The sequence below is a fragment of the Amblyomma americanum genome, chromosome 10 (genome assembly GCF_052857255.1).
Source record: "Amblyomma americanum isolate KBUSLIRL-KWMA chromosome 10, ASM5285725v1, whole genome shotgun sequence".
Lineage (NCBI taxonomy): Eukaryota > Metazoa > Arthropoda > Arachnida > Ixodida > Ixodidae > Amblyomma > Amblyomma americanum.
This window is the reverse complement of record NC_135506.1, coordinates 83295348-83367436: the sequence shown is the minus strand read 5'-3', so window position 1 is coordinate 83367436 and position 72089 is coordinate 83295348. Positions and strand designations below refer to the sequence as shown.

The 72089-nt window shown below is 46.4% G+C and overlaps 1 protein-coding gene across 1 annotated transcript; it reads right to left on the bottom strand.

The window, feature by feature from the left end:
• Positions 1–39833: 39833 nt before the first annotated feature.
• Positions 39834–67893, bottom strand: LOC144108476 (endothelin-converting enzyme 2-like). The gene is made up of 12 exons (XM_077641699.1): positions 67690–67893; positions 66374–66552; positions 62978–63077; positions 54449–54583; positions 50765–51024; positions 49057–49308; positions 47428–47676; positions 46667–46891; positions 45846–46004; positions 44122–44607; positions 42499–42792; positions 39834–40004 (listed from the first exon to the last, which is right to left on the bottom strand). The coding sequence occupies exons 1-12, from the start codon at positions 67865–67867 to the stop codon at positions 39834–39836; spliced, it is 2688 nt and encodes an 895-aa protein (XP_077497825.1). The 5' UTR covers positions 67868–67893.
• Positions 67894–72089: the final 4196 nt, after the last annotated feature.

Sequence of the window (72089 nt, the reverse complement as noted above, 5' to 3'; positions counted from 1 at the left end):
CTGTGTCGGAAGTCAATTTCAGTTCTGTACCATGTATCTGTATCGGAAATATAATTATCGCCTTTATCGGGTACCGGTATCGAAGATACTTTTTCCAGGATTCTTGCAGAGGCCTACAACGCGGAATCAGCGGCTACCGTCGTTTGAAATGGGTTGCGCGGCTGCGGGAACTTCGGAACTTAGCCGGACATGCTCAGCATAAGACGCAATATGTTTAGCTTAGGAGACTCCTTTTTTGGCTGAGTACATTCTTTCCAGTGTTTAGGGTAAACGTAATAATTTGTAGTTCTTTCAAGAGCATTAAATAGGTTTTTCTGCCTGTTAGTTCTTCAATTTTTGCACACTGCTTTGAGTGATCGTATTGTATGTCATATGTTTATTGCAGCAGCTGTGTTTAGTTGCCACACTATAGATGATCATTTGGCATATGCTGTGACATTTATGCTAAACATATAGATACCCAGCTGTGCTTACATGCAATAATAATTTAATTCGTCAACAGGGAATGCCTCATCGAATATTGTACACTTTGCTTAACAACGAAGCGGAGAAGGCAAACATTTCAACTTTGTCGGAACATTGCTTTTTAGAAATGCTCTCATTGCAAACTTTCTTCCCGAAAAAGGCTGATTTCTCTCCACCTAGTCCCGCTAAAGGGCACGGCGTTATAACAATCATTCAGGTGAAAGACCGCTGCATATATTGTGGTCTGCTGCAGAGTTTCAAGGATAATGTTGTACAGTTGGTTATTATATGGAAACGTCTTCGCACTGGGCGAATTGAAAATGCTTCGAGCACTGTTCACACATAAAAGGTATAATTTGAAAGACTCCATAAATACACTGCTAATAGTTCTTGATGTCATCGACGCAGTATGTTACCTCAATTTGCCCTCTTTCTCTGTGTTAACTTAGCATCAATCTCTTTCCGAATATTGTTTCACTGCAGCCAAATGGCCGCCATGCTTGAGCCATTGAATGACAATGATGATGTAGGATGAAGTTCAACAAACACACCTATTTTTTTACTGCGGTAATTTTATTTCCTTCATTTTCAGACGCGGTGTGCTTTCCTCAATTTCGTCACACAAGTTCGGTTCGGGGCGCATTAGCGGCAGCGACCAGCGTGGAAGAGCAGCGAACTCAATTCCAGCAAAGGCGCTTGGTTCTCGTATTCTTTGATTGAAAGTAGTTGCTATCAGGAGGGGAGACCTCCGGGAAAAGGAGATCTTTTCCAGTGCCCCTTCTGTTCTTACAATGCAGCTAACTTTGCTGATGTTAAGAGACACGCGCAGTGTCATACGGGAGATGAACAATTGGAAAGCTCGATGGATGCAGTGGCGCTTGTGAAGTGTGACTATAGTAGCCAAGAGCCTTGCCATACAGAACAACCACTATTTGAATTCGAAATGCGCCATTCCACAGCTGCTGAGTCTAAACTTACAATTCCGCAGAAGCCTACGAACACTGACGAGACAAGATTCAAGTGTGAAATCTGCTCTTTTGCAACCGCTCGGCCTTATAATCTGCGTGCCCACATGCGCACGCATACTGGCGAGAAACCCTACAAGTGTGAATTATGCCCTTTTGCTGCTGCTCGCCATTCAAGTTTAATTAGTCACCATCGCTGGCACAACAGCAACGAACGCTTTCAGTGTAACCAGTGCTCGTTTGCAATCACTACTCCTGAGGCTCTCAATCTCCACTTGCGCTGGCACTCTGGCGAGGAACCCTTCTAGGGTGTCTTGTGCTCTTTTGCGGCTGCTCAATCTGAATATTTTGCTCAGCAAACGCAAGCGCATTGTGACGAGCGGCTATTCAATGTGACAAGTGCTCTTTTGCAGCTTCTCGCTCTCATAAATAACCTCCGTGTTCATAAGTGCACACACACTCGCAAGAGACTCTTCAAGATTGACTTGTGCTTTTTGCAGCTGCTAAGTCTGCAATTCAACACTCCACAAGTGCAGGCACGGTGCCGCAAGTAATCAAATACACCTGCCAAGTCTTCTGATCTCACTGCCCACAAGCGCACGCACAATGGCCAAAACCATTCTTGTGTGAATGGTACCCTTTTGTCGCTGCTCAGTCTATAGCTTTAACTCACCCCAAGAAAACACATGGTGGTCAGAGAAGCAGGACAAGCGAGCTTTTTCACCTGCTGGTGTGATAACCTGTGTCCATATGCTAACGCATACTGGCGAAAGACGCTTCAAGTGTGACACGTGCCCTTTTGCAGCTGCTGATTCTGAAACTAACTCAGCACAAGCGCACGCATACTTGCAAGAAATCCTTCACGGGTGCTGTGTGAGCATCTGCAGCAGCCCATCTGAAACTAAGCTCAAGCGCACCCACAGTGAAGAGAGGCCCTTCAAAAAGTACAAGTGTCCTTTACCATCTGCTTGGTCTGGTAACCTCTATGCTTTCCCAAGTGCTTGGTCTGGTAATTTCAGTCTGCATATGGTCACACATACTGAGGAGAGACCCTTCCAGAGCGAATTGTGCCCTTTGCGGCTGCTCATCCGGAATCTATCTCAGCACAAGCGCACGCATACTGGCAAGAGATCCTTCAAATGTGGCATGAGACCATCTGCAGCAGTTCATCTGAAGCTGACTAAGCACAAACGCATACACAGTGATGAGTGATCCGTCAAGAAGGACATGTCTGCTTTCCCATCTGATTCGTCTTGTAATCTTAGTGTTCATAAGCGCACGCATACTGGCGAGAGACCTATCAAGTACGACATGTGCCTTTATCGGTCAGCCACGGGTACAAAGAAGAGCCAGCTTGAAACTGTGATGGGGGGAGGCCGCTAGGGGGGCGGCATGATCAGACGTGTCTCAGCACAGCTCCATGCTTTGACGCTGTTATCGGGAGAAATCCTGCCCATCGACTGAAAACGAGTGAAGAATCGGATGTCGGAACTCGCCGGGAATACGAGGATACCAAGATTTCCACCAAGTGAGTCCGATTTTTCGAATAATCCAGGATTTTTGAGGCGAAGCGAGCTAAGCCTAACCCGGGCGATACATGGTCGGAGCCCCGGCGGGGGAGCCGAGGGAGCAGCAGCGGCGCAGCGGCGCCCCTAGCGTGAGGAGCAGCAGCGCCACGGCTCGCGGCACGAAGCGCGCGGGAAATTTGAAACGAGGGCAGCCATCATGGAGGTGGTTGAAGGTGACGAAGTGGACCCGCGGGAGTTCACGGCGCCGGGACAGTGGTTCCAGTGCAGAGGGAAGAAGGTTGTCCCGCTCGAGAAGAGCAGGAGGGAAATCGAGGCCGAGCAGTTCAGGCTCCGGCAGGCCGGAAGAAAACTGGCAGCATTTTCAGTAGAAAAACAGGAGGCACAAATACCGGAGGGAGCGGACAAGATTATTCTCCGACCCAAAGGTGGACTAGATAGACTCCTTAAACGTGGACCACCTGCATACTTAACAACAATGATCAAGGCGTCGGCGGGCGTGAATATTCAGGAAACGGAAGAGGAAGACATCGTGATACCCAACACGAAACAACATTCCATCCTCATCGCTACGACAAGTGGGGAAAGGAAGATGAAATACGTGAGCATAAACCTAATCAAGCTAGGGGAGGAAGAACAGGTGCCAGTCTTCGCCTACGTGGCCACTCCGGACGGCTGCGGCAAGGGAGTGGTGCACGGGTGGATAGGATTTTCACCCAAGGGGAGATCATGCAGATGCTAAGGCACAAGGCAAACCCGGAGGTTATCGGGGTAAGAAGATTCGGGAAAGCTTCTACGACTATATTACTACTCTTCAAGGAGGAGAGAGTACCGAGGACAGTCATCCTTGGGGGAGCCCCGCACAGATGCTACCTGTATAAGAAGAAATACGAAGTATGCAAGGCATGCGGAAGACTAGCATAGAATCGACGTGTGTCCAAACCCGGCAAACATCAAAAGCCGTGATTGCGGACAGGAAAATCCACCAGAGGACCACACCTGCAACCTGAAGTGCCAACTCTTCGGGAAAGATCACATGCTGGGGGACAGCAAATGCAAGCGGATCCATCGTACACCGTACGAAATCAAAAAGAGACACTGGGAAAAGAAGATGAAGGAAGAAGCGGACACGGGGGGAGCAACCAACCGCATCGCAAAAACCCAAGAACACCAGAGCCGCCCAAGGGCCAGAGCAGACGGGGAGAAGGAAGGATACAAGCCCAGGACGAGTTCCTTCCCTAGACTAGGAGAGGATCAGCGGACAGCCTCCAGGGGACGAAGCTCTTCCAGAGGGAGGAGCCAATCCAGGGGAATGTCGAGCTCGAGAGCCAGGACGCCCAGTCGAGCCCGAGGCGCGTCAACAACCCATAATGGTGAGAGCAAAGGCGTGAGCTTCGCAAGCACGGCTACCCAGGGCGGAAATATGAAGGACAAAAAAGACGAGGAAATAGAAAAATTGACAAACATTATTAAGAGCATGAATGCAACGATCCTTAGTTTAAAGGAGGACATACAAATTTTAAAAACGGAGCGCAATACAGTGACAACTCAAACTCAAGCAAAAGCAGGCAGATCTAAAATAGCGGCGCCCAACAAAATCGAAGGCGACCCTCTTAGCGCTCAAGCCGGCAGCAATGGTGCGGAGATTAATATGATGGTCGAGGGTACCTCTTCACCCCCATCTAAACGCAAAGTCAGGGAGGAAAACTACTAAGACCTGACAGTGGATGAAAAGCTAGAGAAATATAAATGCGAAATCGAAGAGAAGTCTTAAGAATTTTGCTAAGGAAAGAGACAGTAAACTTGAGGACTTAGCCAATCAGCTTCAACAAATGCAGATACAGATGCAAAATCACTTTCACCTCATGACGGAGGCGCTCCAGCAATTAAAGGGGGAAACCGCCAACCTAAATGCGAGAGTGACTCTACTTGAGGAGAACATGACAAAGTTGAATAATGGACAGACCGCCCAATAACATCCAAATTTGGCAGTGGAACTGTCGCGGGTATCGGCGCAAGCGACCGGTATTGCAGACCACGCTGTCGGTCCGCGAATCAGCCCCCCTTGCTATAGCGTTGCAGGAAACCGGTGGCCCGGCCAACTTACAAGTGTATCGCGCCTTCCACAGTCGGAAAGGGGACAAATCGAGAGTTACAACATTGGTGCAGAGAAACATAGCAACGATCGAACACGAATTAGAAGACAACGTCATAAAAAACGTCTTTGTAGAAATTCTAACAGGTAAAAAGGAGGAATCAAACACTTTCCTACTCAATATTTACAGCCCACCGCGACAACGGAAGGTCCGCTTCAGGGCGATAATGAACAAGGCACTTAAAATAGCCGGGAGCCAGCCGCTAATTATAGTAGGGGATTTTAATGTCCATCACCCGGAGTGGGGTACACTAAGGAAGACGCAAAGGGGAGACAGTTGTCGGAGGACACGCATAACCTGAGGATAACATTGCTGACTGACCCGTTACGCCCCACGCGGGCGGGGAACAGCATTACCGCCGATACCTCACCGGACCTGACCCTGATTAAAAATGTAGAAACGACGCAATGGATAAATACGGAACTCAATCTGGGGAGCGACCACTCAATAGTGGAAACCACGGTTGAAATCAGGAGTGAAGTAAAAGGAAAAAAGTGTTTCCGGACGAAAATCACAGACTGGGACCGATTTAGAGAGATTAGGGGGAACAGAGACATAACAAAGATAGGAAATATAGAGGACTGGTGCGAAGCGGTAAAGACACCAGGAAAACAACTAAGACGCTAGAAGGAGAAAAAGGTCCGGAAATTGCGGATGCCCGACTCTTACACATGTGGGAGGCCAAACAGGGCATGGAACGTCGACTTAAAAGGCAAGGTAGAAACAACAAAAACCTCAGAAGAAGGCTGGCGCGTCATAACAAAGAAATAGAAGATTACGCCTTTAAGCTCTGTGAACAAAATTGGACTAACAAATGTAGTGACATGGAAAGGGATATGAATCTCCCCCGGACGTGGAATATCCTAAGACATTTATTAGACCCTGACACGTCCAAAACACAAGCACGAGTCAAAATGGCTAAAGTTTGACACGCATGCGAAGAACAGGACGACGACATATTCATGAAAAAACTCGTCGAGACATACATAGGCGACACGGAAATTAGAGAGCTACCCGACTACCACGGGATTCCAAATGAGAAGTTAGACGCGCCCATCACGAGAGCTGAAGTAAGGGCGGAGATAGCGAAACTCAAAACCAAGTCGGCTCCAGGGCGAGATGGAGTCACGAATAAGATGCTCAGGAACTTAGATGACAACTCGATAGAGGCCCTTACCAGCTACATGCAGGATTGCTGGGAAAAAGGGGAGATCCCACCGCTGTGGAAAGAGGCTACCGTGATCCTGATTCCAAAACCCGGGAAGCAACCGCAGCTGGAAAACCTCCGGCCTATATCACTCACGTTATGTGTCGGAAAGTTAATGGAACACATCATTCAGACCAGAATTTCAAATTATATGGAGGAAACAGAGAAATGGCCAGACGAGAGGTATGGCTTCAGGCCCCATCTGAGCACACAGGACGTCATGCTGCGGCTGCAGCAAGACATAATTCATTCCAGAACCAAAGACGCGAAAGTCATTATGGGACTAGACCTAAAAAAGGCCTTCGACAACGTCAAGCACGAAGCCATTCTGGAGGGGCTCCAGCAGGCAGGAATAGGGCTAAAAACCTATCGTTATATCAGAAATTTTTTAACGGACCGCACGGTGGTTATAACTTTCCAGGAAATACCATCCGGCGTGATCAGGCTGGGTAACAGGGGGACACCTCAGGGATCGGTACTGTCACCCACTCTTTTCAACACGGCCATGAGAGGGCTCCCGAAGGAATTGCGAAAAACTGGGAACTACAACTTAAACTACAGCCTGTACGCGGACGACATCAACCTCTGGATCAACAGAGGGAGCGACGCAGAGATCAATCAAACGCTGCAGGCGGCAGCAGACGTCATCCCAAACTACGCGGAGGACAGAGGACCTAAATGTTCGCCTGAAAAATAAGAAATCTTCGTGTATAATGACAAGGCACTCAGGACCAAACCTCCCTCTGACCCACAGGTGTACGTGGAAGGGAGGGAAATACCAAAGGTCGAGACAATACGAATATTGGGCCTCCACTTACAAACACATGGGAGGAACACGATCACAATTAACAAATTAGAAAATCACGCGACCCAGACATTAAACCTCATCAGGAGGGTCTCACGTAAGGGAGGCGGCCTCGAGGAAAAAAACCTCCCAAGATTGGTACAGGCCTTCATCATTAGTAGAGTGGGCTACGCCACGCCATATCTGAACCTAAAGGCAGATGAGAGGAGCAAGATAGACGCGCTCATCAGGAAATGCGTAAAAAAGGCTCTAGGGCTCCCAATCTGTACATCGACGGAGAAGCTACTGGCCCTAGGACTGCATAATACGATTGCAGAAATCGCGGAAGCGGTTAAAACCTCGCAACTTGAAAGACTCAGCACGACGCGAGTGGGAAGAGCTACGCTAAGTAATCTTGGAATGGCCACAGACAGGGGGCAAAAGGAAAGGGTCGACATTGACAGGGAAATCAGGGCGCACCTAAGAATCCCTCCCCTACCCAAGAATATGCACCCTGAGTTTAATAAGGAAAGGAGACAGAAAAGGGCGGAAGCGATAGAAAGAATATATCGGGGTAAACCCCGAAATGAAGTCGCCTACGTAGATGCGGAAGGGGACAGACACAGTCGATACACGACCATAGTGGCGGTAGATGGGGAGGGCACCCTCATCACGGCGGCCACCATACTAGGGAAAGAAACCCGAGATAGCGGAGGAAGCCGCGATAGCGATCGCTTGCGCTGGCACCAAAGCTAAATATATTATTAGCGACAGTAAGACTGCAATCCAAAATTTCAGCAGAGGGAGGATAAACCCCCTCACCACCAAAATTTTAACACAAGGAGTGATTGATAGCACGATCAACATCATCTGGACCCCGGCGCACGAATCTGTCAGCTGTAACGAGGCGGCCCACAGTGCAGCTCGAGATCTCTACCTCCGTGCTGTACAGGATGGGTCGGCTCAGGCCGAACATGATAGAGAAGGGCGATTAATCTCGTATCAAGAGATTACAGGACACTACAAGCAATGCCGGAGGTGTTTTCCCCCACCAAACACGGCGTTAATTAGGAGTCAGGCGATGGCGTGCAGACGCCTGCAGACTGGAGTATACCCAAACCCAGTACTAAACAAACATATCCGATCGGACTGCGAGGACGATAAATGTAAAAAGTGTGGGGCGAGAGGAACCCTCGACCATATAATTTGGGAGTGCGCTCACTCCCCAGGCAGGGCGCAAAACATTAGCAGTAGGGAAGCCAGGGAAACCTTGTTGCGGAGCTCGGACCCTGAGCTCCAAATCAGCGCCGTCCAACTGGCAGAAGAGGCCGCCGGCGAAACCAACCCGGCCAGCATCGAATGCGACCATCCCGTGCGGCTGGGCCGCTCCTAAGTCCTCTCCCCTGTACAGGGGGTGAGACAGAGCGGCCCAGGCGGTGTGGTCTTTCTCTGTTGGACAATAAAAGTTTTCAACAACAACAACAACTGTGATGGTGGGCAGGTTCCAAAATGGAAAAAAGGAAATCCTCCTCTCTGCTTGGGAGGGAAGGGTGGCCCCAGAAAGTGGATAGCAGGGTAGCCAGAGGATGGCAACGCACTACACGCAAATGTCATCAGATGGGAGAATTCGCGGCGTTGGACCATATTCAACCACCGCATTACCGAGCTCGAAGTCGGGTAAAACGGAGCGCATATATTTATGAACACCAATTTAACTTCAGGTGGGAAATGCAGGAGATAAAAAACCTACGTACGGGCAATGACGTTGTAGCAAGGTAGAGATGCCGCCGCGGTTTATAAGGAAGGGCCAGAGTGAACTGTGTGCTTTTCTCTTATCTGCTTCGAGTACATACCAAACCAAAAGGCGAATTTCAATTTCTTTCTAGCTATAGTGAAAGGCAAACGCTGCAAAAAAATGGGGGGGGGGGGGGGTAGAGGCCACAGGGCCGCGCAGACGCTGCGTAAGCCCAGCAGTGCAAGCGAAGTCGTGTTGTGCAACGCCACCGAATGGAGCACTTCGGGACGAACACGCGGGTCGTGGATTCTCTTTAAACGGATACGGTGGAATCAAATAAAATAGCCGCTTCAAATGGATACTCTGAGCGCCAACTATGCAACAGCGTCCACTTTTTCTCGATGTGCGACGGAGAAAAGAAAGACGCCTGGTTAACGCCTTCAGGACGACTTCAGTTGAGAATATCGTGAACTGGGGGTGAGTTTTGGCTCACTTTGGTTTGCGAAAGGCGACTTCGCGCCGCCGTGAGCAGATCGAAGCCGGTGTTTTCAGATTCGCACCTCTGACCAGCGGGACTGAAAATCCGCGTCGACAAGGCTGCCTTCAAGGATATGTCTGAAGCCCAATTTGACATTAGTATCGGTGTAAGCCGTGGTAGGTGTTTTATACGTTAAAAAGCGTCGGGCTTTAGAGGCATGACCACGCTTGTGTAGAATGCTTGAGTGTGCTTGGAACAAAGAACAGTATTAAAGCACATATATAGGGTCACATAGTCTTGCTCCGCGTATAGGGTTAAGGATTCGTATTTGGTGAAGTTTTTGTCGTTTTTGTGGTCATCCGTCTGCGTTCAAGCGCCGGAATTGTCAGTCTGTTTCATAAGTTTTTTTACAGTTCCCTCGGACAACCACCCTACATCACACCGCCCGCTCGCATATCTCATCGCACCGGCCATCCACTGCAAGTGTCATGCCAACGCTCCCGCACCGTCACTTTTTCCGCATCCTTTTTTCTTCGCACTGCTAAAGACTGGAATGGCCTTCCCCACGACGTTGATGCCATCACCTGCCAATCAAGTTTTGTGAACAATTTAAATATGCATTTCATAAATATCATGTAAGCAACCATATTCAATCCATATTTGTACTCCCACCCCTTATGTAACACCCCCAAAGTGGGGTCTTTAAGGTAATAAAGTGAAGTGAAGTGAAGTAGCTGCGCGTTGTATTCGCCTTTCTTCACACTACAAAACACCGAACACTCTGTACAAGTGTGTTCACATCTGCCCTCAACTTCGCCGCTAGACAGGGATACAGGTTTTCGGCATTCTTATTTATTTAGCACACATTGAAACACTTCTCATTTTTCTTCCCCTGGATATACGAAGCATTTTCGTATCCTGCTTCCTTCTTGGATTCGCGCAGGAAGCGGTATGTGGCATCAATAATTATGCATCTTGCTTTCAAAACCTCTGCGCTTTGCCAAAAATGCGGCAAATATATAATTTCGCCAATTGTGCACTACAGAGCAAACACCCTAGCCCGATTTTTTCCCTCTCACAGATGCCGCCACCAGAATTAGCATTCAATCCTGGTTCCTCGTCAATTTTACTCAGACAGCGAAATGAAATGTCACTCCGCAAGTGTGGAAGCGAGAAAGATGCCTGTCAGTTCTCACTTCTGCAGCGACACCCAAACTACGCCACCTCTTCAACCTTTCAGCCTGGCACCACTTGAGCTCCGTTTCTGCGCCGTTGGTCACGTGGGTTGATCACATGGTGCGGCTGTTGGTCACGCGGTTGGTCACTGGGTTGATCACATGGTTAAGAGCAGCTTCCGGCGGCGCGGCGGGCCACAGCTGTGAGCATGCGCCGTGTCAAGTGGGACGAAGATGAAGGAGCGCCCAGTGAAACGGAGTGGCGAAAGACTGACATTGCATTTCGACTGACCAATTCCACTCGGGCATATATAGCTGTCGCGTCACTCCAGGTTTACCCAGAGCTAAACCGCAGCCAAATTTTTCGTGTGGCTTGTTACGTCATAAGCACGATATGTGTAGTGAGGAGTGAAAATACGACCGCCGCTTTATTCCAAGAGTTTATGGTTTATTGTTTACGGTGGTTTAACGTCACAAAGTGACTCAGGCTATGGGTCTGGAAATTTCGGCCACCTTGGGTTTTTTAACGTGCACTGACATCGCGGCAGTGGGCCGTTTGCGAGAGATAGCGGGCAGTCAACGCAAGGTGCGCCTGTCTGAGGTAGCTCAACCCCGCTGGACAGGCTCGAGCCGCTGCGGGTCGAGGACCCGTGGTAGCGAGCTCGAGTATGCACTGGTCCGAACTGCAAAGTCCGGCTCGGACAGACAGTAGAATACGCACCATACGCTGTCACGCAGTGGTCTCCCTCTACTCTCCGCTCGTACGGCCGCGCGGCGCGCGGCCGGCCAAGCTGGTTCCGAATTCTCGCCAAAAGGCACCAGTGGCAAAGTCCATTGGGAAGCAGGGGTGGAGCTACGACTGATTGGCAGTGATTAGTCACCCAGCGGCGTTTCCGTTGCCTGCGGCGGGAGAAAGGGAAACAGGAGAACAACGCGGGATGTCGGCAACAGCCGCGCAAAGGAAACGGCGGAAAGCTCGGATTCCCACAAGTTAGAAGCAATTTTACTTCTGCAGTTAAAACATAAAACAGCAGCAGTAAGACGCCAGTGTAAATAGTGTGGTTTATAGGGTTTAACGTCCTAAAGCGATTCAGGTTATGAGGAACGCCGTAGTGAAGGGCTCCGGAAATTTTTCACCACCTGAGGCTTTTTAACGTGCACTGACATCGCACAGTGCACGGGCCTTTGCAATTCTGTCTCCATCAAAATTCGATCGCTGCGACCGGAATCGAAACTGCGCCTTTCGGGCCAGCAGCCGAGTGCCATAACCACTGAGCCACCGCGGCGGCTTCAGTGGAAATGTCATTACTATTAACAGTTCCGAAGAAAGACAAGCCTCTTCATGAATAAACCAAAGGCAGCGTATGTGTACGCTGTTTTTGTCATAATAAATAAAATCGCCGATTTATGTGTTGCACAAGCTCCCTGTCGTGAGAACAAGAAAATCAGCATGCCCCCTTAGGACTGTATGAAATTAATACACAGTACAATAAAAAGTAATGGCAGATAACTTGTGATAAGGTAACAAACAAGCTTCGTTTTGTGAAGCCTGTTCCTGGGTAATGGTAGACCTCCATGCACCAGGAACACTTTACAGATGTAAGTTTATGTCCTCCTCACATTGGACACAATCTTCTAAACTTCTTCCTACTGACAAAACAAAAATATCTTTTACGAAAGATGCAGAGACAAGCTTCGAGGAAATCAAATCATATTTTCCTACGCGAAACTATAATAACTAAAGAAAAAGACTACTCAAATAATAATGAAAGCATTCTTTTCAAAAAGCATTGCGCTTAGGGGATAATGAAGTTCTAGACATATCAATGGTTCATAATATTTCTAGAGGAGGCTTTTTTGTCCAACTGCTTAGCTTGATCTTTTTATATCATCTGCTTTATCATTCCTAAGAAAAAATCTGACACCTTTATTTGAATCGTTGGGGGCTTCACGATCGTTCCCCAGCCAAGAATGGCCACCGAGGTTACCCTACCTTTTTTAAAGCATTCACTAGAAGCAATTTTTACGATTTTTTCCTCTCTCATTGCGAACTAGAACGAACAAAATTTTTGTGTTTCTACGTCTTTGATGTTTTTTACATAAGGCTGCCATGGTGGCACAATGGTTATGGTGCTTGGCTGATGACCCGAAAGAGGGGAGTTCGATCCCGGCCATAATTCTCATTTCTACGGAGGTACTGTGCACGCTATAGAACTTTAGGTGGTCCAAACTATCCAGAGCCCTCCACTGCGGCATCCCTCATAGCCTGACGTTAAACACTATTCACCCATTTTTTATATATGTTTATGTTCTGCAGAAAACAACTTTCTATACTCTGAGCTAGGCGCATCATGGCTTTAGAGGCTTACGAGCCACAAACGCAACACAACACTTCCGTATGTGCTGTGCGTCACTCACGTTTCTTAGTATCTTTGTTTTAGCTAAATTAAGTGATTGTGACACTGGAAGCAAATAAATCTGATTAAGAAGCATTGTGTGTTTCACACAGTACTTCAATAAGCTCTTACATATAGGAGCGACTCTGAGGCATATCGAAATATTTGAGACAATAAAGAGCGGCTACGCGTGCTGGTATTAAACTTGAAATGCGGCAGGTGAGAGAGAAATGTTTCTTTGTGGCAACATACCCATCGTTGAGAATTGTTCATGTGAGTTAGGCACTTCAAGCCAGAGTGATCAGTTTTCTTCCAAAATGATGTCATGCACCAAATTGTTTATTTCTCATTTTGTAAATTGCATTAAAGAATGAGAATAGTTTGTGCTTGAAAAAATTTGTTAGTTTTCTTTCTTATGCACGCTGCTAAAGCAGAAAACAGTTATTTGTTTTCTCTTGTTTCTAATCTTAGTTATTTATTCGTAACAGTCTTCAAGTCACCGCATCTGCCAACATTTCCTCTGTAGGGACTGAACAGGCAACAGACGGTAGGTAGCGTGAAACTCTATAGCTATACTGAAACAACCTGTTGCATGAGCATTGCTGAACCGTCGGAGCTCTTCTCAAGAGGTGCAGTTAACCTATAATAGGAATAACAAACAAAAAATGGAGTGATTATATCAATTCATTTTCCATTACATGTACTACTGAAGCGGTTGTGATGTAGAGATCTGTCGATATCCTAATTATATAATAATAAAACTTCACAATAAACTTTATGCGGGATTTTTTCTGTTGATTTTCTGCATTTGTAGTTTAAGAATGTGTGGTTTAAGAACATATATATTTACTGATGTTGAAATGTCTAGTCTGAAGCACCAAATATAGGTTCTTCACTTCTGATGGATATAAGAAAGGTTTAAAAAAGAATTGTTTCCAACTCATTCTTGTTTTGATAATATTTTTCAAGTGTACTTGAAATCTATAACAGATCACTGAACACGAAAGCTTCACTTAAGTATTAAGATAGGAGGCGAAAACCTACTCAACCAGACCAATACGTGGAAACCGCACTTCTACTATTACAAGTAGACTAGGTAAATTACTTCTTGAAAATTTCTACAGACCAAAGTTCAAGAATGCATTTGTCACAAGAAAAAGGAGCTTGTGATACTTCACGGCATGACTGTTTATATAAAGGAGGTCTTCATATGTCTTCCCATTTGTGAAGGCTGCTAAAGGCAACATACTAACTTTTGCGCTGTAATGCCCTATTTTGACGCACTTCATCATCTGATTTTATTCGTGTATTTTACTTTTATGAGCTGCTCGCTCAGCCATATTCTAAATATACTTCGTTATCCTTGGCACAATTTTGAGGCAAGCAATAATAACGGCTACAAAAATTGCTACTCATGAAGCTTGCAGACAATCTTCCTAATAATTAGTACTATGTGAACAAACGGCCAGAATGCAGTTAATTAATGTCACGTTTACTGTCTTCATTTAGAAATTTTGTCAGATATATTACATTTTGATGTGCTGGAACTCTTTGTGATAATTAAGTGATAGCGTTATTCTTTATTTCAGGCATTAGAAGAAATTACTGTTCATATTTTCTTGTAGTACTACACAATGAAAGAACAATGTCATGCTGCATACATCGCGCTCTTTCATGATGGCTACTCAGTGTTTCTAGCTATAATGATCGATGATAGCTTGCTATAAAAATGCTAGACGCTAGGGGTTAATTATTTTGGTGGCATGCGGATCATTGTTTTGTGCAATCTGTTAATTCCCGCGTTTTTATCGGTGTCTTACTGGGAATAAGTTTGTGCTCATGGGCAATACCCTGTTGAGTTGAGTTGAGGTGTTGAATGCTACAGGTGGGGTTAGCCTTGCTTTATCTGCCGGCAATTGCTCCACCGCAGCGTCCCTTCTATATTAACAATGTCGCATCTACCCCGCTATGCGCACAATCTCTTATAATAGCACACATTCTCGCCCTCAGTCACCATCTATGCACACAATCAATCCACACAGTCCACATCACAGTCCACTCCAGAAGTCACCATCTATGCACAAATTCAGTCACAGTAGAACATAAGCCATTGTAGTGCCACAGTCCATACACACATTCACTCCCATTATAACGTAGTTCACTCCGGAAGACACCATATACGCACACATTCAATCACAGTAGGCCGTAGTCCGTTCCTGCTGTCACCGTTTAGAAACAAGATCCGTGTCGTGCAGAAATGTTAAAAGAAAGCGTGCAGCCTCCCTTCTGCATGTCTGGTTTACACTCGGGTAGACAATGTCCTAAACTGTGCTGTGACGGGTTCCTGTCTTCTTGAAGGAAGCGAACATCACATGCCATTCCGCGTTGTACTCTGGGCAGTACATAATATAATGTTAGATATCCCCGCACACACCACATTAAGAGCAGAGCGGAGACGATGCTATGCCGGTCTTATGTATCCATGCAATAGTGCGAGCTGAGGCCGTGCGAATTCGATGTAGAAGAGTGGCCTGAGATCTTCTCAGTCCCTTGGTCACACATGGCTTGTGGGACGCACTCCACAGGGTACTAAAGTGATCGAGCACCGTTTTCCTGCAGAGACCTTTTCAATCTTCAGGTACTTTTTTGATGGAATAATTGAGAGAGCGTTATGGGCGAGACTGTCTGCCACCTCATTACCGTTGACTCCTATGTGAGAGGGCACCCATTGGAAATGTAGAGTAAAGCCTCTGCTGTGAAAATTCTGCAACAAGCGCAGAGAGCTTATAGACAAGGCGTCAGTAGGGAATCCGCGCTCTAACCTCTGAAGGGCAGATTTTGAATCAGTTAGGATGACAACAGCTTGAGCCGGACAAGACCCTAACTTCTGTAAAGCCGCCTCAATAGCGACACTTTCAGCCGTTGTGGAGGATACGACAGCAGTACAGCGTACGGAGCACTTACAGTCCAAAGAAGGAATGTAAAAAGCCCCATAATACAGCCGCTAGCTAGCTTCTTAGACCATGTCCACAGAACGATCCGTGAAAATTTGAAGATGGCAGGCATACTCTGTTTCCAAGTGTTCCAGTACAAGCGAACGCGTTGCTGCCAGAGAGCTGCGCTTTGCACTCATGGGGAATTGTGACCTTACAGTCGAGGGTCGGAAAATACCAGGGGGGTTTCAGCCGTTTCCTTTGCCTTCGGACATTAATGTCTAAAGAACTAGGAGTATTGAGTGCCCAGTAAGCCTTTGACTCATATCTCTTGCAGAGCCGCTGGAGAAGGGACCGCCCAGCTACCGTCTCTCCTAGGCGGTCAAGATTCATTAGTAGTCTCAGAGAAGCGATAAGGCTAGGAGGTCTCGATAGGGACTCAGGAAGTACTTCCTTATTCGCAGCCGCCTGGGGATCTCCAATGGCTCTTATTAGGCCCTTTCTGTGGACAACTTCGAGACGTTCAAGTTGTGATGCCGAGGGGAAAATAAAGGTAATTGATACATTATGCGACTGACCACCAGCGCTTCATGATGTTTGACCATTGAAGGAGGATGGTTTCCCCATTGCTCACGTGCAATTCTACGGATCACATTGAGACGAGAAGATATAGATGAAACAATCGCGTCTACAGCTTTTCGCCACTGTAGACGGGAGTCAATAATGACGCCCAGGAAACGCGTGTAGTTGAATTGACGGATGCAAGAGTGACCGAGGTCTATCTTCAACCGCGCTTGACGTCTTCCTACACCTGGAAACAGAACAAACCCGGATTTTTCCGCTGACAGAGACAAACCCACACCTTGAAGGTAAGCTTGTGCCGAAAGTAGAGCCTGTCGAGCTATCAGGGCTAATCGCTTGTGTTGGTAGCCAGTAATCCAAATACAGATGTCGTCAGCATAAAGTGACATACGCACTTGCCTGCAACTTTTTTTCAACGAATCGGGAAGTCCAGCCATTACGGCGTTAAAGAGCGTGGGGGAAAGAACACTTCCTTGAGGCACACCCTGTGATAGAACTCTTTCGGTGCTTAACGTACTCCCTAACCGTACACGAACCGCGCGATCACTTATAAACTTGTAAATGATTGTTAACATATGGCCCTGTATGCCCATGCCTTGCAAACTGTTTAGGATTGAGCTCTGAAGCACGCTGTCGTAAGCTTTCGCAACGTCAAGAAAAAAGGCCAAGGTGGAAAGGCCGAAAGCTCTCTGGTGTTCAATGTGACTGACCAAGTCTAAGACGCTATCTTGGGCACTAAGACCTCGGCGGAATCCTGTCATACATGTTGGCAATGCCTTGCTGTCCTCAAGCCACCAGGATAAGCGTTCATTTACCAGCTTCTCCATCAACTTAGCTACACAGGAGGTCAATGACACAGGGTGATACGAGGCAAGGTCTGTCATGTCTTTGCCAGGCTTCAGTACTGGAACTACATGTGCCACCTTTAATGACGGAGGAACATCGCCGGTCTCCCAAACTCGATTGATGAAGTTGAGGAGCTCCTTTCTTAGTTGCAAGGGCAGATTATTCAGCATTTGATTGGTGATGCCGTCGGGACCTGGTTAACACCGGCGCCGCAGGCCACTGAGCGCAGTCTGAAGCTCACGAAGCATGAACGGGACGTCCATGATAGACCTGGAGGAAGCAGGTGGGGTATATATATCTATTCAAGAATCTGCGCGTACGAGTGCATCTGCAAATTCCTCTGCCAAGGACGCAATAGGTTTTTCCTTGCGTATTGCAAGAGCTTCAAAAGGCTTCGAAGAGCGAGATTCTCTAGCAAGGCTGCCAATAACTCGCCATACTCTCGTCATCGGTAGGAACAGAGTCAAACTAGCACAGAATGAGGTCCATTGCGACCTGTACAGCTTGTTCGTGTGCCGTCTAATAGCAGAATTCAGCCTATTGAAGGTCGTCTTCAGTTGCCTGTCGTCCTTCTTCCGCACGAGTTGGCGCTCCGCCTTTCTTCTCGCTGCGCAAAGATTCCTGAGTTTTTAATCTGGGGTCGGAAAATGATCAGGTAACTTGAACGCCGTAGTTGCTGCTAGCTTACTAGAAATCATTTTGTCAACATCACCAGAAACACGTTCTAGGTGCTCTCTGTACTTGTCCCAGTTGACCACAATGCTAATTTTAGGACCATACATAAGAAAGCAGGCAGCAAACACAAAAATTGGATAGTGATCACTTCCCACGCGGTCAGGCGCTGTTGACCAACTCGCGCGGACGTCAGGTGAATGCAGTGTCAGGTCTATAGCTGTCGCTGAGGCTGGAAGCCGGAAGAAAGTGGGGCCTCCGTCATTGGCAACACACAGGTCCAAACTGTCAATAACCTCTACGAGTTTGCATCCACGGGAATCTGTGTTCCTGTCACCCCAAGCGGCATGATGGGCGTTGAAATCACCGTAGATAATTCCAGGAGCTGGGAAGCGGTCACAGAGCTGCTGTAGAAACAAATCAAGTGCTACCTTCTTCCGCGGAGATAAGTACACGGATGCAATAGAAAGGGTTCGAGAGCCGAGCTGTATTCTCACAGCCGCTACCTCAATGTCATCCGTGCAAAGATCGGCAACGCTTAGAGAAACATGTGGAATTTCCTTTCTTATGTAAAGCGCAGCACTTCCTGCAGGAAATGACTTTATGCTGAAGTTTTTATGGGTGACATATCCAGTCAAACATCTCCCGCTTGGCAGGCCAGCTTCTACAGGGCCAATACTTGAACACAAGTCTCTTTTGAGAATAGTTTTAGTTCAGCTAACCGACCTAATATCCCAGCGCAGTTCCACTGCAATAAAAACTGCACTTTTCGGTGCATATGAGGTCCACGAGGTTTAACCCCATCCATTATAGTTCGCAAGGAAGTTTGCTGCGAAGGTGGTAATTAAGGACTCAAAAGAAAGCACCAGCTGTAGGAAGTTGTTCAGGTTACCAGGCGCCATCGCTGGAACATGTGAACGCAAGGCCCCAAACAAAACATGAAGAAGGTCAGACATACCTTGAATTTTGAGCTCCTTATTTTGCGCAACGCACTCACAACATCCACAAAACATGCCGACGAGGACGCACTCTCGGCCGCAGTAGCTGGTTTTTTTGTCACTTGTGCATATGAGGGTCCCCCTTGCCGTGGAGTCGGGCTGTGATCCGGCCGCTCAGGAACATGGACACTTTTTGCTGAACGTCGAACAGCCGACTCGTGCGCACTGGGCTTTAGCGTCTTGCTGGACTCAGGTCTCCTAGGGATATTGTTGGGCAACGCAACATCAGACTTCAACACTGGGAACTCGTCTAATCCTGGGACAGGCGTCTCAGTCAGTGCGGTTTTTGGACCAGCAATAAAAGATATCCGACGGTGCAGAGCACTCACACGGAAGGGGCAGCCTCCGAAACTCGAGGGATGATCGCCACCGCAATTGACGCCAGCTAGATCTGCCTTGCAGGTTTTAAAGTCATGGTCGCCTCCGCACCGCTTACAACGTCGATCCTTTGTGCAAACTTTGGCCACGTGCCCAAACCGCTGGCATCTAAAACATCGTGGAGGAGCTTCAGTGAAATCTGCAACTGCGTGTTTTGTGAATCACAGATCAATTTTTTCGGGGCGCTCTGAGTTGGGAGCGAACGTCAACACGATAGAGTTGGTAGGTTTCGCAGCCCATTCTTTTTCTGGAGACTCCACACGACGCACAAGTCGTTTCACGTGCAGTACATCTTGTGGTTTCACATAATCAAGTAGGTCGCGTTCTGCATACCACTTTGGTACCCCCCTAATAACACAGGTGTTCTTCATGCAGGTATGGTGCAACCGCATGTTAACTTTCGTGCCAAACATCAGAGCTCTGCAGGAGCTTGTCAACCTGCTCTTCCGTCGAGACATCCAGCTGAAGATCCCCGTGCATGGTGAACCGACTTCGAATCGGAGCTGATCCCAGCAGTTATTGAATGGCCGCGAAAAGTAAGATGGGATTCTTCTCCCTTAAATCAACCCCCTTTTCTGTGGGCTCAACCACTACCGGGATCCCTACCGTTCGTTGCCTGCGATGACTCACCATCTTGAACCCCTCGTTGTCGACGTCAGCCATATCGGCCACTGACTCGTCACCGTCCACGATCGTTGACTCAGCCCCTCTAAGCGATGAGGTCTCGCTGTACGGATGGTCGTGTCCATGCTGTGGCCGCTCGACAGCCTGCGAAGCCATGGCCGCCTCTTCCGAGCCAGCCTCCTTTGAATGGCGTGGTCCTTTTAGGCTTGCCGGCGCCGGAGCAGCCGTACTCTTCCCGTAGGGACAGTACCGCCTTGAAGATGCTGGCGTCCTCGAATATTCAAATGAAACTAGGTAAATTAGGGAAAATTAGGTAAATAAACAAAGCTCAGGCAACAGGCGATCGAACAGCGTCTTCGTCTCGGGCAATGCCCTCTCGCCACTGCAGAGAATGATGTATTTTTGATCGGTGAGTGGCTTGACGAGGCGACGACAGGTGTGCATTAAAATGCCTGAAGTATGCATAATACATATTCATGTGCAACTTCTGTGCTCAAGCCTACTGGGCAATTAAATATAATGTTGTTCCTGCCGCTCAGAGGTTTAGCGAAGAAAGGAACAAGTGCAAACGAGAGTGCTCTTACGCACCGAGAATGAGTTTGAAGAGTTCTGCTAAAGTTAAGCGTTTAGTGCTCTTTGGAGTCATATTTATTTTTTCTCTATCACAAGCGTTTTCCGATCTGCCTTCCAGGTACCTTTCCCAGCACCTCCTCGTAAGTTGCTTCTTCTAGAAAGATATATGCATCTTATTGACTGAATTGGGCACTGCTCTGGGTGGGTAAGCATCATGTCTTGTGGGTGTTATTTCCGTTCGCGATATTCGTATCCTGCTGCGATATGCTAAAGAGACACACACAATCTTGGCGCCTCGAAATTAGGGGCAATGATTTTGCAATTTAAAAGACACAGTGCAGCCAGCTATATGCTCACGGCTCTTTTATTATCTAGCTATTGAAATAAATTCTGTCATCAGATCTGTAATTACCAATAATAAAGTGCAATATGACATTGGATATTAATAACACTTATGAGATGAGCCCAATAATGTCAACATATGCTGGGAAACAGTTCGATAATTTGGTTTCAAAAATAAATGCCATGCCAATGGTTCAAGAAAAAGCGACTAGGACCGAAAAATAAAGCTGTCATATGGGATAGACTCTCGGTTTGAGCAAATACTGTACATAATAATTTTGTCTCTGTGCGTAGAGAATATGCGGTTTCCTTCACGGCGAGCAGTGACATAAATTCCAAAAAACAAAGCTTAAAATTCGCACACAAAGGAGCTTGTAGCTACAAATGAGCTAACCGGCAGTGCATTGACATTAGCAGGAAGAAGTCGCACAAAATGTTTGATGCAGCTTTGCTTGCACGATGTGTCCTGCCATCCAGGCAGCATGGCTGTCAGAACTACTGTGTTTGCATTAGAAACGTCTTAAAACTAATTGTTGTTGCCGGCTTCGGGAATGAGGATAAAATCTAATGCGGAAAGTAGATGCAGAAGTGATGGCGACATCATACCTGCCGGTCAAGTAGCTTTCCCGTACCTGTGTCTTGACTGTTGTTCCTTTCTTTCACTATTTGTTAAGACATTAGCCTCCCTGTCCTCAGGTCCGTTTCCCAGAGAGCCCTTTTGAGGCTGGAAACAGTGTGCACGCATATTCAGGAAAGCCACGGTACCTCAAAAATACGAACACGCAAGTAGTGTGGGAACGAGGCGACCGCTCACTGCATCCTGTGTGCCTCACTACGTCCGTGTTCGTGCATTTCCACTGTGTACTCCGGAATATGCACCAACACGCACAACTACGTGTATTAAACAGTGCGTATTCCTTGTCGTTTTACGCCATCTCTCGATTTCGCACTTACTAGAACGCAGGCCTGCAAACGTTTCACAGTCACAAAATACAAAAATCTCCCACATCCTGCCGAGTGTCGGTAATTAACATAAAATCATGAGATGCATTTTTTTCGAACGGGTTACAGTGGACAGATAATAAAGCATATTTGCAGACTGATTGTGACAGTGCCTTTAACGAAAATGGTGTAGGTGGTAGGAGGGCTCTTGTTGGACAATAGTCACTGTTAACTAGGCACTCCAGCAATAGCAGTGTCTCTCTTTAACCATAATAATATTCAGAATTGTAAGCAATATTTAGTCTTTCTAGTACAGCAACAAGCCAACTAATGTGGGAACACGTTCTCTTCTCACTGTTGCCTGAAAAGTTATGCTATTGGTCAAAAGCAGAGGTCCCAAAATGTTAGCTTCCATTTCGTGTAATGTTTATCTTTTAACATCCATGAAAGTGCCGCTTTAGGAGAGGGGAGAACACTTGTTAATACGGAAAAAATTTGAAGTACTAGCAAAATTAGGAGAGATGATTTATATACAGTGTTTGGAGGCAGGGACATATTCTGCAATCATGGCTAAAAAACGCGAAAACTAATTGTAGCATTTTAATAAACAAGTTTGCAACTAAGAGTACCCGCAAACTGTTTCAATTGAAATGGCCGCAGCAGTTAGATCATTAAGGTTAAGTAAAAGGTAACAACAGAAGGCTGTCCGTGTCATAGCGTCCAGACATACAACCATGGAGAGGTTGGAGGAAATCTCTACTTACGCATATAATCGGCAGTGAACAAAGTAAAACTGCAGCCAGTGCACTATACTGATAGGCAACTTTATTGGGAGCGCAGATATTAAGCATGCGGTAAAGAGGTATAACAAAGCGTGCAATTAATAATAAGAGAGCTGTTAGTACAATTCACAGGAAGAGTTATATAACAAAAACGCAACCAAGAAACTTCAGGCGGCACTTAAGCTCCGGCTTAGGGATTTTGCTCAATAGCGTTACGGGGTCCTTTCGTTGGCCTGGAGTCTTCTTTCTGCATAGGTCCGGAAACACAGATACTTTTCTTCTTATCACTATCCCGTACCGCTTTTCTTCCCTTGTGAAGAGAGTACACCGCGATATAATAAGAGATTCGTCCCGCAAACGTACTCCTCTGTCGCCTACGTTCTGCCTACATTCCTATGCATGCGTAATTTGTCATTCTCTAATTTACAATCATATATCGTAGGTAGTCTTCATAGCCTTCTTTGTGCTGGGGTGCCCCAGTTGAGCTATGCGCCACTGGCCCGGCAGGTGTCTGTTGAAAACACAGCGATATGAAAACACAGGGCTATGCGTGATATATACTGCCGGAGTGATACTTAAATCCCGGAATAATCTAGGTCCGTACCAAACATATGGCGACCGTACGTGTGCCTGGTAACGAGCCTTTACGCAATGTGCACAATTTAAAATGCGCAGCGCTGTCTGCTTGTTTGGACGCTTGTTCTCACAGACCGCTGATGGAACTTTGAGATACTACTTCGAGTTTACTTACAGAGGCTTTTAACATCAAGAGACCGGCGGTCTGCATGGTGGGCCTTTACTTTTTTAACGTGTAGTGTAAATAAATTTTTCCGTAGGCTATCGCAAAGGCTAATCCCTGTCGGGAAACCATAAGTGTCCAGTTGACAATTTGCAGTGTAAGCCCATCATAGGTTACCCGTGGTTGATAATTCGCTTTGTGTGTGCTTGTAACATCTACAGGGTTTATATTTTTTTGTGGAACTCTGAATATATGTGGTAAGCATTCAGAGATAAATTAAACACTAGCACATCAAGTGTCTCAGCACTACCCTTGAAACAAATAGAGTTGGCGGCTGCCCTGAGCAAGAAAACGTGCGAATGAGTTCAATAAGACAGGTATGAAATTCGAGTTAGGAAGTTGAACAATTGTTCACTTCAAAAGCCATTGCGACTCACTTTTTCAGAACAATTCCTACCGCGGTTAATTCATTTCTGTGCAGAACTTCACAGCGAATGGCTCTTTGTTTCAGTGAGTAAGTGATTGCTAGATGAACCTTATACTTCATGCAGATTGCAACCTAGTTTGTAGATTTTTGATAAACAGCTTATGATCTCATTGCTTCTAAGCAGGCGGCTAGCGTTAGGCTGCCTGTTTGCATGTAAATTCAACGATTGCAGTGCACCAAATATCAATTTCCACGAAACAATTCTTGTGAAGCTTCGTATGAGCAATAAGCAAGGTGTAATTCAGGGACATGCCGAATTTCAAAATTTATCTTTTTGAGCCTCCCATTTCCTTCTCTTTCTACAGAGCCAGTTGGCTCAGAATATACTAACGTTTTTTGTTAATTTCACTCAACACCTCTTTTTTAGATATGGTATAAGGGCAGCTGTATCATTTTTACGGTGATTCAAGCATAAAATATTGTTTGTGGGTGTGTGGTCCTTACAGCTGAAGAATATTCACATATATTTTGGGGAGCATATAGTCGCATGTTCTTATTTTTTGGTCAGATGTGGAGATCCACTAATTGGGAAAATGGCTGTGTGAGGTAAATTTTGTGTGCAGTTGTGCCTTTTTGTGTGCACATTTCGGCACCCAATCACTATACTCCATCTATCGCATCATCCGCAATAACCAATCACGAAAGAAAATAACATTTTTTAGTCAACACTAGTGCATACTTTGTTTTCGCACATAGCAGTGGGCAGGTTGAAGCTAGACAACGCTTTGGTTGTTCAAAGTGCATTACCTTAGTCGCCATTATCATTAAGTACCAGTCATTTCCTTATCGCCACATTTTAACCATGCATTTATTATGCTGTGGTCTTGGAAAATATTGTGTTCACAATGGGGGTTCATGGGAACTCTTTCGCTTACAGAAATTCGTCCTCAGGATTGAGCAGCTATGTAATGTACAGGATACTTCATTATGACAGTTTTTTTTTCTCTGCCACCGTTTTTAGTTTTCTCAAAGTTTTTTTTGTTTTTATTTTCAATACCCAGCTACTTCTTACACCATGTCTCCTCACGAATCAAGGCGCAGTTTTCCTCTTCATTCCTGTTCATCAAAAACCTCTTCGCTTCAGGAATAAACCTCTTCACAGCATTCTGAGTGTTCTATGTTGAAGACCCTAATGGAAACAACTGTCTTCAATGCATTTTAGCCGTTTTTATAGGCCTGGCATAAAATAAGCCATGCTGCAAGGGTATCGTGGTCATCGATCTATTAAGAACCATTTAATTCAGAAAAAGCTGCCTGTTCATTCATTCTGTACATGGCTCTCCGTCATAGACAAATGTTTCCCGGATGAGTATTTGGGAAAAAAATATTAGTTCCCCGCTAGTCAGGCAACTGGTATTTTTCGAGAAGACACATGTATGACCCCTCGTGGTTTATTGATCTGTATTGAACTGCTTTATCCGGCCGAACTGAACCACAGTACGTGTCGAAGTGAATATATCTAGTTGTATAGTAAAGCTTCTAACAACGGAAATGGAACAAAAACTGTGCTTTCACTATGTCCTGAAGATCAAAGTTATGTTACATTAAGCAGTTGGCTAAATTGCATTAAAAAAAACTATATCAGGAATCCATGATAAATCTGATGTATAGCCCTTCTGAAATGTAAACAGATGAACGCTCTAACATCTGAGACATATTTAGTAGGGCCATGCGGCGTGCCTAGACGCCCTAACATTTGGGTTGGTCAGGAAGAAAATTCCTCTACCTTCAAGCCATGCACTACAAGCCGGAGAAGAAAATTTTGGCCTATAAACTTGTGAAAAAGGCTGTACTTGCATTATGTGGCAGCGTGGACAGTCGAACGACAAATTGGAAAAGCAACGCGGTTTTTACCCTGTAAATCGTCACCCCATTTTCTCTCTGCTCTGCGCTACTGTAGGCAATTCAGTCAGTCTTTCTGCATTTAGTTCGAACAGCTTCCTTCAAATAACATCAGCACCACTGAGTAGAGTACCTCTGTGCCGGAGCTCTCGATAGTGTTGAACAAAAGCTTCATAAGTCCCTGCAATACTGCGCCCGGATTGTCACTATTCCGCCAGCTCCTGCATTTGTTCACTGGGTTCGTAACCAAATGGAGACTTAAGGCAAAACACGTAGTTAGCTTAAGGTTTAGCAACTAGGCATATAAAAGGTTAAGCAGTAGATAACACAGCTCAGGACAGCCCTGGACAAATAAACTGAATTCAGGTAATCGTGACAGTTAATCGACAAAGTATTTTCCCATATTTTCATCATGACCTCCCACAAACAAGCCATTAACGATATAGTGCTTGAGTTTTTTTCTTGCTGGGTTTATGCATGCAGAAAGTGAATTCAACCAGACAAGTGCAACTAAAGCCTTATGGTTACTTGTAACTTATAAACGGCGGGGTTTAACGTGCCGTAATGACACACGGGCAACGAGGGACGCCATGAATAATGGAAGCTTCAGGGTCAATTCGAAGCACTATGATTTTTTTAATGGCCGCCGCCCCAGGGCATCGAATGATAGCGACCTTGGGATTGGCAGCTCAACGGAAAGGCACAGAGCAGTCACAACGGGTTTCATGATCACTCCATGAGAATGAGTAGTGCACCTTCCACTCATCAATTATACGCACAACCAAACCCTTCTAACAACGAGTGTCACCGAGTCAAAGCAAGTTGATTTGCAACACTCATGTGGCCTGATGAGAGTTGCCTCAATAAGCCACAATGAAGGGGCACACAATAAAGAACTTGGAATCATCTCAAGCCCTTACAGTAGCAGTATCTCTTTCTCAGACCTACAAGTACGACCTGGGCTTCCGATACTAGAAATGCGCCTTAGACTACACCTGCAATAACTGATGTATTTCAAAATCAAAGTTAATACTGTCGAAAGTCACTTGGTTTTGCTGGCAAATTTTTCCGAGCCCTGAAAGTTCGAGAATCAGCCAGAATTCGCGCGTAGTCAATAATCCAGCAGGGGCTGCAGCGCTTACAGCGGCACGTCCGGTGATGTGAACCAAAAAGCCTTCCAGGATATTTAGGAGAACTCGCCCGAATGCTTGCTGTCCACAATGTCATCTTGTACGGGCGCGCCGAACAGTACTCACAAACTACGTCGCTATTGCTATGGCCAAGTTTTTGAACTTCAGCTTTTGCAAAAAGTGGCATGAGGTATACAATGTACTAGATTGTAGTAAAGTATTTTCAGATCCACATTTGAATTTTTTTCCTTCCGCCATTATCGAGGGCCCACACCGACAAATAAGTTGCAGATGTACACTTAAGAGGGCACCTAGGGTACAAATCATCATCATCATGAGCTTGCAGCACCTGACCACTGATGACAAACTGTCTAGAGCACCCACTGTGGTACCTGCGTGATGGAGGCTGTCAGGAACTTGAGGTTCGTTCCGCGTCAAACTCGTTCTGTGGTTAATATACACTCGTCATTCCTACCTGCGCGGTGTCTCAACATCCCGGAACGCGAAAACGCTACTGCACATGAATAACTGGCTTGTTAGGCAAAAAAAAAACCCAGCAACTGCTTCAGACCTCTGTAGACCCCTCATCCGCGCCATATTAATGAGAGGAAGGTGGAGAGAAAGAAGAGAGAAAGAGGTGGCGTAGTCAAGGACTCCGGAAAAATTTCGACCACGTGGGGATCTTTAACGTGCACTGACATCGCACAGTACACGGGTGCCTTAGCAGCGCAGCCTAAAGAACTTCGAATGCTCTAAATCCATCCAAGGCATTTCACTAGCGAGCACAGCTTTCAGTAATGGAGGGGCAAGGTCTCCAGACAAGTGCAATGGTGCTACGTATTGTCAAGAATTTCATGGAGTAATGCCAAGCACCAGCTCGCATAGTTATTGTACCAATTAAAGAAAAGCCAGCCACAGCTGATATTTCGTTGAAATGCATATAACGCGCTTTTTCGGCGAGACAAATATACTTACCAGCTGCTTTCTGCCAACACCGCGCTCTCTCTTTCTGGTTGTTAGCCCTGTTAATATCTTCTCAACAAAAAAAAACACCTATTTCTCACTACAATTGCTTCCGTCGGACTATAGCAACCTTATGGATGGAAGCTGCGTCCTATGCAACACCACGTGGCATTTTTTTCTCAGTCTGTGCCTGACTTCTGTTTCTTACTAGCGCACTTTCCGCTTGTGAAAAGGCAGAATAGTTCCGCTTTAGCTCTTGCACCAATGTTGCAGAATCAACTTCCTTGTCAAGGCATTCGTCGAGTTCTAAAAACAATGACAGTGCTTTTACACCGATGGCCTTGGGAAAGCTTTTCCCTCCTTTACTACGTTTCTGCTGTTTCTTATCTCTTGTCTTGTTTCTGGCTGCCATTAGTATTCATATTAATTACTCATTTGCAAATTTTATTTGTTCAACTCGGGTAAAATTAGCTCCGTTCAAATTTGGAGGCCATCATCGTGTAGGCCGTAGCCAAATTAGCCTGGGTATCAATTTTGGTCTAAATCAACGAAATTCTAATTTCGGGTGTTGGGGTGGGCCAAATGTTGGGAATCGAGGTGGGCCAATGTTTATATTGACCAGGGACAAGTTTGGGGACACCGTCGCATTGGCAATAGTCAAAGTATGCTTCGGGACCTCATTTAAGGCTGTTGCTATGAAATCGCTAAGTCGAAGGAGATTAACATCCAGATTCGCACTTGCTACAGCTGCCGCTCTAAAACATTCGCATTTTTGTCAAAAGTTAGTGACAATTCCTGGAAGCAGCAGCAAACTTACACTCATATATTTACAGCCGGAAGTGTTAATGATTCCGCTTGCAGCTCAATTCATTATTCGTGTGCCGCAATCATTCAAACGTTTTTACTATAAAGGATGCAGACGACGAAAGACTAAGGAGTAATAAACCTTCTCTTTCTACACTCAGCACCAGAACATTCGTCTGGTGCATTCGATATTTTAAGCGCTTTACAAATCCTGCCGGAAAGCTGTTAAGAGCAGCAAAGGGAGAATTACAGCCACAGCGATTAGAGCAGTCAGGGCATGTCAGCAAATAGAACAAGGCCGCACAAAGTCGCTTTGACATGAATTCGCTCAGTATCATTCGGTCGTCCACGAGCATAGCCAGGATTACGAGCACGCACGGACCAACGGGTCCGCTAGAGCTCGTAAGATATCAATAGTGCCATGGACTAATGTATGCAGTCAGCACCACAGGGTTACCCGGAATACTGGGATGTTTTAATCTCTGATTAGAGATTTTATTAATACAATTATTTGAGATATTTCCGTTTGGATGCCGTTGAGAGAAAATAAGACTGCTGTTACAATGCTGTCGGGTGGTTCGTAGTTTCAAAATCATACTGCTCGATAACTTCCTCCGATACATACTCAGAACTCCTTAAAGCGATAGCGTTAACGAGCTCGCGTCGCAAATCCAGTGTCGACTTCGTAGGCAGGTAGGCCACCTAGTTCACAGAACCTTGTGGTGTCATCACAAACTGCACACCGGATTGCGAGAAAACTAATCACCATAGCAGGTTGCCGTTAAATTAATGATTGGTCTCGAGAGGTTCTGAGGGAAGAGCAACCTTGGTCGCACAAGCTCCGCAGATGGCAGAGACCGCCATCGCAGGGTAGTGGTGCATCGCTCAATAGCTGCACCACTCCGAGTTGTGCGGCGTCAAGTAGAGAATGGCCAATTCTGCATATTTTGGCATTGACCAATTAAAGTTTTCACGTCATACACTTAACTGATCTCTCTAGTTTTTTTTCCAAGATGACTGACGCATAGGGAAACCTTCGTAGATAAGCACCACATCACTCCAAGATAAACGCATTTAAATTTTATTTAAATTTAATATCTAAGTAACAAGTCCACCAGTGTAAGTTCATACAAAATAAAAAACTCATTCTCAAAAAATTGCACACTGAATATTTCATCTCAACTCTTTTAAAACCCACTCACTGTCGTTTGTTGCCTCACAACGAAATCTCATTTTAAAACGAAGCGGAAATAACTCGCAAACGTACTCCGATCGGATTCTCGCATACGCGCGAACAGAATGTTTCCGGGGCAATCTTATTACCGACACTTAACAAGACTCCAACTGCCTGTTGATGCTAGCACATATAACTAGATTTCCGCCTTCTAATTATAAAAAGGCATTTTCAATGGACGCGGAGTTGCTATAAGGTAGAAAAGGGCATCTTAATCCCAGGATGTTTTTGCAAGCAGATTCCGTTGATTTCGAAGCATTTTTGCGCCAATCCTTGAGCTTCTGCTGTACAACTATTCACTCTAAAATGGCCGTCACGGATCGTTATAAGACTAAACGTCGTCTGCTTTAATCCTACAGGCGGGAAAAAGTCTTTGTATCAATAATTCATGGAGCCGAGCTACAGTAAATAGTGCAGTTAAAGAGAAACCAGAAAATGTCACAAGGTGAAAGCACTCACATCGACAGATAGCCGCCTACACTGATCTCCGGCGACGGATGCACGTGTTGTTTTGCATTGCCTTCGGCTCGCTTAAAACCAGATTGGCGGCAGCACTCTCTGAGGCGCTCACTACCATGACTCTCGACTAGAATTAGTAAGTAAAAGCATAAAATTAACGGTATGGACCAGCTTTCTTAGAGAAATGTTTGAATAGTGGGATATCATAATGTACTCTTATGAAAAAGCTTCAGGTGAGGATCTATTCCTCTGATGCGAAACAATATCTTTCTTTTCAAGTTTCCCGCCGATCGCATCGAGTAGTTAAGACAGCAATGATAAACCAATCAGGAACGTCTTCGACTACAGCAATAGCCTTAATAGCAAAAACATTGACGCCTTCCGAGGTAAGATCTGCGGGTTTATGATTATTACAGTGGAACCTTTCAATATATGAAATGACCTGATCAATTATTATCCTCTGAAAAATGCTGTTCTGCCGAATAGCCGGATATGAAGAAATGACAAAGGTGTATCCGCGGCTCTTTTTTTCTATCAGCGAGCTACCACATTGTGACAGCGCCATCCTTTATCGCCGGTCAGCACCACATGCTCAGAAAGGACTCTTGTTTTTCAGAAACAGTCATACCCAGTGTTAACCTCATTGTCTGCACCAGGAATCTCATGCCTGGAGACTTACCTGCCCGCTCTCAGGCAGCCCCCGATTGACGGAAGCGCAGTCCTCAAAGTACCATTGAATCGACTACATAAATTATGACTACATGATTTACAGCACTTCGACTAAACCAAGTGTGGATTACGGTACTTTCTCGCACAATGCGTGGTCTAATTAGTAATTCCGCACACAATAAATCTGCACTAGAAACTATTTAATCGTAGGAGGAAAACGTCATTATGTTACCAATAAGTAATGAATTATTAAATAGTAAATAGCTTCTCCGGCGAGCACAAGCGCGCCATGAACATGAGTTCTCGCTACGGAGACCGCATGTTTCTGAGCTTTCATTCGGCATGCGCGCTTCCTCTATGCCTCAGTAGTTGTGGTGCTCAGCTGGTGACCAGAAAGGCATCGAGTTGGGTCCCTGCCGTGGCGGTTCCATTTCGGTAGCGGCGAAGTGCTAGAGGGCCCTGTACTGCGCGATGTCAGTGCACGTTAAAGAACACCAGGAGGCCGAAAATATTCGGTGCCCTCCACAGGAGCAGCCATGCCTCATAGATTGATTCACTTCGGGACGTTAAACCCCGCCAAACAAATCAGGTATTGATGTCATATCATAAATATCTCTCATACCATGCTTTTACACCGATAATTTCAGACGTACGTATTCTCCATAAAAAAGAGGTACAGGTGGTATTGGGCAGGAGAAAAATTTATCTCTAGCTTAATAACCGGAAGCACTGTCAGAAAATTATCTTGACCCAGTAAAAATGACGCAGTTCTGACGGGATCAGCGTAATGCTTCTCTTAGCATAGTTCTTTTTTATTATTCACGCAAATCCCAAAATCTCTTCAAAATCGTTTCTCTGACAAATTCTGGTCTAACGAAGCGAATTAATGGACACTACACTCACCCGCTGTCTCAGAACAACGAAACAGAAAAACGCATCCAAAACGTTTGGTCCTCAAAGATCACCTGCTCTCGAAGGTCGCTGAGTTCCTCCGAGGGTATGGTTACTTCGGTTTAAAAAATTTTAGGGTACACTCCAGCTCCCAGTTTAGAGTATGAAGCGAAAGCGTAATGGGTTGTGGATTCCCTACCTAGACCAACTTGCTATTCTTTTTTATTTATTAATCATTCCGGGATTTTTCGCTCACGGCCAACACCTTCGGCGCCGCATGAACCTGATGCTGCTGATGCTACGTACGGTGAAACGGACGCGTGGAGCGTTGAATGACGTAGAAGCGCTACCAAGGTCGTTGCCTAAACTCGCGGGATACAAGTTGCAGTCGTAGTTCGTGTGCACATCGTTCTCGACAAACCCGATACCACGAACGCCAGCATATAGCTTCCGCTCCGAATGAGCGGGCAGCGAGCCGCAAGCTTCGTAGTGAACGCGCCTTGGATGTGCGGTGCGTTGTTAGCGGCTCGCCGCCTGATTCCTGCGTCCCCGCACGGCCCCACTGCACCCGAACGAGGCGAGAGGCAGGCGCTGCCGTCGCGCTCCATCTGCTGGCGGAGTGACGTACATTGCGAGGAGGAGAATGAGGGAGTGGTTTTAGTGGGCGCCGTCTGATGGCGCTTCCTGAGCGCAAAGCTTACTCGCTTAACTGTGTCTTCTGTAATTTTCATGCTCAGAATTACTAATATACACCACAGTACATAACTCTAAAACGCACTTCTAAGACAACGCCGTATTCATTAGACGCGCCTTTGTTCATTCCAAACCATCGAGCTGGCGTGACAGAGTGGTTAGCGTGCTCGTCTCGCCCTCCGAAAGCCCTGGCTTGATTTGCCAACTCGACCGATTTCCTACTCGGATTTATTTATTAACGCTTCTGAAATTTTTCGCTCATGGCCAACGCCACCGAAACCGGCTTTCTTGAGACGCGGCGCCATTAGCGCTATCGCGTTAAATAACGTCCAGTACATGGAAAGCCGGCCAAATATACTTCGTAATATTCCGCCACACTGTGCCCTCTCCCATGCTAGCTGGTCCGTCGACGCAAAAACTTTAGGGCGCACACTTCAAATCGTCCAGGCTCATGCGTACCACTGGACTTTGCAGGAACATCTTTGAGAGCGCCCGCTTCACTGAACCACTAGGACAACACTGTCAGCTATCGGAAACTAAAGGCGCGACTGCTTTCTTTGCAGCACACCAAGCCGTGCAGACATTTTCTTCGAGGAATGTAGCCTAATGAAACGTCCATACTGCACGTGCGTGTTACTCTGCAGACGCCTTTCGGTCTAAAATAATTCTCGGCGCATGAATTTCCACATTGGTTGTGATCAATACGCTATCCGTAATGGTGGCTAGAGCACAGACAACCAGCGCTGAAGTTTGCCTTGTCGACAGGAACGCCATAACGCACAGCCTAACGAGAAGAGCAGGCATTTTAACCCGTTAGCGTTAAATGTCGCGTTAGCCAGAAAATCCGGTGTCGCCGTTGTAAACGAGAAATCTTGAGCATGACTCTGGAAGGTGTTGCCCTGACCGCAACCTAGGAGGCAGGTGAGCCTCCTAGGTCACATGAGGTTTTGGCGTCATCACAACCTGCCGCCAGATAAGAAGAAAACTTCCCCACTAGTGCAAGTGGCATTTAATGATTGGTCGTTTGGGAGAAGCAACTTGGGTGCCGGAAGGCCCTGCCATCGCAGGTCGGTGGCGCCTAGGTTAACTGCTGCACCGCTGAGCTGGGAAAAATATGAGGACTCCCACGGATCTATGAACATAGTGTAGAGAGTGACCTCCTGCATATAAGGCAATTAACACATTACGCTATCGGACCACACCCTTAAGGCACAGCTTAAGTGCGTCCTCCATTTTTTTCTTTTCATCCGCAGTGACTACTCAAAGCACTCTACCCACGTTATAGCCATAAGCTCACGTGCTCAATCAAAACAACGCTTTGCACCTGTGAGCTAATTCGTCTACGCCGAGAGCACCTTGGCAAGAATGGTTATCAGCCATAATGCGTTCCTAATCATTTAAGTTCTGGTGGCGCGTTTGTCGCGATCCAAGCGGCTGACGGCAGGAATATTAGCGCGATAGCCTTTAGGGCCCCGTTGATAAAAAGTTGGACATCCAGTGCGTGAGCGAGAAATCCTGGATTAGGCGGAAAAGTTTGAGGTGGCACGTGAAGCACTGGTACTGAAAAGTGATTAAAACCCCACATAACCTGTTATTGCACGTAGCAACACAACTCAAATGTCAGTACAACAGATAACGGTATAAAGTAAATGAAGTAGGCTTCAAAGAAAACTGCTGTAGTTCAAGTGATCAGCATTAGCTCCCGTCTAGTGCTCTTTTACTCTGTCTTTTTAGACGTCTTTCCTAAAACGATTGTAAATACTTTATGTAAATTTTACTATAACGTTTGTAAATAGTTCACGTAAATAACCGCAGCGTTGGCCAAGTAGTTGAGCATTCGGCATTCGCTTACCTCTTAGGTATACAAACGAGACCTTTTTCGTACTAAGCATCACTTTCTTTAGTCAGACACGTGTAAGTTACACGCGTCTGACTAAAGGCAAGTCATCCCTTTTTCTGCACGAAAGAATAAGATGTTCAGCACTCTTTCCGCTCTGCGTCGGCAAATTTCCTAGAATTTATTTTTCATCAAATGCACTCACCTTAAGTTGCTCCGTCGTGGCCAGGCCTTTTTCGAGCGTCGGCAGATGCTCTTGGGGCGTGCTCAAGAACTGCGAACTGCGCCGGTACGCGGCGAGTTTGCTCGGATATTGCTAAACAGTACGTTCATTTCCTCATCACTTGTTTACAGTTGCCCGACATTGGCCAGATTTCTGTCAAATGCCGCATTGTCCCGACGTACACATTCACCGTCGCTGGCGCTTGGAAACTGCCTCAAAGAAAACTGCCGCCGCCAAGCTTAGGAACTTTGACAGCATTGTCCAGATAATCCAGACGTCAGCGCCAGTTCTCATAGCGGCCGAAGAAAAGCCGAGCGGATCTTCGTAGCGCTGTCAAGGCAACGGTATCAAGCGGAGAAAACTTCCTACCCGTGCGGTATTCGAACTATTGCCTGCGGACGCGAATTAACTTCATTTCCCGGTGCCGCAGACCATTTGGCCACCTCTGCTTTTTCTGGCGGTAATTGCATGCATTGAAATTATGCTAGTTCAGCGATGTTTTCTTCAGTCATCAGAGTGTGCTGAAGTATTTCGAATCGAAACCAGCTGAATTTTCTTGCCCCTGGCTGCCGCCGCATTGTGGAGAGCGTGACGCATGCTTGCAGGGCGTTTTTCATATGAGCATAAATCTATTTTCTCCGCCTTCTTTTTTCCTCTTGATTTCCAGAAACGCTCCAAACATTATGTGCTTCATTGTTCAACTTCCTCAGGCATCAACACAAATCGCAATAATCGCATGTGATCGCGGCTTCTGTCCAGCAACAAGAGTCGCTATCCTGGCATACCTCTGTTTCGAGAGATTCGCGTCCGAACTTTCAGCTCGACTCCCGTAATTGCGCACGCAAGGCGGTTGCAAACGAGGCTAAACTCTTCTCGGCGTGACGCTGCATTTTATCTGACTGCGGCGTAAAGAGCAACAGGTGAAGCAGATACCTGTTTCCCTTTCACTTTCGGTTATCCAAATACATGAAACGCCCAACGCAGCAGCTGTGGCGCACTAGGCAGGAGTTTAACGCCGACGGCCACCGCCATGCATTTGTAACTACGCGAAACGAGTGGGAGCCTTGGGGGAAAATATCTTGAAACACACATAGTAGAAGTCTAGCAAAGGGAGTGGCCTAGAAATGCGACCGCCTCTGTGTTTACAATGAAACCTCCATGCTAGCCGCAGTGCCTAAAAAGTTCATATCGCTTAACAGGGTGTGGGTTGAAAGTTGTTTGGCCGATCACATCAGAAACGTGCTTGGTCCAGAATAAGAACAAGCACGTGATAAAGACGAGAACTGCGAGTGCTGAGGTGGTGCATGTTGCGACTTTCGTGTCTGTTTTTTAGTTCGGAACATGCCCTTTAGCGCTCAGGTGTCTGCAGACAGCCGCTCATATCGACAAGTTCTGGATGCCAATAAGAGAGAGGGAGAAAAGCTCTTGAATGAAACAACAAAGAATTTAGCTGGCGTTGAAACACTGGCATGCTACTCGACGCTGGGAAGGACACTTGGAGACAAAGGCGGAAAAAGTAAAATAAAACAAATAAATATGTTAAAAGATAAAATGCAGCCATTAGATGTTTAAAATGTGCATCTGCGAGCAATGGTGTTACCGATCAAATGATGAAGTGCATATTCTGATAAAATTTACTGCGAAAAGAGTGCATGAGGGCAGCATGCAAGCTGGAGCTATAGCTTGCGGAGATGTCCAATGTTCTCTAAATATGCAAACAAAAAGGAGAGATTTTCCATGCAGTGTTTATAGTACTCACGCTCGTTCGTTTTTTCCACTTTCGCCAAAAGTATTTTAAAAATCCTCCTCACGGCACACTTTATTTCGTAGATATTTTATTTGCTGGACATCTTGCGCGTTGCCACCCTACACGTAAAGAACACTGGACTCTGAAATGTCGAGGCTGGCTGCATAAAAACATATCAGGAAAGCACTCGCAGTCATGCGAAAAAAAATATGTGGAAAAAGGAGGAAGAATGTGGGCCACAGACTGCGTGGGTTGATATAAGGGGAAAAAGAAAAGGACGGATAGGGCATCGATATACTATGTACAGAAAGAAACATGTGAAAATAAAGTGCATGTCTTGATACCGCGCCACATCGCATTTTCATACCTACCAAAAAGCAGCGCCACACCTTCATGACAGTGAACATCAAGAGCATGCAAACCAGCACCGCAGACCCACAATACATGTATGACGGTATACGCGAACACCACAGGGGTCAGGAGCGTGTGCAATATGCGCATCCGGACCGAGCGAACCAAATCACCCGCACAGTTGGGCCATTTTCCAACCCTTCCAACATAACCACACTTGAAACTCACGCGATATGTGCCACAGGGGACGCTTCTTTACTCAATAAACATCACACCACAAACAACAGCATCAATACGCACTCCAGCAAAGCCGCCCGCAATATAAAACGCAGAACAAGCACGCGTCCTTCGCCAAGTTCAAGCACACTCTTCACCCCACTAACACTCTACAGCTTCGGATTTCGTGACACAGCTCGATGTCCCAACTGTACAGACGTCAAGGCAGAAAGCGATCACATTCTCGACTCGTGTAACATCGTCATTGGCTCTCCTTATTTGCCTCCCCCTCTTTGCTGGAGTGCTTGGCTTCACTCGGGATTGGCAGATTATCATCGCGCCTTTGCGGAACAAGCGCTCTTCTTAATTGGGCCTTAGTGTTGGCCTGAAACAAGTTTTCCTCCTCATTACTCGCCCCGCCGCGGTGGCTCAGTGGTTAGGGCACTCGACTACTGATCCGGAGTTCCCGGGTTCGAACCCGACCGCGGCGGCTGTGTTTTTATGGAGGAAAAACGCTAAGGCGCCCGTGTGCTGTGCGATGTCAGTGCACGTTAAAGATCCCCAGGTGGTCGAAATTTTTCCGGAGCCCTCCACTACGGCACCTCCTTCCTTTCTTCTTTCACTCCCTCCCTTATCCCTTCCCTTACGGCGCGGTTGAGGTGTCCAACGATATATGAGACAGATACTGCGCCATTTCCTTTCCCCCAAAACCAATTATTAATTATTATAATTAATTACTTTTTACTCCTCTGTGCGCCAACAGTGTTTCATGCATGCGTTAACAATACTCGTGCTGCCATCTATCGGGTAAGGTTAAAAACAGGTCACGGGGTTTGGGCTGCCACCGGGGAGAGGCGTTGTTACCGTAACCGCCGGTGCTGCGTTATTGCTGCCGCCATTTTTCTTTCATTCAAAAGTATAAAATTTCCGAAAAATTTTGAAAGGTAAAATAAACACGCGGAGAAAATAGGGTATTCTTCCAACTATCTGATATTAGGAAGATGCCCAAAACAATATTATACGGAACATTTCTATGCAGTGATGCCCGACGTTTAGCCCGACATTAGCCTTTTCATGTTCCTCTTGACATATATCCTCTATTTCATCGAGGGTTGGCTCCCTGAAAACCGCCCCTCGCCGGAGTGTGGGGTCGATGGTGGGGACTGTTGTCGGTAATCAATGTCATGGTGAGGCAGAAGAACATGCCAAGCAATACTGAAAAGGGCGAGGAGTGACCGCCAGAGCGCCACCTGCTCAATTCCTATCCGACAGCGTTTAAGAATCCCCCCAGATTGCACTCTCTTCAGAAGCCAAACAGGTGAATTTGTGGCATCCAGGAGTGTGCAGTCGAAAGCTGATTGAGCCAAGGAAAACAAGTTAAAAAGTCAATCCCATTAATGCACTTTCAGAAACAACTATTGAGCAGAATCCACTGGAGTCCCAGAATATGATTGATGAGGCACTGATACAAACGCTATTTACCTGTAGGACAGTTTTTTTTTTTTTTTTGGGGGGGGGGGGTAACCGGTACTGACCTGAATCCTGCGAGCTTCGAAAGCGTGCATTCGAGCAGCAGTCAATTATATTCGCCAAGGGAGCGAGTCTCGACAGTTTAATAGAAAAGGTTGATAAGGAAAACATCAGAAAATTCTTTGATTGCGATCCCGTCACCCAAGAAAGGACCCCGGGTGGACGGCATGGTATGGTATGGACCATGGAGCGTTAAGATTTACGCGACAGACCGTTCATATAAAGATTTATTGAAAATTATTTGTGTCAAAGGAAAATCGAGCTGCACAGAACAATTTCAGAAAGAAAAGTCGAGGACGAAATACTACGAATAGACAAAGTAAGGCAGGCTTAAAAACAATACACAGCCTTTTTGGACTACAGTGACATACATATAAGCCCAGAGTAACAATTGTGCTCAACTTGGCGGTCAAAACATCAATAAGCATAAAAACACCGCGAAGAAATTCTAGCAATTTGCAGTATGCACGCCCTCACAGATAGGCGCAGGGTTGCACATAGCTGTAATGGCCTAATAAGACTTAAAAATATGCGTACAAAATCATGTGGCATGATAATGAGCGCCAAATAAATGAAGGCTCGTATTGGAAGATAAACATGTCTGATCGCCGTCTCTCGTAACAATTAACGAAAGCCTTAATGGCTCAGATTTCCTCTAACCTCTCAAATGAGACGAGATCATACTTTGTTCTGTAGAGTTATAAAGAACATATCAAGGTATTAACACTAGCATCTTATTCATGCACAGTCATGGACAAAAGTTTGCGGGATGCGGATTCTTAAAAGATTTCTGCTCCGTCTCGCTATCCTGTTAGGTTGTATTGTTTCCATTGGATAGAGTATGTATGTATCCGCATAAATCTATGCTTTTCATTAAAATGATTCTGCATTATCCGGCTAAAATAATTTTATTTTAAAACCTCGAATCTGACTCCCGCATACTTTTCTCCAGGACTGCACTACTTAGTAGCACACATCTCTGATCCACCACGACACAAACACAGGATGACAATAAAAAAAGTGTAGAGCGCAATACCTCCCTGGTTCTGTAAAAGGGGAACTGAATGCAGAAAACTAGAAGCTCAGTTGTCAACACACAGAAAATCAGGTGCTGAGCAGCGACATTCACTAAACATCACTAGAGTGATCCTCATCACCCTCACAGCACAGTAGCGTTTTCTCACAAACGCTTTACAAGTCCTCTGTGCTATTCCACAATGAGCAGAACAACGGCTGATGCAAATGTGAAGAGTAGGCAACCGTTCAAATGAATCAGGGCACTAGCTATGGGTTACATCAGCAATATCAGGAAACAGCTGAGAGCAAACGAAGTTAGTGCCTTCGCGCTCTCACTTGCACAGAGGTCGTACTTAGACGTGCACACAGGCTTCATGTAGAAAACGGAGAACTTAAACGCAGCAAGATGTCAAGCATTAAACTCAGTGAGAAGGGGTGCTGGTCATTCGAAGTAGGTGCACCTCCTCTCCGGGTTCATGGGTGAGCCACTGGGACAGTGGAATGCCCGAGCGAAAGGCGATAGGTTGCTGACCGCCTTGTTGCAGTCTCCTCCCAGACTGCCGGCAGAGCCCCTGCGGCCGCACATGGTGAAGCAGGCCGTGATGAAGAACACCTGCGTTTGACAAACGAAACTCGTCAAAGAAGGGACGCGGATATCTGCGGCTAGGTCAAACCGGCATCCATTTTCGACCAGTGATTACGAAGTTTATTTAAATTGTCACGTTGTCATCAATGTCACGCAGCAAGTGTTGGCGAGAACCTGTAGTAGTGTTTGAATGTTTTGTGCGCTCTTATTCCGAGCAAGAACCGTCCGGATTAACTCTTGGTTGAGGCAGTCATGTTTTTATCCAAGTGGAATTCAAAAGATAGCCGTGTATTGTGCAATATCGGCACACGTTTAATAACCCAAGATGGTCAAAATTATTCTTCAGGTTTTTACTGTGGCTCCTCTTTCTCTCTTCGCTCTTTCACTCTTTCTAGTACCCATTCGCTCACAGGGCGGCTGAAGTGTTCACCGGGAATGAAATAGCCATCGAGAGCAATAGTTTCCTCACAAAAAAAATTAGTAATATATTCCTGAGGATCGAATATCTACAGCAGTAGCTGCGTGTCGAAGCAGCCTAAATGCAAAAACTAACGGCTTTCAAATGTCAGTGCCCTTTAAATTATAGTAGGTCAAATTAAAGTTAAAATGCACACTGAAAGTAAGACAGCTAGTGAGTCTTTACTTACTTCATGATGAGTTTCAATTTGTGCCTGCGCACTAAAACCTCAAAGCGTGCGTTAAAAAATCCCACGACTTTAACTATGCTTTCAGTGATATAGATGGGGAGAACAACACGCTTTTCGCATGAGTGGTTCTCATTGTGCCGATTGTATTACCTGAGCGATTCTTACTGGGTTTTGTCAGATGCCCATACAGTTCGAAATTTGCACCTGAAATTTCTGCCGTCCTAGAGAAGACAGTTAAAGCGTTTTTAAGACGGTGGGCTTTAAAATGGAAAGACCTCTGGAACACTTCCGCCTAATTCAACGCGATGTAATCTGATGCGCAAATGTTACTGAGGCTATCCGTCTTAAATGAAGGACAATGGTGTCCTGATAATAGGTGGTCTGCTGTATGCCGGCAGCTTGGATTGTTTCTGGCAATAATGTTCTTGCATATATGAGAGATGATTACTCTCAACGCGAAAAGTATCTTCCACACTTGGCTTCACTTGTTTTTATATAGCTGAATAATCGAAGCGAAAATATTTTTTTCACAGTTTTAAAGTTCAAAATGGTAGTTTTCAAAATTTTACAGTTATAATCTAGCACCTTAACTAATGCCATGAGGAAAGCAATACAGGAAGGAGTGAAAAGGTAATTGAGAAATAGAGGCTTGAGCGGGGGCCTATGGATTAATTCCTATCACGCGGGAATAATACCGCGAAATTGCACTGCACAGAACGAAGTAGCCTTTAAAAGATCTTGCTTCCATCTTAGTGCGGTTGCTAGGAGCGGGAATATGTTACTCGTTCTACGTGGTCGTTAAGCAAACGCCGTTAATAGCCATGGCGGCGAGTCGATTGGCAGAACTCACGCGAGGTGCATTCTATCGTCTGTCATCGCAAGAAAGCAAAGGCGCTGAAATGTGCAAATATATGCGGACCGATCAAAGCTTGGCTGCTTTAGGTTATGAGTGGCGAGAAGGAGCAGTATGTGTCTCACTCTAGTATAAAGATTAACGGAGATGGGAAGGCGTGAAAACAAGTGGAGAAAATGATCTCTGCTACATTCGCCAAAGGAAAGCCGTGACGCCGAACAACTTCACCTCGCATCCCCAGCGTCATTAGAAGTTCGGTTCCACAGATCTCTATACTAGGACCGTAACAACGGAACGGAACACTATATATACGATTAATTGCTCCTCACTGTTCGTAGGAGTCACACAGCGATGTGTCTACCCATTCTGGTTCTACCCGCTTTGCTTCTTTCGGCAGGCGCCACTCTCCGTTCATCAGTTAGCTAAGTGCGTCATTTTTGCGCCTTGCGGCACCTAGGTTTGACAGGCACACCGCCGTCGGTTACATTCAGTAACTCCTCGGCTTTGTTCTCGAATGATTCATGGTCGCCATGCATCAATCCATGCAGAGGGCTGCTGGCTCTTGACTGTGAACTCCTTTTGTCCCGACTGCGAATGCACGCCTTGCTACGTGGATGGCACCGAGGACACAGGCAAAACATCGCACATGCCGTTCTGCCGCTTGCGTGTTCTCAGGACAGCAATTTGCTTCATATTTTAACCTTCGCGTCTGGGCATGCCACAGACAATTTCCGCGGCCTCTCTTCCATCCCCAGATGAGCTTCTGCTTGCTTCCCAAACAAATGAACTGCACACTATGAGTATGTCATGCCCCACAAAGTCACTATCCACTTCCTCCCTTTCCAGCCTCCCCATTAGCATATCAGGTGCTACAGGGACCGGGCCCACCCCGATATTATTACAAAGGGCACAATTTTCTAAGTGCCTAGTTATTGACACATGTCGATAAGAATCCCTGATTACAAAGGCCTTAAATTTCATTTCCAGATCACCATTAGTAAGGTCGAGAGGTTTAACTAACGGCGGAATAAACCGGTGGTGGTACTTCAAACTCTCGAGAAAGTCCTGAATTGGCGGTTGTCACATTGAAAGCGGCAAAAGTAGGGCGTGCCTGTTGGTCGGACCAAAGCAGGGAGACGCGCGTGCCACCCGCCTCTCGACGGCGCCGCCGCAGGAACGCATCGTGGGCGATGCGCAGTGCGGGCACCTCCGGGAAGATGTCGTCGCCGGAGGGAAGGCAGCGAGCCCTCAGCGCTGTGTGCTCGCGCCACTCGGCCGGCAGCCACGAATCGTCGATGCGGCCAGACGGATCCACCTGCAATCATAGATGGCGAGGAGCGCAAGTCGGAAGCCGTGTGCCGCCTTTAGTTCACTTCAAAAACATTCCCCTTGACAAAGCGGCTACAGTAGCCATGCCTCAGAGAAGTATGTGCGTGCTTCGTTCCCGACAGCGGAAAGTTTGATTCGATAAAGCGAAAAAAGAACTGCCCTGCAGGATGATTCCAGACGTGCTTTAGGATGAGTTCGATTTCTTCAATGTTGCCTCGAAGCTCCAAAAATATGGCGTTCCAAAGAAGCTGTAAGACCTTTCTGGTGAGGGAACTTTTTTGAAGCGAAAAGCTTCAATAAGGGTCAGAGTCGAGCTTCGCGCGCGCCGAACTGGTGAGTTATGAGCATGCACGAAAACGAGTGACGTCACGCGCTGCGCAAGTGGTCGCTCCTCGCCGCTCCGCAGCCGTCGTCGCCTTACCTTTCGGCGCAGCCGCGCACATGTGCGTCATGTGCATGCGCATGGAGGCTATATAATACGCTTGCCAGAGAATAGGCGTGCACTGTCCACATAAAAGGGAAGGAGAGAGCGGCTGCTGCTAGACTACGCAGAGAAGCTGAGAAACTAAATTCGCTCCATCGAGAAGTACTCGCTTGGGAGTTGGCTGCACAAGAGCGAAAAAATGATGAAGCCAAAGCTAAGCTACGAAGCATAACCATGACGTCATAGCAAGCATAACTGAAGCTTTTCGCTTGTATATTGAGGCGTAACCAGAGCTAATTAGGCCAGTGAATAATTTATTTGCTTTCGAGTGGATTTTAATGGTCCAGACATAACGAATTTGCAGCGGAGTTTATTTAACGCCTTCCAGAAATTACTCAGGATCCGTGAAAATGCCCCCAGTCCGATATGTTAGCATATGAGTGTTTCTTGTAAAAGTAGTGACCGAGCTATAGGCCACAACATTTGTATGGAGAGTGACATATCGGCCAGGCCTGCATTGACGGTACTGAAAGATTGTTTGGCAGGAAAAACAGGAACCGACCGATGTTGTTCAGAAGAGGAAGCGAAAAGCGTCGACTAGTTTGTTTTACATTCATGGGGTCGAAACTACGTTATAAACGGTACATTATTCCTTGCGCTTAACTATGTGTCGACACTATTTTGGAATTTTACACTGTACAAAGTGTTCACTCTAGCATCCAATCTTCTGGTGCGCTTCTCCATCTTGCAAGCAATTCAACCCAGAACGCCACCTATTTTATGACAGTAATATTCACATATCCTGGGATACCCTTATTATAAGGTCATTATGCAAACATTTCGGTCGTATATATTCGCCGATCTGCAAAGCCTGTGCACAGCACCGCTCACCATGAGCCCCGTGCTGTCCAAAGCCTTGACCAGCTCCTTGGCGAATGTGAACCCCAGGCCACCGTGTGTCATGGCGGGCGTTCCGTAGAGGTAGAACAGTGGCCTTTGGAGCGTCGCCACGGACACGGACACAACGTTGCGGAGGTAGTCGTAGCGGATCAATGGCATGAGGAAGTTCGCTCGCTGCGCCAGCGCTTGAGCGTATTGCGGTTGCTCTGAGAGCTGCCTCAGGCGCTCGTGGCTGTGCACCCAGTAGCGGGCAAGCGACTCCTGTGCAGGAGCGAAGCTGCTGTACATCTCGCTGAGGGCACGCCACTTCAGCAGCGAGTCGGGAGGCCACAGAGAGACGCGAAGCTTGTCCAGCTTGCTCTTGGCGGCGGCGGAAGTGTTGGAGCTGGACGAATTGCTACCCAAGGCGACTGTGGCGAACCTTTCCCTGGCCGATTCTGTGATGTCCTCCAGAGTGCGGTCCACAATGGAGCGGGCCTTTAAAAATTTATGAATTTATAAAAATATTCAATGTTATCGCTACTGAACCAACTCAAAATGCAGTAAACGCGCAGTAAGTATGCTACATTCATTTTTCCTCCCGTCAACTGATGAGCGTAACAAGAAATGACAGAATATAACCTTGAAGACATCCTCTCTCCTATAAAACTACTTCTCAGACATATTCAACAATGTCTCCGGAACCACTTAGTGCGCAGCTAATGTATGTGACAAATGAAAAACGATGCGCAGTACATGAGAAGACAGTAAATGATCGGTGGTATTTTGACAATTCATTGGCATAACAGGTTGTAACAAACGATTCATATGCAAGAACAAAAGCTGGTTTCATGTTACTTTAAGAGGTGCAAGAGCTGCGCTCTTCGGCTGACAGTGTCCTGGTGTGACAGCTTTTATTTAGGAAAATGACCGATAGACGCAACCAAGCCTATAGTTCCTGCCTAAGAAAACCTCGTATGTTAGCATCCAGGATGAATGATGGAAAATACTATGAGTGCCAAGGTAAGTTTTAAGAAAAAGAAAAAAAAGCCGATAATGTTTTTTACTCTTGCTTGAAGTATCGTTGCTTGCATGGCAAACAGATTTTGTGTTCAACATGCTTGAATCGAAAACCATATTATGCGATGATATACTGTGCTGCCATTTTAATACAGGGCATATCAGCTAAGATCTGCCAAAATTTGTACAGTAATGCGCGCTATGAATGTTCGTCAGCGCAGAGTTTTATGCATTCATGCTAAGATGCCTTTTAGAAGGTTTACAAAGTGTTTGAAATATACTAAAATTAATTATGTTTTAAAAACAAGAAGAAAACACACATATGCACATTTAATAGAATTACGATATCATTAATAATAAAAATGTTCACGTTAAAACCCGCGTCTCCCCTTATAGGAACCGTGGAATTTAAAACACACTCCTTTTTGCAGGTTCTTTATTGCGTAAAGCACATTGCAGCTTGTCAAGAAACAGTTTTCTTATCGCCTAAATTAGCCCTCACTGCTCCCAGAGTCATTTGCATATCTGATTCATATAGCCAGTGAGATTACGGATCGTTTCCGGTTCTTTCTCTTAACACTAAACTCCAGCCTACCATCATATATAAGTGGTCATCGGTCAGCAAAAATACTCTCAGGTGATTACACAATCCAAATGTGATTACGGTTGCAGGTTTTAAGCATCTCTGCCTTAAGAAACAATATCATGACGCTAACCTTTGTCGTGAAGTGTGCTTCCAGGAAGAGCAACCTGATCAGCACGCCGTAGGATGCCTCAACCTCGGTGGCACAGAAGACCGGCCGATTGCTGATGCCGCGATCGAATTCACCGAACTTGTTCTTTAGCAATTCGATGTTCCCAAGTGGGGCGAACACCTGCGGCAAAAACCGGTTCTGCGGCTGCACTCTTCTGTGTTTCAATCTCTTTACAGCACTAGCTGTTGAAACCCCCCGTTTACCCGATATCTTGTTGTCCCCGTCAAGAATGAATTTACGTCATCACATAGAAAAGTCACAATGTCACCGGACTTATGCGACAAAGAGACACCAGTAAGGAAATCATACCATGCGATATTTTGCATTTCATACGATGATGTGCCCATCTGGTGCGCAATTTTCGCTGCATGCGAATAGTGTGCCCTTGGCATGTTCCCTATTGATGCAAAATAACCACCATCATTGTCTAGAAGGGCTTGCGAACACGAGTGCGGTGGTGGTAGAAGAGTACGTGCTTCTAATGGCTATGTCACCAAAAGGGCTTTGCAACTTGCGAAGAGAACATTTCGCCGTTCTGCTTGCAGAAAAAACGTTAGAGGTATACATGTCGTTGTGACTATTTTACATTTTCACTTACAGAAATACCCCATCCCTCAGGCAAAACGATCTGTAGACCTCATGCAAAATTATGTCCAAACAGATATGTCGCCAGGTGGACGTCAAGTTTGACTGTGTCCTCCTATCAGCTCTTTTGACTCCCCGTAAGCCTGCGGACCCGAAAACTTTGCAGCACTGTTGACTCATTTCAAGTGACTGAATACCTGCACGAAGAACCACGCGATGTGCCGCGCCATCTCGCCTCGGCTGTACTTGGCGAACAGCTGGTCGACCGTCGTGAGAAGCGCCGTGTCTTCGACCAGGACGTGGTCACCAGCACCGAAATCGGGCCACAACGCCACGTGCAAGCCGATCTCGGACAACCACTCGGAGGAGTTTATACACGGCGTCAGGCGTTCGATCTCCGACAGAGGGAATTCAGCCGGAGTCTGCGCAAAGGCCCGTCGGGGCAAGGAAAGAATCGTTCTTCGGGGTTTCGAGTCTGCAGCTGCGTCAGGATGCACTGCTGTCGCGTGACATTTCTCTATTTTGCAAGTGTGGTATGATGTTGCCGATACCGAAATAAGCGTACGTAATCATAATTAGAAATACCCCTGTGTACGACGTATTAAATGAGTGCTTTCGACACATACCCTGCATGAAAAACAATGGAAACTCCAGAAAAACTTTTCGTAGATTCAACTACATGCCATATAACTACATGCATGCCTAGCTTTAGGGGCTTCAGAGTTTGAGCAATTAGCTTAGATAGCTCTCTGTTGTTTTCATGTCACAATAGTTTTCGCAGCATATGTGTGGAAATATTCTTTCTGTTCAGAACCAAGAACATACGAGACGTTTGATGTTCGGAATCCTTTCCATCATTTTCAGTACCCGCCTATAAGAATATTAAGAGTCCATGGTATTTTTTCTTGGGCGCTAGCTTTCCTTTTCGTGCGTTCACAATTATTTCTAAATCACCTGCCTTGTTTTTCCGAATCAGCACCTCCATGAAGCGCCCGAGGATATCCGATTCCATTGCCGCCGTCTTCGCGACTTCTTTTTCAGTAGGCTTCGACTCGTTAACTCCAGCAAAGGCCTGGAAGTAGCTCATGTAGTAGTTGTAGTAGACGTGTTCGGCCATCAGGCTCATGTGGAAGTTGGACCAGAACATCATGAAGTTGCCCGAGCGAAGCATCAGCACGTTCCGGTCTCCGCTATGATCCGGCCACACCTGCAGCATATGAGCGATTTTAAGTTTGGGCCGCGGCAATTGAAACCAAAATGGCGCAGACATGTAAGTTGGTATTTTGATTTCTGAAGTGTATAAACGTTTCGATTAGCTGTACTAGTTAAACAGTAGTCACAGCTCACACCGTCGTAAAGGCCTCCCAATGGCAAAAGTCGTCAGCGAGAAAGAGTTTGACAGCTTCATAAAGCAGAGTTGTATGCAATAAAGCTATTAGTTTTTTTTTCACACAATACTCAGAGATATGTTAAGTTAAACCACAGCATGCACAATTTAATGACAACGTTTCATTGAAAAATAACCTTTAGAACTTAAGGCAACTGTGCAAACAAAAATGGAGAGCTCTCTTGCACTCCTGAAAGTCTGTGGATTCACTGAATTCCGTCATAAGAAAACTCAAAGTAAGGACTGCTATCAATTGCGCAAAATGGGAAGGCTGAGGAAAGGGCCCTTGAATTTTATTGCGTGGTTTGCGTCACTTATCGCATCATTTGAATTTGCTTTTGGTTAGAGAAATATGGCCTGGGATCCAGCCAAAGATACAATTTTTGAATGCACAGCGAAGCACAACAAAACAAAGAAAAGGACAGCACAGTTGTGGTGAGCTATTTCTTTTCATATCCGGAACCAACAAGCCCTAACTACCATTTTATTAAAACGGTGGTTCTTCGTCGTCGGTAACATACGAATGCGGCAGCGCCGGGACCTTCAGTAGCATGGTTCGGTTAAAAATTTCACTCACCGCGCACTAAAAAAATGTCCCTTCCTGAATTTTTACTGCATATTTCTCTAACTTTCGATCACGAAACAGAAAAAAACTCGTGGATAACGAAAATATTTCGTAAATAGATATTCCTTCGCATAAGCTTTTTTATTTGCCGAACCCCACCCCCACTACAAGTTGCTAATGAGTCCGTGGATGCTTGACACAGCTAATCATGCCACTGAAATGGCACACAGTCGTGGTTCATCATTTATTCCAAAATTCTTCCGTTGTCTGGCGAAAACCTTACATGACGAAAGGCTCCTCTTGCGTTTCATGGTGTCTGCTGTAAGGTTTAATTTTACCAATTCATCAAATTAAATAGCACATACGCTGCGGCAGATTAGCAGACTTGACATTGAGCTGCTGGATCCCAGGTCACTGTATGGTATCCCGGACGCGGCGGCACTATTTAAGTAGTCTAATCAATAAACGTTTGTGTTATTTGCAACCCACTTTAAAGAACGCTCAGCGCTCGAAATTGCCCCGTTTCCCACAAATGCATCATCTCTCGCTGCCCACGTGGACCTTGGCGACGTGAGCCACGGACCACTCCAACAAATGCCACGTGCTGTGAAGGCCACAATTTGTGAAAACAGCACCTGCACATGGAACCAGAAAGGCATCTGCCAGTTGAACGCCAAGTCCAGGAGGATGCCCAGTGGACTCGCTCTGGCATCGGGCTCTCCGGGCCACGGGATGCGGCGCTCCCGCATGAACTCCTTGAGGTCCGCCATGCCGGTGTCATCAGTGGAACCCATACGCTCTGCGTCCATGCAGGCTCTGTACATGGCCAGCGCCTTCCTGCCTGCGACTCTCAGTTGGGATCCCTTGCTTAGGAGCGTTTCGAAGCCCTGCAGCGGTGACAAACCGAATGGCGCAAGGATTAGGGTTCCACATTGGTACCCTGCAGCTTGCTGAATTATTTTTAATGGAGGATAACTGGACATAGCCGTGAAAATGGCCACAATCTCTTTCAAGGTGCTAGCTCCGTTTACTGGTACAGGTTGTCCTTCAAAGGGCATGCCCAAACATTATAGTTCAAGCACTAACCTCGGTGCATGTTTGATGTCGCATTAAGATATTTTATTCCCCTTTCCTTCGAGACTGCCTGGCCACATTTTAATACGCGCCAGATATCAGTCTGCCAGAATTAGCACAGCTCGTCCAGGAGGTTAGTGTGAGCGATTGCGAGACACTGAAGCCCGATTACAGCGCTTTGTGCGCATTCGGGCTCTGCGAAATCCGCGACACCGAAAGTAATTCGCTCTCCGTATTTAGCTAAATCAAGGTTCACTTGTATAACAACGGCCAATGGCATTTATTGTGCGTACATCTCAACCGCGCCAGAGAGCGGACGGAAAGCGCATGGCGAATATGTGCGCTTGTGTGTATGTGTGTCTGGATCGTGGGGACCAAGACACGCGGTCGCAACTACTCACAGTACAGCTGTAAGTGGGGAGAGGGTCGGAAAGCTGAAGCCGGACATATGAATAGCGGAAGTGGGAAGAGCTTGATGCAGGAGAGCGCGACGTCCTTGCAAGGGACGCTGAATCCCCTCGCAGCCATTGCCACCGAGGCCCGCCTGTTTGCAAGTGAAGATGCTTGACGTTACAGCTGGGCCTTCCAAGAACTTGACAGGCACATGGTGCCGTTTGCAGGAGTGGCGACGAGGAACAAAACACGGGAAGCGGAGGGGGGGGGGTTGTGGAACGAAAAATCTTAGACGAGAGATAGTCGCCAGAGGGAAACAAAAGAGAATGGAAACGGGGATCGAGGCGACAGGCAGAGCTCTGGCCGAGAATTTGTTTTTTCTCAATGATATACACATGAAAATCACTTCAGTTCAGTATTGATAACCGGTTATTTTTCAATAATCAGGCTCGTCTGAATGAGTAGAGAGTATCCTAAAAGTGGAGAGAAGAACCTGCTGTTTAAGGGCATAGATTGAACAATCACTGTGACCCGGCTTTACAGTCTTAGCCGTTAGAATCTTACTGGAGTGGTCATGATATGGGATTGCGCGAGAGATGATTCGTGAAGTACGGTGTCAGGGAAAGTGACATCATGCTTAAGATTTGCGCGCGGCATTGCTGAAGAATTTTTGCGTCTCAATTTGCGGATGTTTAAACCTGTTTATTTTCTTCTCTGTCGAAAACGTTCATTGAAATTTGTCGAATATCAAGCCGGCAATAGCTTTCCAATGGTCACACGCTAAGTGATAAAAAAAGCCTATGAGACGCTCAAAAACGTTACAAGTTGCAAGAATATGCGCTTTAAAGAGATAAGAGATCGACTTCATGCACGTGCCTTGAACCACGCTTCAATGGCGTCACTTGTGGTGGCCGCGGCGTAGCTCACAAACTGTTTGGACGGGCTCCATGCCGAGCATGCGTAAGCACTGAAGTCCTGGCACGGGTCCACGCTGCCGTTAATGTTTTGGCGCAGGAGTCGTTCGTGGATCACGCAGTCCTCGGTTCGGCAGATCTTCTGCGCTGTCACAATGGCATTGCGGTAACGCGCGAACATGGACAGCCCCAGCATAAACGCCACAAATAGACCTGCGCCGACTGCGAACGCCAACCAGGCGCCGTGTGCCTTCAAGTAAAACTGCCAGCCGTGAGGGGACGTCTGGGTCGTGGGCCCCATCTGCGGAGAGGATAGACAACACATGTGGCATCAACTTGATACCTGGCACAAATACAGTTTTTATAATATGTAAAGCCTAATGTAATTGCTTGTGTGGCACACTGTGTGACCAGGAACTCACCGCCAGCTGTCTAAGTCACTTGAAACTAATGGGAACTATCGTTTTCATCTCTCTGAAATTCACACTTCATGGGTGGTAGATTATCAACAATACATGGCTTAGAGGAAAAGCCCTTGTTCTCTTCAGTCTTGACAAAAAGTGTACCTTCCTCGGTTACAGCAGGTAGTATCTATGGAATCATTTTAAGCGTTGGAAACGTAAACATCAGCAGCTTCAAGTTGCAGGTAAACAATGTGCAAACTAACCGCCGCGGTGGTTAAGTAGTTATGGTGCTCGGCTGCTGACACAGAACACCCGTGTTCTAACCCAGCCGCGGTGGTCGCATTTCAGTGGAGGCGAAATGCTGCAGTTCCGTGCGCTGCAAGATGTCAGAGCTTTTTAAAGAACTCCAGGTGGCCGGAATTATCCAGCAGTCTTTACGACGTCCCTAAGCCCCAGAAGCTTTGGGACGTTAAACCCATAAAACCAAACAAAACAGTGAGAAAAAATACACGATGCTGCATATGCGCGTCCGAGCAGTGGAATCACGGTTCCTGATTACGGTCGTGATGAAAACATAATAATTACCGATTCACGTCTTTCAGGGCATTTTCAAACAGCTAGAAAGAACAAGCTCCGCAAAACCGTCATATGTCAACTGTGAAATCTAATCGACAGCTACTCTCTGGTTAATTGGCGATCAGTAAATAATCCTTGGGATAATTGCGGAGAATTCACAGGCTCCTTTATGAAGCTTTCTTAGTCCTTTATTGGTGATAACAGGAAAGTTTAAGTGATGGTGAATCTCGGGTGTTTTAGCGAAAAAGGCGTTCGAAAGTAAATAAATGGTGTTTTCAGGGCGAAACTATTGGCATTAGCTACGGTGGGCGCAGTTTTATATAAATTCACAATTAAGCTACTAATTAAACAAATGTCCCTCACTGACGTTTACATTATCATATTTGGGCGCTGCAGTGCCAGTTAGAGGTTGGATTTTGTTTTGAAATCACCGGCGTGATTTCATAAATGAACGGTACACCACGAAAGACGCTGCTTACGCGTGTAACGTCTTCTGTGCAATATTTCGTGGGCTTTTGGGGCTGCCTGAAGACGGTCTCATAATACAGAGCTCGTAATCTCAAGCACAGCTGCGCCCACACAAGACTCCTAATCAGAAATATTTCGGGAAAGCTTTATTTTTTTTTCTTGACTAAGCATGCTGCGACTAAACGAACATGTTGTGCGCTTTCGTGTCTTACCTTTGCAATGCACAACTCAATCTAAACCGACCAGTCTGGGTAGGAACAACTTGAATATTATTGTTGTCTTCGTGCCTTGAAAACTCTTGTAGGCGCCTATAGAAGTGGTCCGCTCGCAAAAGAAAATGTGTGTGTGTGTGTGTGTGTGTGTGTGTGTGTGTGTGTGTGTGTGTGTGTGTGTGTGTGTGTGTGTGTGTGTGTGTGTGTGTGTGTGTGTGTGTGTGTGTGTGTGTGTGTGTGTGTGTGTGTGTGTGTGTGTGTGTGTGTGTGTGTGTGTGTGTGTGTGTGTGTGTGTGTGTGTGTGTGTGTGTGTGTGTGTGTGTGTGTGTGTGTGTGTGTGTGTGTGTGTGTGTGTGTGTGTGTGTGTGTGTGTGTGTGTGTGTGTGTGTGTGTGTGTGTGTGTGTGTGTGTGTGTGTGTGTGTGTGTGTGTGTGTGTGTGTGTGTGTGTGTGTGTGTGTGTGTGTGTGTGTGTGTGTGTGTGTGTGTGTGTGTGTGTGTGTGTGTGTGTGTGTGTGTGTGTGTGTGTGTGTGTGTGTGTGTGTGTGTGTGTGTGTGTGTGTGTGTGTGTGTGTGTGTGTGTGTGTGTGTGTGTGTGTGTGTGTGTGTGTGTGTGTGTGTGTGTGTGTGTGTGTGTGTGTGTGTGTGTGTGTGTGTGTGTGTGTGTGTGTGTGTGTGTGTGTGTGTGTGTGTGTGTGTGTGTGTGTGTGTGTGTGTGTGTGTGTGTGTGTGTGTGTGTGTGTGTGTGTGTGTGTGTGTGTGTGGTGTGTGTGTGTGTGTGTGTGTGTGTGTGTGTGTGTGTGTGTGTGTGTGTGTGTGTGTGTGTGTGTGTGTGTGTGTGTGTGTGTGTGTGTGTGTGTGTGTGTGTGTGTGTGTGTGTGTGTGTGTGTGTGTGTGTGTGTGTGTGTGTGCGTGTGCGTGCGTGCGTGCGTGCGTGCGTGCGTGCCTCTTATGAGCCTATTAGCAAGCAAATTAGACGGCATGGCAGAATTCTGCTCCCTCAAGAGCACTGTGCCAAGCCTTTACGTTACACTCTCTGGTCATCTGACACATTTTTGAACGATGATTTTGGCTTAAAATCATTGAAGAAGTCAACCAAAAGTAGATTTCGTGTGCCAATCTGTTTCATTAACTTCCAATGCAAAATAACAAAAGACCCGATGAAGTCACATTTACCAAGGAGACCTGACCTCAAGTTTACTCATTCGTAAACTTAGCGCTAATCTACTAATACACAGAACTGACAGGAGAGAAATCTCTTCATTTAAAGACTACCTGTCTTTCTTTGCATTTTTGTTCGTTGAAGAACAATTTGCTCGACTGAACTCTCTTCGTAGGGGTGTTGAACCGGGAGCTGTAGCAATGAACCTTTTTTACTAAAGTGGTACTTTAATATTGGGTACATGGGCTATGCGGCGTAACCATATTAAAGGGCTCCAAATTACTTTAGACAATTTTGTTAACTTACCCTGACGATGGCACAGCACACGCACCGTATGGCATTTTGCCTCCATCGAAATGCGGTCACCACGGCTGGCTGATCCTTGGGGAGAACGGAATGATTCGAGGGCCTGCCTTTAGTTATTTATTGTGAAGGTAGGGGGAAGTACACATTACGATATATGGCCCTTGTTTCTCTTTGCCTTGTAATTTGTTTAGAAACAAATTCATGTTCGAAGCATTACGTGATTATAATGACTCATTGATCCAGAGTTCTTTCGACTAATACGCTGAAATGAACATTTCCTCCTTTCTTTCATATGTATGAGCTGACAGACAGCTCGATTGGCTAGTAGGTCTACTCGCATATGACCAAAGGAGGACTAGAAATGATAGCGACAAATCCCAGGAGACTGCAACGACACCAGTGAATCCCAGCTAGACGGAAACGACGCCACTGAACCCCAGCTGGACGGAAACGACACCACTGAACCCCAACTGGGCTGAAACGACACCATTTAGTCCAAGCTTGACAGGATGTTCCTTACTATGTCTTGAAGCTTGCAGGTGCTCTGCCACAGGGCCTTGGCTTCTTTCATTTCTTCGTCGGGAAGGAGGCACACTGAGGGATCTTCCTCCTTGTCGGCAGGCTCCGCTTGCGGCGTAGGAACGTGAGAAGTTCCCTGCGAGAAAAACGCGTTGGACAACGTTGCACGAAAGCTGGTATCCTCCTCTTTAGCTATTACCGCGCCCACTTCCTCCTCAGTACACTTGTGGGCCGCATGCCTGCAATGGCACGTGACGTTGCTTCCGAGTTTTCTCCCGAATATCATCAAAAGGTAAGACGTTTGCTTGCGCCAAGTTTCATTTTTAAGACATTTGCCTAAATTGTTCGCGAATTTAATAAGAATGCATCTTGTTATATTGTATATACACTTGTTTCCTATTTTTTTATTTTGGGTGTTAAATGCTAACTACAGAAATTTCCTTTGTCTAGAGCGCTGTTTTGGGCATATTGCGCAACCTGTCATTCCAAAATTGTTTTCCTAAGAAAGTGAGTCGTGCAGTTGCAAACGTTTAGAAAGCTCCGTATCAGACCACGCTTGAACTTGGCAGCTTGTAACGTAATTACAGAATTTTCCAGTCATGTCTGGCTCTAAGATACCATTAGGTCTCTTCCAGTGGGGCGCCTTGGGAACGAATGGATAACGCGCTATATGCATTGCAAAGAAGGTCAATGCGCGGCTTGGCATTCATAGATTTGCTGTGGTCTCTTGTCTGACATAATGTCGGGAGGGATGGGGAAGGGGGGGAGGGGAGTACCGTGCCGAAATGCTGCGTAGCCATCGAGAATGCGAACGCACCCACTGAATCTGCAGCTTCCATGCGTTTCGAAGTGCCGCCGCCAATGAAAGTTTCACGACATATGGTGGAGTGTTTTTTTTATCGCCGGAAGTGCCAGAGAATAATTTTCCTGGTTGTTTTGCCCTGACTCCGGTAGAAAAGCAATTTTTGCAACAGCTTTTCCACCAGCGCCATCTGTTGTCGGAAACGAAAGGACTGAGACGGTGCGTCTACGCGTACGACCACTCGGCCGTTACCACCGCTCATCAAGCTACGTGTTCTGACTGATATTCGCGAAGGCAGCCAAGGAGTCAATGTGCGCTGTCTAGCTGAAATACAAAAGCGGGCGAAAGAGTGGCACGTCCAGCCCTCAGAGGAACATGCCAGTAGCCGTATGCAGATGTACAATTCATCGACCACCGTATAATGATCTATGCCTTCCCAGCGGAACATTTCATGATTACTGCGACGGCAAGGTAGAGTGCAAATTTTTGTAGTAGATAAAAATAAAGGCAGTCGAACAGTGTTAACAAGAAAACAATGTAGCTGCAGTATTTGTTCATATATTTGGGTTCCTCTTGCAACCTGACACCGTTCGCACCCGAGTTTCTTTGTTCTTGCCGGAATTTTTGAAACAAAAACTGCAGGCACAACGCAGCATTAAAATTCGGCTGTTGAATGGAAGTCTAAAGCGAGAAGTAGCTGATCGTTGCGCCACCCTCAGGAGCTCTAGGAGAATGTGAATCGGATTACGCACACCTTCATCACGCTAAAGAAAATTTTTATGCATTTTTGGCCTCAGACACTATACTGCTCAGTCGTGCCCACATTTAGACGAATAAATGAACTTTGCTGAGACCGGACGGTGACATTATGAGTATGATTTCTTATGACCAATCAAAATCTGAAGCCTATTTGCTGACTTACAACTGTGGCTAGGACTTCCTAAAGTTTAGCTTATATTTTGCTTTCCAGTGACGAATTACTCAGCAAGTTTCCTACAAGACATGCCCACTGCAACAAAAGGAATGACGACCGGCACGGCGAATTGACAGGAATATTTCACTGCGATAGACCTCGCAAATCGAACATTTTTAAGCAAAAGAAACGGCGTAAACTTCAGGAAAACGTAATACGCTTCACTATTTTGCCAATTTACACAAGTGAACGTGCCTGTTAATTATTAGCTTCGTCTAGTTTGTTCAATGAGAATGAATAATGAAAAAACTTTATTGGTTCCTTTAGGAAGTAGTAGCGGTAGAGGACGAAGTCTTCGTCTTGAAGCATGAGTCCTCCTTGGCCGTGGGTGGGCCCCTAGTCCAGGGCTGCACTAAGTCGGGCCACCTCGCTTGCATGTGCTATGAGGGCCCTTTGGACCCCTAGCTCGCAGCTGGTGAGCCGGCTCTGCCATTGCTCCGCACTTGGTGTTTTGTGTTTGTGGAATGCTTGATTTCTTCCGCACTCCTATGTGACATGATATAGTGTTGGTTTTGCTCCGCACCACGGACAGTTGGCGATATACTGTATGGGGAACATCTCGTTTAATATGTATAAGTTTGGGTAGGAGCCTGTTTGCAGTCTTCGCCATCCTGTGGCTTCCTCCTTGGATAATGCTTTATGTGCTGGGGGGTATTGGAATCTTAGCCCCTTATATAGGTTTAATAATTCCAAATAGCTGTCCCCGCAATTAATCTGGGGCCCCTCCGGGGTTAATGACGTTCCTGCTCGGCTGGTCATTCCTCGAGCTAGGTTGTCTGCCCCTTCGTTGCCCCTGATCCCTGCGTGACTCGGTATCCAGATTATGTTGTGTATTGGTCAACCCTCAGGGAGCAGAGCTCTACTGAGGATCTTGAGTGCCGTGCTGCTAATTCTGCCTCTAGTATAGTTCCGGCACGCCTCTTGTGAATCCGTCAAGATGGTAAGGGATCTCCTTGTTCTATATCCTTCATTCGCTGCCAGGGCGACAGCAATCTCCTCTGCCTCCGTTATGTTAGATACTTCAGCTGTGAGGCTTGTGATGTGTTCTCCGTGGTAATTTACAACTACTGCTACCGCGCTATTTTTGTGTGTTTGGGGGTATAGGGAGGCATCAGTGTAGACTGCGTTGTCCCGATTCCCCATGTTCTTTTCATAAAATTCTGCCCTAACCTGTCTCCTGTTAGCATGGAAGTTTGGATCCATGTTTCGTGGTATAGGTTGTATGCATAGCTTCTTTCTTAGCGGGTCTGGTATTGCGGCCCTGCTATTTTGTGGCTTTTCTATTTCCCGACCTAGCTTTGTCAGGAGCGCCCTTCCAGTCGTTGTGTTGCTAAGTATTCGTATTTGTGCCTTGAGCTGGCATTCTCTTAATTCTTCGAAGGTATTGCTGATTCCGAGTTGCATGAGCTTGTCGTTGGATGTATTTCTTGGGAGATGAAGAGCTGTTTTGTATGCCTTCCGGAGTATTGTCTCCGCTTGCTCCTTCTCTGCTTTGATAGTCACATGGTACGGTAATGATTATGTTACCCGGGTGACCACTAGGCCACTGACTAGCCTGAGTGTGTCCTCCTCCTTCATGCCATACCTCTTGTGCGGTACTCTGCTGATCATCTGGCCTACTTGTCCTGCCGCTTTGCTTAGCAGGCTGAGTGAATGACTGCACTTCCGGCTTCTTTGCAGCCACATGCCAAGGATTCTGATCATCTTTTGTTCCGGGATGTTCTGGCCCTCAGTGGAGCATCCGTAGGGTACCTACCCACTCTGAGGAGCTCAGATTTTCCCGCGGAGCGTTTAAGTCCTCTTTGTTTCGTGTATTCTTCAATGCAGGTGGCAGCCTCTTGTAGCGCCTCCTGCTTCTCCCTCAGTGAGCCTTGGGTGGTCCAGATGGTGATATCGTCTGCGTACATTGCATGACTAATCCCCTGGACTTGGCTGAGTTTCTTGGCGAGGTTGACCATCGCTATGTTAAAGAGTATTGGCGAGATTACTGAGCCTTGCGGAGTGCCTTTGCATGGCGTTTGAAAGGTGTCACTCCTAGGCCCACCGTCGCTGTTCTGTCCGTGAGGAAGCTTCTAACGTAGTCATGGACCTTCTTCCCGCAGTTGGTGGTGTTACGTCCTTCCATAATGGCGGCATTGGATACGTTGTTAAAGGCCCCTTTAATATCGATGGCCCTGACAACGTTCTCCCCGCTCTTTGGCATTGTTTCGAGTACCTCTTCTTTTAGTTGTAGCAAGATGTATTGGGTTGATAAATTTGCCCTGAATCCGAACATGGTGTTGGGGTACCATTCTCCGTCTTCTAGATGCGTTTGTATTCGTCGGGTAACTATTCTCTCGTACAGCTTGCCTAGGCATGATGTTAGTGAGATCGGTCTGAGGTTTTCAATTTGGAGTTTCTTGCCGGGCTTGGGGATCATGATGACTACGGCATGTTTCCACTCCGCTGTGACCGTCCCTTCTTCCTATTGTTTGTTTAGGTATAGAATGAGTTGGCTGATTGCTTCGTCGCTTAAATTTCGGATTAACGAGTTATGATTCTTGTCCTCCCCTGCTGCCGTATTTTTCGTTGTTGCCCTTATGGCCTCAACGACCTCTTCTCTTGTGATGGATCTGTCCGTGGTTGGGTTTTCTTCGCTTTGGTAGTCGCCTTGGTAGCCGTCTACCTGGTCCTTCCCGTAGCATTTCTCTCGTACTGCCTGGAGCAGCTGTTCTTCTGTACCTTCGTACTGATGAATTCGCCTTTGGATGGATTTGCTGCTTTCCGCCTAGCTTTTGCTAGGATCCATGAGTGTTCTGAGAATCTGCCACGTTCTAGCCGTGCTGAGTGTGCCATTCAGCGAGGTACTAAACTGCTGCCACCCTTGTCTTGCCAGCTACGTTGCATATTCCTCTGCTTGCCTGGTGATTTCGGCTATCTTCTTCTTTAGCTTTCTGTTCAGCTGTTGGCGCTTCCACCGCTTGGTCAGGCCTCGCCGTGCCTCCCAGAGCCTGAGGAGTCCCTTGTCCACTTGTGGTGCTTGTTCTGTTCGATCCACTTCTTTAGTGTAGAGATCCCTGATTTGTCTAAGCTGTTGGCTGCAATCTTCTGCCGAAGTTATGTCGTCCTTAAGTTGTTTGCAGTGGGTGCGGAAGGCACCCAGTCAATTAGGTTTGCCTTGCCGATCTTCCTTTTGAGGCTTTCTGCCTCTGTGCTGACCCTAATGATGTAGTGGTCACTGCCGAAATTTTTTTGCAGGTTCTCCCATTCGACTTGCTTAGCGCCCCTGACATAGGTTAGGTCGGGACATGTGTCCACGCTTACACTATTACCCTGTCTAGTAGGCTGACTTTCATCTGTGAGTAACTCGCAACCTATGTTTTCCACTGCTGTGCAGATGCCGCTCCCCTTTTTATTTTCGATCCTGCTGCCCCATTGTGGGCTTTTCGCATTAAAATCCCCTGCTATTATTAGAGTATTCTACCCTGCAAGTTTCTTTCCTTCCGCGAAAAGCTTAATGAAGTTTCCTTTATTTTAAGGTGGGCTGTACAAATTTACCATAAAAGTTCTTTTAGCTTTTCTTTGTCTCTTGGGAATCACTTCAGTTATTATGTGTTCTAGCTGTGGGTCCTCAAACTCCTTATGAGCTATGGTTGTCATTTTGTTGCTAATGAGAGTTGCTGTTCTTCCGTTCTCCTGACATGACTATCCTTTTAGGGTTGAGAAAGAAAAATTTAAGCCTTGGTGGGTCGGATTTGCTGGAGGTCTTAGCGGCGTCCTTTTTTTTGGGGGGGGGGGAGATGTATCAATGGCTTCTCCTAAAAAAAATTGCAGAACTAGGCATGTTTTTGTGTCAAACCTATATTGTGGGCTGTATGAAATATGCTGTTGTGACAATATTAAGGTTGATATTGAATAGCAAAGTTTTTAAATGAAGCAAAAATATAGCTACAAAGCCCCGGGGCTTTAGCATTTTTTTTTCATGTAAATGCGTTCAATAGTGGAAGTGCGTTCTCAGAGTACTTCTGTCAAGAGCACGAACGCTGCAGTCATGGAGTCATATGCAACGTAACTTTTGGGAGGCTTGCAGGTATAACTTAAAACTTATGAGAGTAGTAGAGATTTCATCCACAAAGTTGAAGCAGCCAACAAAAAAATTCCTTGAAACCTACAAAGTCACACGCAAACCTACAACTTTTCTGTCACGCAACTTCAAAGTTAGAACATGCAATCGAGCCGGATTGCCACGAGCTGCTGTGAGGTTCTGACCACGGTGACAGGTAGACAGGTGGTCCAGTGAAAGGACCTATCACTGCTGATGCCTCACGGTCAAGTAAATTGTCGACCCGACGTGATGAAACATGCTAGTGTAGCAAAAGCGCCAACATTGTACGCTTAGGCCTCATTTATAGAGCTAGAAAAAGGACACGATGATTCCAACAAGCTTGTTCAGTTTGGTTTGGTCTATTGGGGTTTAATATTGGAAATGGACGCTGGCTATAACGGACGCCGTAGTGAAAGGCTCCAGAAACTTCGACCACCAGGGATTCTTTAACGTGCATTGATATCGTGCAGTACACGGGCGTCTAAAATTTCACCTCCATCTAAATTCGACTGCCGCAGCCGGGATCGAACACGCGTCTTTCGGGTCCGCAGTTAGTAATTTCTGCCATTACTCCCTGTCATTGTTTGCTTCGACAGCCAGTGCCGCAACGACTACACCATGGCAGCTCGTTCTGCTAATGGACGGAACTACTGATCACCTGCTAGAGCAGATAATGGCGTTTTAGCCACTGTGGCTACATTGGGGTGAAGAGCATTAAATGGGCGCCTTGCTGGCCGTCGCCGGACAACCTGCTCATCATACACCACCGTTCCGGCCGAACTATCTAACTGATGTACGAGCCTCGATCGGCCTGCCTGCTATAGAAGACAGCAACGAATAAGAAACTTCTCTTTGTTCGCCCTTACAACAGCGGCTGGAAATAAACTTTGAGTCTAGTTACCAACGCGCACGGAATGTTTTACGCCAACTATTTGTCGTTAACGCGTACCTTTGACCTAAGCCCAAAAAACGATACGACCCCTTCGAAGGCCCTCAGGGTTGACGACGGGGTGGGTGCTGGGCGGACAGAGGGTGCCTCGGGTGGTGTACTGGGTGCACTGTTCTTGGCTGGACATGGCGCTGCGTTCATTGAGAAGGAAAATGGTGTCGCTGTCGTTGGTGGAGCTATGCACACAGCACCTCAGACTCATGACTCTAACGAATTCCCTCAGCCGAATCGCTTTTGTATTCATCTTTAAGGACGCCGAACTTGTCTAGTTCGTAAGCACTCATACTCTGGTATATCAGTTCGAAAAAGACGAACACCAAAAAGAGAAGACAACCAAAGCTCTATATTGTGCTTCTCATCTTCTCTGGATGTACGTGTTTTTCGAGCAGGTCTGACCCGACCTTCAATTTAGCCTACGAAAATCGTGCACTCAGCAGGGCTTATGGTGCCCTTCTCATGTATCCAATAGGAATGTGAACCGGCGTACGATATGTGGTCTTAATGATATGTGTTTAGACTCAGGTATGCAGCCTCAAGGAAGCACAGAAGGAACAAAATGGAGAAACTCCTAAGCACTCTGCTCCGCTGTAGCATTAGCATGCAATTGTTTAATTCAATCCCCTAGCGATGGGGATATCCGAAACGTTGCAGAAACACTGTCGGCTATGCGTTTCTCGGCATGTGTCACCCCGATCAATCTTAATATGTACAGTCGGATACAAAAGTATCTGGAAAACGTGTTCCTCAAAGCCGATAGCTCTAATGTTAGCCGGCGGCTGGAGGCCAGGCTTGTGAAGATGAGAGAACAAAACTTCGTTCTTTAAAAATGTCCACCATCTGGTCTCTAACCGCCAGCTAATAGTACAGCTATCAGCTTTGTTTGAGAAACACGTGGTTCAGGGACTTTTCTTCCGTACTGTACTAGTTCGTTATGATGGCAAATGTTCCAAGGCGCACAACCTTCACATTCATCAAGCAAACTGCACTCATACGTATTCCCGATATCCTGGGACTAAATGTTGCCACGTTAAACTAGTCTCATCCGTGCCATTGGAACGTTTTAAATTATTACAACTACTCTCTTGGTACCCTGCATAGCGATGGGCGGAGCCACTGTGCCTGACATAAGAGAACTCGGAGTGTGCGTGGGCATGTTTTTGGGCACCAGCTCTAGTACCGCACGGGCACCGGCTTACGCTGGGCACTCGAAAACTCCTATGGTTTTGTGGACACTTTCAGGATCTGGAATATGGGACCAAAAACCTGCTGTCACACCCAAGGAGAACATGATACTGATGTGCTTATTTTCGCGTTGTTCACTGAACGCAGAGTTAAGAATCATCCTCTCTGCGATATTTTACTCACTTCATGTTTGGCATTCTTGTCTGAAACCACGTTTCTTGAAGGTCAACATCTTGCCTGAACATATTAACAAAATTACTCAAGATTATGTCAAGGTAACGTAAGCGGTTTAGTAATCTCAACAGCGGCTGCCCAAAGTCAGCGTATTTGAATAAGTTCTTTTATGTTCAGCATTGTAACTTCCTATGCATATCACACAAGCAAACTGTAGAGTGGCATAGTAATGAAACATAACAAATGTAAATCATACAGAGCTGGCAGCACGGATTGATGTTGGAAGAGGCGCACCGGTGCACGAAAAGTAACCGTGTATGGCATCTCTGGTAGCCATCCAGTCTGTTTATATACGGGTAGGTTCACCTTTAGGCTCCTTTTTCGAGTGTTCGGATTTCGCCGGCCCCCGCACGATGGTCCTGAGGATGTTCGATCCTGGTGTCGTCGTGCCCTTGAAGAGTGTTGCCTGCGAGACAAGCATGTTTGTACCTGGTTGCAATAAATGTACCCGTGACGGCTCCGTTATTTGGCTGCGCCATTTGCATTTTGATGCAAGAAAAATGCAAAAAGCCTCTCTGTACTGTGCGATGTTAGTGCACATTAAAGAAACAAGAGTTTGTAATTATTGCGATTTTTTGTCTCCCACACTCTACATGCTGCTTTTTGGGCATTAAAATTTAAATACCTTGACATAACTGCAATTGCCACAGCCGCTGAATTTATTATTTTCATTTTAAGTACCGATTAGCACTTGAAGACACCAGAAATCTGAAAAGCAAAATTATTTAAATATCTTCAGCTGGAAACGATGAATGACGATTGCATTCGCTCGTTTATGGGAACACGGAGGATGCTTACAGTTTTGTTCATAGTAAACGTCGACCATTGGTGCTTTGTGGCAGTTGATGTGCGTTGAATAAAATTCAACTAATTGACCTGTGGCGCATAAAAAATCTTGAATTTTTTGCGACGAAAAACTCTTCTTCGTTATAGCATGATTAGGCCAAGGCAGCCAATTTACAACGGTATTTTCGAAGTAAATTTTAGAAAGCAGGATAGGAGACAACCCAAAATAAAAGCCAGTACCCATAAGAAACAGGATTTTGGTCTGGGCTGGTTGGCTCATTGCTACAACTGATTAATCCCGCACGAAGTAAGAAGCAGACGAGAATACAAACTACACAGGGTCCTCCTTATTTCGCGCTTGTTTAATATTATGTAGCGTAAAAAAAATCAGCAATATTTGTAGCACCCCGTGAATACAAATACGGCCACAGCACATTCAATAAACTAAAGAAAACACGCATGTTATCGCTGGAAAATTTTGAATAAAAACGCAACAGTTGATTCTAGTGTCTGCAGTCGAACCAGCGACGTCGAGACCGAAAGCACTCCTTAATGACCTTTTAAAGTTTAGATCTTTGGCACAAAAGCGCAGTGGACATTGCAAATGTTGCAACGAAACTGCTTCCATCTGTGGAAACTTACCGATTTTTTTGCACTGGAACGATCACTTGTATGAACGACGGATCAATTTGACAGACTGATTACGAGATGGCATGGAGACATGTCCCCTGTTTTGCGTGTGCGCTGTTATGGTGCACCGTTTGCCTCTTACCTCGAGCCCCAAGCGTCCATCCACTGGTGATCCCTACTCGGCTGGCGTGTACAGCTGGCGTTTACAGGGCATCAGAGCTATTTGCGCATGCAATAATCCGACTAGTGCTACGCGCTGAAGTGTAGAGGTGTCGATATAACATTTCTTAATGGTCTCTAGCATTTGGCGTCCGCTGGCGTAATATGGGTTGCGAGAGGCGAATCGGGCTTTAGTGGGACGAAAAGTGCACAGACAAAAATATTGGAGGGGACACTTAAGCTTCGCCATAGGGGCAAATGTTGCGATAACATAATGGGTAAATTTCCATGTATGAAAAGGTCATTTTCTACTTTACATTCATAGATCCGTGGGAGTCCTGATACCCCTCCTGGCAAAGTGGTGCAGTGGTTAAGCGGCGCGCCACAGTTCTACGATGGCAGTTGTTCCCAGCGGTTGGCCTTTTGTAGTCCAGGTTGCTATTCGGGAGCGACCAATCATTCTCTTATCTCAGACCTGCCATCGTGTGCAGTTTGCTCAGCATCCGGTGGTCAGGTTGTGATTGCGCCGCAAGATGACGTGATTTACGAGACCTCCTGCCTCCTACGTTACTCTGTTGGGACCACAAGGCAGAGACATGCTCGTTATATTTCGCTCACAACTCTGACGCCAACACCGGATCTTCTGGAGAACGGGCCACCACAAGTGACCGAAGGCACGAACGACGAAATTGAGATGCGCGGTGCACCGAAATCGTGAAAACACGGAGGACGAGGCTGGCTGTTCTCTTTCTCGGTGGTGAGAGGAGTGGGGGTGAGGATAGGTGGAGGGGGAATATGAATAAATACTTTCAGGAGTGACCGGCTTCACTCCTTATGAATGCTGAATAGTGATTTACTGACATCAGAATACTAACACTTTGTCGGAGATAATCAATACAATACCATTCTTACACTGCCACCTTTCTATACTGTCTGCCATCAGAGTAGTCGGTTGCATGTCTTTAAAGCAATAAGCGTTGGTCAAACAATCAAGCAGGCACTCCGAACTTGCGTTTCATGTCACGCAAGGCTGTAGCGAAAGGCTATACCTGCCGACAACTCTTCGGATAGATAATCTGAACGGTCTGATAATGTCCTCGGCGTTTGCTTGTGCGAAGGAGCACCTTGTATTAGCCTTCCATCGTAATAAGCAAGCCGCACTTGTAGCAATTTCGTTGCAAGCATACAGCGCTCTTCTTTCTTTTTTATGGCGAGACAATGTGCATTTCTCTATGCTGTGCTAATCAACTGTAAGAAATCAGCAGGCTTTGCAAGGTCTGTACTCCGTGGCGGTGGCCTGCTCACGAACCGAAAAAAGAAAGCAGCACGGCCCTACAAAATGCATTGGTAAAAAGCGTGGCCTCAGAGATCCATGATAATCGGTCTTTACGTAATAGGAATGTGCTTTCGACAAAAGAAAGTATTGGGCGTACCTGTATTATCGTTATTTTCTTTCATTGCTTAAATGAATAAGCTTCGTAAGTTAAACAATCCTCCGTCATCAAAACGCGGTCGTCTGCTGACAGGGTCAACTTCAATTGGTCCCGAAAAATCAATGGGAGATGGAGAGAACTTTTTGGATTCGTTCCTTGGCGCAGGCATATGCTCATGATGAAATGAATGAGCAGCTTTCGGATTCTTATAGTTATTCTGCATTTTAAAAGATCAATTCAAAAAACCTTTTTTTTTACAATATGCCTTTAGCATACCGCAACGCACGAGAGATGAAATTTTTTTAAGTAGCACAGTAAGCGAAATAACACAGTCACACGTCCCCGAAGAACTGGGATTCTTTTGAAATGTTCGATTCATATTCTACATAAACTGAGTAGCGTCCGCATTCTTCCCCCAAAAAATTTGATGTCTATAAAATGAAAGCACCGATGCCCAACTCTCCGTAACACAGCTCAAGGTAAGGACTAATTCGTGATCCATGACAAAACATTGCAACGCAAAACATAAAAAAACAACCCACAGACAGGTTAAGGCACAAGTTGTCAGGAGTCAGCGTTGTTGTCTCAACTTTTCTAAGTTCCATTCTTTTATGTTGTAATAAAATTCTTCGTCAACTCTCGGTGCAGACTGCAGATGATTACAAACTTAAGCAAAAAAGAAGGTAGATCTCACGTGAGTCTTTCTAGGACTCTGCTCAGCCGCGGGATGTTCAGCCACAGGTGCCGATGTTGGGACAAATGTCTGTTCTGAAGTTGAGCCGCGCCCCAGCCCTGACCCCGAACTCTTCGAAGCGTCCGCTCCCGCAACCGGGAGAACTGGACTCGGTGAGGCCTCTTTCCATGCACCGGTGGCTGCGAAAAGAAGCGTGTAAATAAAGAGCTCCTCCCGAAAAGGGACAGCATTCTATAATTCTATAAAGAAAATAGACTTTGAAAACAGTCAAATTAGTTTTAATTGAATGTATAGACTTTTTAAATAAGAGAACTCTGCCGGTGTTTCACTGGAAAAAGGCTGAACAAGTTTGGTCTTATATGCAGCAACGTTTTTATTTCGTCGATCAAGCTGGAAAAATGGTCACACTATTGCAGTTTCGTTGAATGCATGAAAGGCTGATGGAGTGCCTAGCAGCTGCCTACTAAGCCTTCCATGCTGTACCGCCACGAATATACTTTTCTCTGCGTGCTAACCTAGAACAACCGCTGCCGCAGTCTGACACTCCATCTTACAGAATGAATGTCATTTAAAAGGCGTTCTTGCTGTATGATTATTAATGGTACTGCTTAGAAAGTATATGCACCCTGCACGTTCCACGGCGAAGTCACCAGCGTAGCTCACCGTTGCTCTCGCGACTTATTCTACGTGAAGTTTGAAACGGGCTCTGAGTTAATCTCTTTCGTCGATGTTTCTTTCGTGTAGCATTCCTTCGTAATGCCCTGCATGGTCTATAGTGGGCCTCAGAGATTTCGTGCTCATAAGGGAGCAGGTGGAATGCAACACAGCTATGGGCTCCACCCCTGCCGGAATTCCTGGCAGATTTCGGAATTCCTGGCAGCTTGTAGTGTCCTTTACAGACCGTATAAACCACGAGTATTCAATGAGACCGAGAAGACTATACCGACGGTTGTAATTAGACTTTAGCTCTTCTCTGTCAAGAGGCTAGTGGGCTGAATAAAAACCTCTTTTTGTGAGACCCGGCGCTCCAAACGGCCTAACACTTCATGCTGAGAACTGTTCGTTTGCAATGATGCCTTCAGACGGCTATGATATTTGTCTGCAAACTCGAAAACTGCCGTCATTAAACACAAGCCACCGCCGGCTAATGACAACGGTTTTTTGAATAAACAGACGAAATAAGCTCTAAATTGGGCCCAACACCCCAGTAACTCCAGTCGCAAGAATCATATGTTAAGTAAAAATATAGATTACTCCTCTGTGTGCTAAACCTGCAGGATTGCGAAACGGTCGAATCTGCTCCATGCTACACTCACCCGGTTCACGGTGTACGGCTGTTAGTGGACGGGGCTTGGTAGGCCGGGACAGCTTGGACTTGGCCTTCTTCCGTTGGCTGATTTTCGAGCTACCCGCGACGGATTTCTTCGTCGCCGATAAGCGTGTACGGTTGGGGCTCTTCAGGGAAGTTGCAGCTGGCTTCCCGGCGGAATCCATTTAGTATTTTCGACCTCGTAATAAAGAAATTTGCCCTGTGAACGTGTGCTGTTTGTCAGAGACTCCTTCTTCTTCTTGTCACGCGATCGGCGCGGGGCTCGTGACGGCCTGATTTTTCCCATGCTTCGAAACACGTGAAACTGACACATGCGCAATTTTAAAAAGAAACTTATTACTAATAGTGTGTCGTTGTTTGATGACGTCCACCAAACAGGAAAAGATTATCGCTTAAATGTACTCTTGTTACAGCTCAGGAAATCTGACCTGAAATTACTGGCGGGTATTCTCCCGCCGTGAATATATCGAGGACTCCCACTTGGGGATACGCAGGACTGACGTCGTGAGGCGCTTCAGCAAAGGTGATGATGATGATCATGATGATCATGATGATTGCCCCACAAGGATTTCTCTTTGCTTCTACGTAGGAGTTCTGCCCCTGAAAAGCGATCAGGAAGACTGGCGTTAGGAAGAAACCATGCGGCGCCACGTTTCCTGAAGAAAATGAAAAAGCTCAACAGAGAAGCCCTACCCAGTGGCTTGATATCTTTTTCATTCACACAATAAAATAATATGAAACATATTATTTTTTTAGCCACCGCGGTGGCTCAGTGATTATGGCGCTCGGCTATTCTACCGAAAGACGCGGGTTCGTTCCCGGCCACGGCGTTCGCAATTCGATCACGGCAAAACTTTAGAAGCACGTGTACTGCGAGAAGTCAGTGCACGTTAAACAACTCCAGGTAGTCCAAATTTCCGGACCCCTTCACTACGGCGCCCTTCATAGGTTGAGTCGCTTCGGGACGTTAAACCCCCATAAACTAAACGAATTTATTTTGTTTTCAGATAATATATGAACGAATCATTTTATGTAGTCTGCTAAGTAGACAACATGAGTACTTGTCAAAGCAGTGAACCATAATTGACTAGTAGTTTTTCGTTGTACATGTACCAAAGCACCGCTGACTTCAAGCGAGTAGCGCGCCAGAACGCGAGTGTGCTTTCATTTTGTGCTGAGCATAATTTTAGATATTGAAGAATGCATTCAAATTTATGGAGGAATTAACAACATCAGATTGGGCATCGCTGCATTTAGGCAAATTGAGCAAGAAATTGCCTGCATTTATCTATATATAATATAAACTGTGCAGATACGGTGACACGCAAGCCAGGTATTTATAAAAGCATGAAAAAATGCGAAATGTGAATTGAGCATAAGTGGGATTTTTTTAATACTAAAAAAATTTCAAACACATATGCGAGAACCTTCATTCCTCCTTGCATGCTTCGATAACTTGGGAGCGCATTTTGAGATCTGCAGCTAATGATGCCAGCTTCGCGCGAATTATCTCTGAAGATCTCCATAAGCCCCTAAAAATTGATCCATAGGCCTTATGCAAGCTCATCTATCAGTTCACACGTACACTGATTGCTGTTCCAAAGCTCCCGATTGTTTCTTGCGTAGCAAAGAACGCGATGTGTGGCCTTTGCGGAGGCGCTAAACAAAACAGATGAAAAGAAGTGCCGGCACGTTCACTCAAGAGATAATGAAAATTTCGACAACAGCCTGTGTGCTGCGACACGAGTAATCCTGTTGGGGTGTTTTAGTAATTCGGTACGGGTGAGGAAATCTTAGTAACTACGGAGTCTTACTTAGAAATCTGCATTAGGAGGACAACCATACTGAAAAAGAAGGAGCCGCCGCGGTGGCTGAGTGGTTATGGCGCTCGGCTGCCGGCCCGAAAGACGCGGGTTCGATCCCGGCCGCGGCGGTCGAATTTCGATGGAGGCGAAATTCAAGAGGCCCATGTGCTGTGCGATGTCAGTGCACGTAAAAGAACCCTAGGTGGTCGAAATTTCCGGAGCCCTTAACTACGGCGTCACTCATAGCCTGAGTCGCTTTGGGACGTTCAATCCCTCATAAACCATAAACCAGAAGAAAGAAGGCAGGAGACAGAACAGTTAGTTATAGCGGATGGCACTCATGACGAATGGTTTTCATGCACGTACCATATGAAGCTGCAATGACAAGCAGGAGAGGAAGAAGGCAGGGAGCTGTGTTAGTATGGATAGCCGATGCTTATCGGAGTGCCTCTGTAACTTTGGGTAATGAAGTGGGAATTTCTGTACCTCGTTTTAGGCACACGTAGCAAAAGTGCAGTAAGTGTAATTTTACAGCGCCAAGGTCTTAGATAATAGGTCACCACAAGAATACACACACGACAGAAAAAGAGTGCATGTGGGATATGTGCCTGGCCCGAGAGGCACTAGTGTATCACACAGTGAAGCATCAAGATCTGAGGCATTTCGCTTTGCTGTGTGCGCTTATCCGTCTGTTGTGGCAGCGAGAGCCTGGATAACTGCACATCACGACTTCAGAGATCCTATGACATGGAAGAGCGTATGTAACAATGCTGCTTCTACTACTCACAGATGCCACGTGACCCATCGCAGGAAATATGCGCAGCATGCACGACTAGCGTATGCGCAAGTCATGTGATGGATCATAACTCGCAGGAAAGCAGAAAGTTTGCAGTATTGTTCATAAGGGTATGTGTTGCATGGTTAGAGCAATTGAGTTTACAGATTTTTTATCCGCCGATCAGCTTGAAAACCGGACGACGTCCGTTGCCGTGTGCGCGGAGTTTCACCCGCCGCAACGTCACCAACACAAGCGCACGCTGTCGGCGTCGGGCAGTACAGGTAGCGCCATTAAGGAAGTCCCGAAGCGCTGCCGCTGCGAACCGGCGAGAATCGGCGGCACTAGGAGCATGCGCAGAAAGCGCTGCCGGCCGTGCTTGCTGAACAAGCTTGTTCGCTGCCGATTGTTTCCAGGTTCGCAAAAGCCTGAAGACACGCGCTTCTGTCTCATGTTTAATTTAATGTTGCCGATCCGTGTAAGTACATCAGAGGGAGAAGTGTTCGGCAGCCTTTCATAAGCCTTGCTCCCGACAGGCACCACTATGGAAAGAATCGCGCCGCCCGTGCAGTTTATATCAGCAAGCTTTTCATTGAAATGCGGCCGCCGTGGTCCGGACTTCATCCAGGGACTGTGGGATGACGAGCCGAATGTCAAAGCTACGGAGCGACCGGAGCGACACCGGACAGTTGGCTCTTAGCGCGATGGCGTTGAAGCCTCCGTTCACGAGACAATCCGGTGGTGGTGTTGTCGGCGTCGGCGTTGTGAGCGAAAAATTAGGAGCATGCTTCTGGCAGGTGCTCACTAGAGAGCAACCTAAGAGGTGATTCGGCCACTTAGGTCACGTGACCTTGCGGCGTCATCAAAAACTGACCTCCAGATAGGCGGAAAACTGCCCACCGTGGCAGGTGGCAGAAAATAAATGGTTGGTCGCTCCGGAAGAGCAACCTCGGCTGCCCAAGGCACCTCTCGGGAGCACCTGCAATCGCAGGGCAGTGGCGCATTGCTTAACCGCTGCACCACTATGCCGCAGGGGTATGATGACTGTCAGGAATCTATGAATGTAAAGAGGAGAATGACCTTCTGCATATACGAAAATCATACCATTATGTCATCGCCTAATGGCCTTCAAGATGGAGTTCAAGCGGCCCCTCCATTTTTGTAGCAAAAGTTACGCTAGGCTAGTCAGCAGCGCACTTCAGACGGTCCGCGCTGGTCACTTCTACGCATGCGCCGTAACCATGGTAACCAGCTGTGCCGAGTCGCAGGTGCTCTTCACACGCAGTTGCCTTGCCGGTCTCCGCGGAGTGCCGCGCATGACGTCAGCACTTAGTTGTGCGCCTCACTGCGCATGCGCTATCCTCAGCGGCTGCGCCGCGGCGGTGACATAAGCCGCGGAGCAGCCGCTCGGCTTGGGAGAAGGCGCAATGGAAGAAGACGCGGCTGGCGGAAGGTGCAGACGCTTGGCGAGACGTTCCTCACGTGTCTCAGGAGTCTCCGACATGCGCTTAGTTCTCGGCGCTTGATTCTTACGTGGACGGGCAGCTTTACGCCGCGCAATTACTTCGGGGTCGGTAGAGGCAGCTTCCCGCAGGCTCTGAAGATGCCGCTTGCAATACACGCGGCCACCAGCCGCGTCCTATCCTTCCACTGCGCCTTGTCCCAAGGCGAGCGGCCACTCCGCAGCTTATATCCTCCGCGGCGGCATAGCCGCTACGAGCATAGCGAATGGCCCTTCCTTTCCTCAAAATCATCGGCTCCTAGAAAGTTGTCAATGCCAACGTCAACAAACACAATGAGTGCCGA

Coding starts and splice junctions, on each gene's coding strand:
- LOC144108476 (XM_077641699.1), bottom strand. CDS start 67,867: ATGGATTCCGCCGGGAAGCCAGCTGCAACTTCCCTGAAGAGCCCCAAC. Junction 49,309..50,764: donor CCATTGAAGCGTGGTTCAAG/GCACGTGCATGA, acceptor TCACCGCTGCAG/GGCTTCGAAACGCTCCTAAG. Junction 40,005..42,498: donor CACCACCGGTTTATTCCGCC/GTTAGTTAAACC, acceptor TGTCAAACGCAG/GTGTTCTTCATCACGGCCTG.